At 44.8% G+C, this 71,042-nt stretch overlaps 4 protein-coding genes across 9 annotated transcripts in view; 2 read left to right on the top strand and 2 right to left on the bottom strand.

Moving 5' to 3' along the window:
* The window catches only part of e2f1 (E2F transcription factor 1), a 13,301-nt gene extending 5,418 nt beyond the window's left edge, over window positions 1–7,883 (bottom strand). Inside the window, exons 1-5 of the mRNA XM_012952820.3 lie at window positions 6,173–7,883; window positions 3,293–3,383; window positions 1,285–1,504; window positions 827–976; window positions 367–481 (exon numbers count right to left, since the gene is read on the bottom strand). Coding sequence (XP_012808274.2) covers window positions 367–481; window positions 827–976; window positions 1,285–1,504; window positions 3,293–3,383; window positions 6,173–6,409 — 813 coding nt within the window. The 5' untranslated portion in view covers window positions 6,410–7,883. The remainder of the gene's footprint in view (window positions 1–366; window positions 482–826; window positions 977–1,284; window positions 1,505–3,292; window positions 3,384–6,172) is intronic.
* An 8,887-nt stretch (window positions 7,884–16,770) lies between these two features.
* Window positions 16,771–24,092, bottom strand: pxmp4 (peroxisomal membrane protein 4). The gene is made up of 4 exons (XM_002932856.5): window positions 23,741–24,092; window positions 22,262–22,324; window positions 21,228–21,426; window positions 16,771–20,904 (listed from the first exon to the last, which is right to left on the bottom strand). The coding sequence occupies exons 1-4, from the start codon at window positions 23,965–23,967 to the stop codon at window positions 20,641–20,643; spliced, it is 753 nt and encodes a 250-aa protein (XP_002932902.4). The 5' UTR covers window positions 23,968–24,092; the 3' UTR covers window positions 16,771–20,640.
* Window positions 24,093–24,196: 104 nt separating this feature from the next.
* znf341 (zinc finger protein 341) lies at window positions 24,197–38,391 on the top strand. 6 transcript variants are annotated; one of them, XM_012952803.3, is made up of 16 exons: window positions 24,197–24,334; window positions 25,602–25,712; window positions 26,085–26,272; window positions 26,420–26,569; window positions 27,483–27,716; window positions 27,831–28,029; window positions 28,802–28,886; window positions 32,284–32,480; window positions 32,568–32,758; window positions 34,349–34,557; window positions 34,739–34,835; window positions 35,147–35,279; window positions 36,298–36,409; window positions 36,492–36,562; window positions 36,639–36,826; window positions 37,716–38,391. In XM_012952803.3, exons 1-16 carry the CDS (start codon window positions 24,304–24,306, stop codon window positions 38,028–38,030), a joined length of 2,511 nt encoding a protein of 836 aa, XP_012808257.2. In that variant the 5' UTR covers window positions 24,197–24,303; the 3' UTR covers window positions 38,031–38,391. The 6 variants fall into 6 exon arrangements, with proteins under 6 accessions (XP_012808257.2, XP_002932926.3, XP_004918582.2 ...); XM_002932880.5 differs by having other exon boundaries at window positions 36,489–36,562; XM_004918525.4 differs by lacking the exon at window positions 24,197–24,334 and adding an exon at window positions 24,461–24,579 and having other exon boundaries at window positions 26,085–26,257; window positions 36,489–36,562.
* A 14,552-nt stretch (window positions 38,392–52,943) lies between these two features.
* On the top strand, window positions 52,944–61,525 carry chmp4b (charged multivesicular body protein 4B). The gene is given in 5 exon segments (NM_001004866.1): window positions 52,944–53,230; window positions 58,322–58,499; window positions 59,541–59,655; window positions 60,672–60,798; window positions 60,893–61,525. Coding segments are annotated over 5 exon segments (669 nt in total). The 5' UTR covers window positions 52,944–53,046; the 3' UTR covers window positions 60,958–61,525.
* Window positions 61,526–71,042: the final 9,517 nt, after the last annotated feature.

Raw genomic sequence — 71,042 nt, 5'->3', positions numbered from 1 at the left:
TCCCCAACAAAGTACCTAGTAGTGCGAGAGAAAAATACAGGACACGCAAACCATATTTTAATTGGATCTAGCTAATGTTTATTTTAATTTTTGATTTTCCTCTTTAGAGTTGGAAGCATTAGCAACTGAATTAAATGATTAAAATAGATGATGTGCCACTACATACTATATTGTACTTGTAAAAGTATTACCTAGAGCAGCAACTTAAAATTTGTTTTAACAGGTGAAAGAAAAAGAATACATTTATAGGACCAGAATCCCTGGGCTTCTATAAATTCTATATTCTATAAATAGTAAATAAACCCAATAGGAACCTTTTCAATTATCACTTTCCACTTGACATCACATCCAAGATTATAACCTTACCTCAGCAGGATCTGAAACACACATATCTGTGTCTGGTGGATACCTAATAACCATTAACATTCGTTCAGATGGATCTGCAATGCTTCGAAGGTCCTGACAGGTTACATATCCAAAAGTGCATTGCTGGGTGTCAAGGATCAACAAACATATCCAACTGCTTAATAACAGCAGCACAATTAGCCAAAATCTACCATATACCTGAACAGCATTTTCTGTATACAAGCAACAATGTCCACTATGGCGTATAAACACAAAGATGGAATGTTCTGCACATATATAAGTCAGTTTTGGCAAAACTAAAGCCGAGCCAGTAACACTTTCACAAAGACAGAAAGCAACTACACTTCACATACGGAACACTCAAGCTTCACTTACATAACACACCAATGACAAAATGGAGAGCTTCATGTGCTGAAAGAACTGCAATAAAACAAATACAAAACAAAAATGAAAAGGATATTTATGACACTCTTCTTCTTTAAACAATTTCAACTGAGTGTTGGCCATGTGAATAAGTTTGTCTAATTGTTTCTCTTGGTCCTCTAACTTCTGGCAATCCTTCAATGCACTCTGGTATCTGCTGTTGTATTCCGCATATGATGTATATCCCCTGAAACAAATATTATAAGGTATTATAAGAATATTACAAAGTGTTATTTTGTAGTGTCTGGGCTTGGTCAACTAAAACCAATGAACAAATAACTCATGTCTAAACAAGGTGCATTTTAATGGTCAAATTAAGCTATGCGGTGATAGACCTGAATTGCCTTTGTAAAGATTAGAAGAAGCAAAGTATAATACAGAAGACCTAGTTAGTAAAAGAAATACGTAGGGCAGAAACTGACTAAAGAGCGGAAAAGAAATATAAGTCAGAAAAAAGGGGAGAAAAAAAAAATCAACAGCGCCTCATATACTTACAGCCATTGTATGTGGTTTTTGGATTTTTTAGTGATTAAGTGGATCCCTTCCAATACATTGGTGATGTCATATATTCTCCTTTTCTGCACATTCAGAACCTGAGCAGCCCAGTTCAGATCCACTACTCCATCTGAAGATTGGCTTAGAAGTTCCAGAAAACGTTTGGTTGTAAGATGCAGGGATGTATCATATCGTGACCGCTCCCCTGGGGATTTCACTGCTATTGAGTAAAAGTAAAAAAGGTTATATCTCAGTTAAAAAGAGAAGGTTCGTTTTTTTGTTTAGCAGTTCACCAGTTTGGAATTTCAACAGTTAACCGGTTGCTAGATAGCAAATGACCCTAGAAACCAGGTAGTGGTTTGAACAAGAGACTGGAAAATGAATAGAAGTGGGGCTGAATAGAAATATAAGTAGCAACAAAAATAAAACTGTAGCCTCAGAGAGCAATCATTTTTTGGCTGCCAGGGTCAGTGACCTCCATTTGAAAGCTGGAAAATGCAGCAGACGTAGGAGACTACGTTTTCCAATTTTAAAGATGGGCCTAATCTAAACAATTTATGAATCAGTCTATTTTAAGAAATATTTACTTTTTTCCCCAGTTGCCTTTTATTTTTATATTTTTCTAAGATTTTAGCTTCATTTTGCTCCCTCTGGTGTTCCTAGTAGTAGCACAGTAATTAGCTTGACGACAATTTGCTGTATCAGAGTGGGGCAAATCTCCATGTTTTGTAACCCAAGTGTTTTCCTACCTCAGAGGTCGGGCGACAATGTGCAGCTAATTGCATGCAACAACAGGTGCACTAGCAGGTCAGGCAATTATCCCACAGAAACAGTGGCTAATGCATTTTCAAGCGATTATCACCTGAACCGTGAGTGCACCTGTGTGTGCAGATGATTACCCTAGGAATGAATAGGAGACTATTCCAAACACTTTGTCACCAAGCCAAAATAAGGAGTGGGAGTACTTTACTTTGAAAATTCACATAAACAGTAACAAAGAACAAAGATGTTGAAACACGTGTCTTTCAGAATGGCAGAAATTCCATACTTACGTCACTATGGATTATTAGGAGACAGTTTAAGGATGGCAGAAATTTGCTACGTCCAATCAAATGTTTAGGGTGAAGACACACGGAGCTTCTAGTAGCAGCTACTTTTTTTAGAGCTGTGGCAGACAGGAAGATTAGTCGTCCATGACTAATCTCCCCAAAATCCCATCCCACCGGCGATTTACATACTCGCCGGTGGGATGGCATTTCGGGGAGATTTGTCGCGGCCAACTAATCTCCCCGTATGCCACAGCCCTTAGGGCTCTGGTACACGGGGAGATTAGTCGCCCGCGGCAAAACTCCCTGCTCGCGGGCGACTAATCTCCCCGAGTTGCATTCCCCCTGCCATCCCACCGGCGAACATGTAAGTCGCCGGCGGGATGGCAGACGCGGCGGGGCGATTTTGGGAAATCCCCGAAAAAGCCTCGCGAGACTTTTTCGGCGATTTGCGCAAAATCGCGCCGCCGCGTCTGCCATCCCGCCGGTGGGATGGCAGGGTCAAGGCAACTCGGGGAGATTAGTCGCCCGCGAGCAGGGAGTTTTGCCGCGGGCGACTAATCTCCCCGTGTACCAGAGCCCTTAGGCTACTAAACACCACAAAATCCCCTGCCATAGACAATACTGAGGATTGCATCTGCTAAAACACACACAGAGACAATTATCAGTAAATGATCAGCATTGTCTTATTTAGTAGCCACGACAAGTAGCTGCTACTAGTAGCTCCATGTGTCTTCACCCATAGACCCAGCAAAGTATAAAACAGAAGGTCTAATTAGTAAAAGAAAAAACGCAGGGGAGAAACATGACTAAAGAGCGGAAAAGAAATATAAATCAGAAAAAAGGGGAGAAGAAAAATCAATAAAGCCTCACAGTAATTTTATGTTGTTTTTAGATTTTTTAGTGATTATGTGAATCCCTTAGATACATCCCATAAACGCACAATACACATTTAAACTGACCTTTCAGAGGTCTTTTCCCCTTCCCGCGGGGTGTCTGTAGCGCTTCTTGATTATATCTGGATACAGTTTCCAAATCTAACTTCCTTTTTACCTGGAAAAAATAATTGCCATGAATGATTAGTATGATGTAGGCAGTAAAAAAAATATTATGCAAACCTGTGAAGGAGAATCAAAATTGTAGTGTAGTTTTATACTTATTCTCATAAAAGGTAAGACAGGGCACTTTGGTCCCATAATTGGGAGTACCATAGCCTTTATGGTTTGAATCGGACATGATCTACTGCAGGGATCCCCAACCTTTATTAGCAGTGAGCAAAATTTAAATGGAAAAATAGTTGGGGTGCCAATAAGTGCTATGTGGACTGGCAGCCTACAGACGGCTCTGTTTGGCATTATACTTGGTATTTATGCAACTAAAACCTAACAAAAATTCAAAAATGGCACCGACTTTGAGGCCACTGGGAGCAACATCCAAGGGGTTGGGGAGAAACATGTTGCCCCTGAGCCACTGGTTGGAGATCACTAATCTATTGTGTGCAAAAACTTGGGCTTTTGGCACACAAAGTATTCTGGGTAGACAATGTACCATTATGAGCCTTAAAGTGGCATTTGATTGGCATGAAGCAGGCTCACATTACAATGGTTTTAGTGGAGGCTTTTCTTTTAAACTGCTCCCTTACTGTTTTACAGCTGTTTGGTAAAAATTCCCACCCCGGCCCATACTGGTTTCCCAAGTCTGAAGCGTAGGAGGAAAATTCCAACAACCCATCTGGCTGGTTTACCCAATGGTTGGGCTAGGCTAAAATGATGCTTGCTTGTTAACTCTTTCTGTGCGTGTTACAACTTGCTATGCTGGGTGAGCTTTTACAAGCTGAATAGACCCCGTACCTGAAGTATATATACATATATAATGCAACTATAGTATGAGATGCAGATGGCAGGACTGACTAGTTTACAGGCATAAGGACCAACCCACAGCTGCACAATGGACAACAGTTACTGATCCCATTAATAAGGAATCCTGTTTTGTGTGCTCTTGGTTACACTACAGCACTACCCATAGCTGACTAGTAACATTGGGATCATTAGCTGGGTCAGTGCTAAGATATTCCATACTTTGGGTCAATCAGTATCATTTACAGATGAGCTTCATATTGCAAAACAAAACCACCTGTTAATAGGGCAGTGCCAGTAAATTAAAACCAATTATTCTCACTACTGCCCTGTGAGGTTAATTATATTGTTATGATTAGAGGTAAACCCATTATCCCAACTAAGATATAATTACCCCTTATTGGGGGCAGAACAGCCCTATTGGGTTTATTTAATGGTTAAACGATTCCCTTTTCTCTGTAATAATAAAACAGTACCTGTACTTGATCCCAACTAAGATATAATTACACCTTATTGGGGCAGAACAGCCCTATTGGGTTTATTTAATGGTTAAATGATTCCCTTTTCTCTGTAATAATAAAACAGTACCTGTACTTGATCCCAACTAAGATATAATTACCCCTTATTGGGGCAGAACAGCCCTATTGAGTTTATTTAATGGTATAATAATGGTATATGGTATATAATTACCCCTTATTGGGGGCAGAACAATTCTATTGGAAAAGACCACTTATCCGGAAAACCCCAGGTCCCGAGCATTCTGGATAATGGGCCCCATACCTGTACTCATCTTTCCATGCATATGTCAGTCACTCATTCAAAGCACTGCCTGGTTGCTAGGGCGGTTAACCCTAACAACCAGGTGTGGCTGCTGAAATGCCAAACTGAAGTTATTTTACAAAAAGCTTAATAAATATCTGCATTAAACTTAAGATGAAGAACCCCTTCCATAATAACCACTGACACCATGTTTTTATTAACATACACAATACCTATACTCAATATATTTAAAATAATGCATAAACTAAAACAAATGCACAATTACTATAGGTAGGTGCATATAAAGCATTTCTTTTTTACTTGCTCAGCAAATAAATGAATAAATGCTGCTGAACTGTTACGAAGTCCTACACTTGGCAGAAATGTGTAGCTGTTTCCCTGAGCAATTACATATTTTTTTCTTTCAGGCCTAAAGCAACTTTTACCCCAGCCAAGACCGATTTCAGTGCATACTTGCAAACCTCATTTGCTACATAACATACATATTTTTTGTGCTTATTGGTGAGGTTACCCAATGCTACAGCAGTGCTGCAGATGACACCCTTACATATTTCTGCAGCTGAGAGATAAAGAGCACTCAGGAACAGTGACTGGTCATTTAAACAGTTACAGCTACAACTTGACTGCCACCGAGGCAGATCAAAAGGGCAAGAAACCTTAACCAGCCTATACTTTACAATGCCCTAAATGTTTACCTCCATAATACTAAAGTACGTGCTCTAGAGAACAATAACCATATAAAAATAAAATTATTTTCATGCAGGATTATTCCCCGCATTCCCTATATATTATATATATATTTTGTCCCTGAGGAAGAGCACAGATTGTGCTCGAAATGTTGGAATTTTTTCAATAAAACCACTTTTTCTTTTGTATCAAGTCCCTATGTGTGCGGCACTCTTTCTATTATATTTTTGTTTTTTTGACCTGCACCAGGGGCATTTGGACTTGTATAGGGTGTGCTCCTCCCTGTATACTTATATATATATATATATACACACACACACACACAAGTCCAATAGCAGCAGGCACTCACGTTATATATAGTCTTATTCTGCCTTGGTGCAGTCATTCAAAAAAAATAACTAATGCTTCAATAAATTTCCTTTATTTTTTCACACTAAGTCCTATATATATATATATATATATATATATATATATATATATATATATATATATATATAAATAAATGATAAATAAAATTACCGGTGGGCGTCCAAGATCAGGCCTCTGTGCAGTGTATGACGTGGAAGGACCCTGAGGGGTGGTAAAAAGCATTAACTCTGCCTCACTGAGACCAGGGTTTCCAGCAGCTTCAGCAGGGACATCTGGGGTGGATATAATAACAATCTGCTGTTCAGCCACCTGGAAGGTTCCAGCTTCCCAGAGAGCCCCAAAATCTCCTTCACTGCAGCTATAAGACACCCCAAACTCCTGGGACATGATCAGATGGTGGTGTTCATCTTTGCTTCAAGAGTTCCCATAACAGAAGAAAACAGCTGATAATACAACAGAGGCCTAAGTGTTCCAATGGAGCTTTAAGCCAACAGCAACCCCTGGGCTGGACCATGGGACAACAAAAAGGGGGGTGCAGGTGAAAACAGCCTTTGAGCAAACATCATGGAACATCCAGATTCAGCCCCAAAATAAATGCCATTTCCAAGTATCCATAACAACTCAGTAATATAAAAGGGGGGAAATGGTTTTGCAAAGTGCTAAAATCTTTAAAACCAGCTAACTTTCTGCTTGCTCATTCACACAGGCTGCACCTGTCAACAAAAGGATCACAATGTCGGGCGCCTCTGATAAGCAAAAGTCTTGTCTTTTGAGATCTTCTTGTCGAAATACGTAAGCTCCGACGGCGACTTAGAATGCAGCCCCGAAGGCCAAAATTCAGTGTATAAAAGGGAGAGACTTCTAGCAAAATTCACTGTGTTAAAGGGCAACTACAACGTCTTAGAACAAAAAACTCAATTACAAAAACTCTATAAAGCAAAGGCTCAGAACAAAACACACTACTAATAACAAAACAATGCACTGAATTAAAGGGGAACTAAAACAACAAAATGCACTGAATTAAAGGGGAACTAAAACAACAAAATGCACTGAATTAAAGGGAAACTACAAGTTCTTAGCACAAAAAACACTTAATTACAAAAACTCTATAAAGCAAAGGCTCAGAACAAAATACACTACTAATTACAAAACAATGCAAGCCCTCAAAACAATATGCACTGAATTAAAGGGGAACTAAAGCAACTGAAATAACAAAATGCACTGAATTAAAGGGGAACTAAAACGACTGAATCAACAAAATGCACTACATTTAATAGGCATTTATATAACCCCATGAACTGCCCTGTAATAACTCAAGAATAGCTTCACCCAAACCCTCAAAAAATGTATCTAAGTGCAGAAAAAAAGCCTAAACTGGCTAAAAACAGAGCAGAAAACATTAAATACAAAGTCTAATAGAAATAGGGTGGTAAAGTGCTTGACCCAGTCCAAAGCAGAATAGAAAAAAAAACACCAAGGCAGGGACAGGGTTAAAATAAGAAGTCTATAGGAAAAGCTGCTAAAACCCCAAAGCACATATTTATATTAGTGCAAAGATTCATGTATTGGGAGGGGGGTGCGGGAATAATGTCAGTGTGTTGTCCTCTCCTATAAAAGGCTTATTCCTGAGGCACGACGAACTCCAATAAAAGAAATTGTTATTGGTTCCTGTAGGCATTCACGGTCCCGGTACCACCACCGCCGGCGGTCGGTTCCTCCCAGACTTGCTATTGTTTTCGCCTCCCAGCTGATCCCCCGGTCTCCCTCAGCTCGCCCATTTGCGCGCCAATTCCTTTTTTGCCGCGAAACCATACACAACGTCAGCGGCGGCGCGCCATTGGCCACAGCGGAAACGCCCGGCGCGCCTTATTGGCTGGCCGGTGTTTGGAAGGCGCTGGCGGGAAAGAATAGAGGTGACAGAGCGGCGGCGCGACCAATCAGAGTGGACAAAAAAAGAAACAACGCAGGTGATTGGTTAGTGTACGCAAGGGGGTAGGCAGGCCTGATAGTGTAACAGGAAAAAATAGGCTCATTTCCTAGAGAGCTTTGAAAGAGAGAGAGAGAGAGGGGAGGCTGAATGGGAAGAGTTGTTTGTTAGTGAGTGAGCGGAGGTCAGAAAATCTAAATAGCACATTCCTTACAAAGGCGGCTTGGCTTTATGCCAGGTGGGAAACGCGTCTAAGTGATAAATGAAGGTTTCCATAAAACCTCTTTTATATCTTATTCCGTGACGTAGACATCGTTAAATAGAAATAGGAAGTCTACCTCTACCCTTTCATGTTTGTTTTAGTTGTGCAGGGAAATGCTGGTACTAAGGGAAAAGAACTCAACTGTTCTGCCATGTGTCAAATATCACCCCTACCGCCCCAAACACTCAATAAAATTGCTCTGGGTCAGCGGGACGGTTTAAACCATAAATTGGGCCAGGGTACTTTATAGTACATCAGCGCCCGACTGCCATTTCTGAGACAGAGGCCACAACGTTGTCTTATCTGCTGTTTCCTTATACCTCCCAACATATATGAAAATAAAGCAGGAAACAACCTCTGAGACGGGCACTGCAGTGAATTTTTTTTTTTGCCACGTCCATTTTGTGGTTTATACATGTAGGAATGGATACATCAGGAGTGAGGAAGCACTAGCTGCACCACCGTTTTATGACAGATGTTATAACAGACACACTTCGGCGCCCACATTTCATGCCACAGTCTGGCCCCCAAGCATTTTATGACAGACATGGTGGTCTTCCAAACATTTCATGACAGACCCTTTGGTCCCCAAAGCATTTCATGACAGACACCGTGGACCCCAAAGCATTTCATGCGAGACACAGTGGTTCCCAAAGCATTTCATGACAGACATCATGGTCCCCCAAGCATTTTATAACAGACGCTTTGGTCCCCAAAGCATTTCATGACAGACACCGTGGTCCCCAAAGCATTTCATGCGAGATACAGTGGTTCCCAAAGCATTTCATGCGAGACACAGTGGTTCCCAAAGCATTTCATGACAGACATCGTGGTCCCCCAAGCATTTTATAACAGACGCTTTGGTCCCCAAAGCATTTCATGACAGACACCGTGGCCCCCCCAAGCATTTCATGACAGACACCGTGGTCCCCCAAGCATTTTATAACAGACACCGTGGTCCAACAAGCATTTCATCACAGACGCCATGGTCCCCAAAGCATTATATCACAGACGCCCAAACATTTAATCACAGACACCGTGGTCTCCAAAGCATTTCATGACAGACACCGTGGTCCCCGAAGCATTTCATGACAGACACCGTGGTCCCCGAAGCATTTCATGACAGACACTGTCATGCCTAATGACAGCCATGGTAGTCCCCCCAAGCATTATACATACTGTAACCCTCAAGCATCTTGTGACATCCAATTCATATCTTTAATATGTTCTCAATATATGATTTGTATAGCAACAACAAGCTTAGACCCAGGTACAGACCGTATTTATTCCTTACAAGTGAACATTTATTGTGCCATTCCATACAGCACACTTTGGGGACAACCACCTTTATCAATTGACCCTGAGGCTGTTGTTCCTATACAAATCAGGAACATAATACACAGACTCATTACCTGCTGAAGTAAGGTAGAAGTTATTGTGAGGTATTTATAGCCTTAATAGTTTTAAAATGCTGTTGTGTCTGCACACACGTATTGTTGTTCTAGCAGTAGAAACTAGCCTTTGTACGCTGACATTATGCTGTTTAGAAATTGTCAGTGCTTCAAACATGGAAATTATTCTTCACTTTTCATGGTTATTTGAGTAAGAAACTCACTTTTCAAGTAAAATTTGACTTTGAATTTAGCTCAGCTAAGCTTATGGGATCTTTGCCCTGGACTCACCAGTCCTCTGCTGTATGTTTAGCTTGCCATATGTTGTCTTAAGATAACGTATTGATATGTAACTGGGGATATCCAGAGTTTTTACTGTTAGATGGAATGTCACCATATATAGAAGTATGTGCTTGTAGTCTTCATAAATGTAATTATGGTTTCACTTTCAGCCTGAGTTGTCAGAGAGACCTTTACTCCCATTTGTTAATATATCATCAGACCTTGGGCTAGAGGTAACTGTTTGGCACAGTAGGATATGACTGCCCACTGACAATTGTATCACTCAGCAACTTGTTTGACTTGGCAACATGGAGAAACAATTATCCTTTATTTATATAGCATAGAGTATTCCACAGCATTTTACAAAGATCACACATAGTTCTCATCAGTCCCTGCACCAGTGGAGCTTACAAAGGTCTGTATCACTATTAAACACATTATGATCAGCTTTATCAGGAGTCTATTTAACCTGATTGATGATTGATTTGTGCACCAAATAAACATGTTATGTATGCTTGTATTACTATATTGCTCTGTACATCTGGATGAGTTTGAATCACAGATGGACATATAGTCAATACAGCCACATAGGGGCCCCCCAGAACACTTGGTAATTTCAGTGCAATACCCCCCCAGCTGAGGTAATCCCCACTCCACACTTTAGGAGATGATAGGGGGCTCATAGGCTTGTGCCACACAGGGCTAATTGTCAGCCTGCTAATCAGCTAATTCACTGTCCTCTGTCCACGCCTGTGTCTGCACTCATAGGCACTGTGTCAGCCTGGGTGCTGCTTCGAGGCCCTTTGCTGTGTAGCTTTCTAACCATCAGGTCTATGCCTGTGCGCAGCAGTGATGGAAAGCAGCATTCTTTCAAATGGGAAGTATGAAAATACCCAAAAAAACAAGCCCCTACAGATGGTTAAAATACAGGTTTTCAGGCTGAAATCAGCAAGGGCAATTATGACAGAAATGCTAAGCATTTGGTTTCCCAAGCATTCTTCCTGTTATACTCCCACTACTGCAGGCCTGCCATGCAGTTTGGCTGGTTTGTGGCTATATTGCCCAACTATTAATGCATGCATTAGCTCTTTTATTTTGGACAGGTCATCTATACCACCACATGGCAGTTCTCTGTCTATTATTGAGAATGAATACTACAAATCTCACATAGTTTGTTGGGACAGTCCTGAATTGAGGACTCAAATGTTAGGAGGTTAGGAGGCTGATGCAAACTTCACCCAATAAGATTTTCAAACCAACCAGATATTGGTCAGGCAGGACGGCTGTTGGTTTGCCATGGCCATCTTTACTCCAGAACTTTTGACTCAACATTGCCTCAAATTACTGTCCTTTACTGCCTGCAAGTACGGTTGCTACCTTTCCTGGGAAAAAAAATACCGGCCTTCCTAGACTTTTTGGCTTCAGTCTTTATTTTTACTGGTCAGCCAGGTGGCAACCATACCACAGAGGCAATTTTTCCCCCTCTGCAACTTGCAGACAGACTCAAGGGTGAACAACCCCTTTAACAGTATTTATTTGAATTCCCCCAGAAACCTTTATTCTTCCCAAACACTGTGCCCCCTCCCCACCCCACACTGATTGTAAAACACATTCCACCAGTCAGAATAGAGCAAGCTTTTGATTCTCTGCTGGGAAAATAGATGTTTCATTTTGGTCTTTGAACATACCCCTTAAACACCGTTATAGTAAAAGCTTTGAATGCATAGCATACATACCAATTCAAAGCTGTCGTTGAGACTGTAATTCTGCCGTCTTTAAAAAGAAATACCACTGCAGTGTTTATTTTTTTGTCAGGAGATTTATTAAGAGGACTGAGGGAGGTGTTGTGGCGGCTCGCCCGCCGAAACCCAATTCACCAATAATTGAACAACGCTGTGCAGAATTTCAGTTCCAGCACAGAAGCAATGGGAATATTGAATTGAACAGGAGTGGAAAACAATACACAGATATACAATAAACCCTTTTCTTATGGTACAGAATATTATACAAAATGAATTAAAGGAACTTACCCACAGCTAAGCTGGGGGCTACTTTATTAACACTGGGAAAATTTGAACCTGGGCAGAATCCCATGGCATCCAATGAAATATTTGCTTGCAGCTGGTTGAAAAAAAGCTAAGCACTGATTGGTTGCTATGGGGGCAAAATTGCCCAGTGTTGATAAATGAGCCCAACAATGTTTGGGTTAATGTGTTTGGTAGCATATAGTGTAGACATTTGTTGGCACAGGTAGTGTGCCAGAGGGGCTGCTGTAAGATGCCATAGGCAGTCACTATTTATTGGGCTGGGGGGGCTGCTTGGGCCTTTGGGTACTTGGAATGCCAGGACCCAGGCCCAGACTGGCAATCTGTGGGTTCAGGCAAATGCCAGAGGGGCTGCTGTAAGGTGCCATAGACAGTCACTACTTATTGGGCTGGGGGTGGGCTGTTTGAGCTTGCATTTAAAATGCCAGGGCTTATTTTGAATTCCTGTTTTTTTTAATAACTTTTCCAAAATATTTTTTCCCAAAACCTCTACTTTACAGTCTGCCCTTATATATGTGTCAGTGTCCTTTAATGAAATGGAATGACATTGAAATATATTCCAATAAAGGCGACGTTCTCAGGAGGGATATAGGACAGCAATCTCTCATTTGAAACGGCTTGAGTTTGCTTTCTTTCGTTTTTCAAGATGTGAATTGCACCCTGGCTTCCTGTTTATTGAATACGTTATGGTCTAGTTGTCCTTTGAAGTTGTACCACGGGGATCCTGGGGGGTAATGCATCAGTGCAGAAACGGAGGCTCAGCTGCTTGTATCTGTAGAGGTGAATTTCACTCTTCTGTATTATGCAAATATAAATATATCTTAGTATCATTATCTACTGTTAACTTTCCTATTCAAGGAGATTTTGACAAAACAGTTGCAGGGATTTTTAACCTGAAGGTCTTGCTGAAAAAAAAAATAGTTGTTGTTTAGTCCATATGATCCCCTTAAAAACTTTAATTTCTTTACAAATGACAATTGCCTTTTAAATTTGAGACATAATAAATTCTGAACTTATTACTGGGGAGCAAATATGGTTTTACCTGGATTTTACACAAAAGTGTTTTTATTTGAGTTATGTTTGGTGACATTTTTTGTGCATTCCAACATGCAACAAGTGTTGACGTATCCTATTCTATTCTATTCACACTGAAATGCTTAACACAGACATGGTTGGAGTGGCCCACTGGGATACCAAGAACAATCCTGTTGTGCCCTGATCCTGCTAGGCTCCCAAGGCCTGGACTGGCAATCTGTGGGTTCTGCCAAATGCCAGAGGGGCTGCTGTAAGATGCCATAGACAGTCACTATTTATTTGGCTGGGGGGGGGGCTGTTTGGGCCTCTGGGTACTTGGAATGCCAGGACCCAGGCCCAGACTGGCAATCTGTGGGTTCAGGCAAATGCCAGAGGGGCTGCTGTAAGATGCCATAGTCACTCACTATTTATTGGGCTGGGGGGGGGCTGTTTGGGCCTCTGGGTACTTGGAATGCCAGGACCCAGGCCCAGACTGGCAATCTGTGGGTTCAGGCAAATGCCAGAGGGGCTGCTGTAAGATGCCATAGTCACTATTTATTGGGCTGGGGGGGGCTGTTTGGGCCTCTGGGTACTTGGAATGCCAGGACCCAGGCCAAGACTGGCAATCTGTGGGTTCAGGCAAATGCCAGAGGGGCTGCTGTAAGATGCCATAGACAGTCACTATTTATTGGGCTGGGGGGCTGTTTGGGCCCCTGTGTACTTAAAATGCCAGGGACTATTTCAAAACCCAGTCCAAACCTGGGGCCCTCTGCTGCCTGCCTGCCCACTATGTGGCAACTGGGTGTTGCTGAAAAGATCAGTGGTGGGGGCTAGTAGTGTGTCCAGAGGAAGGTAGTGTGGTGGGTGTCAAAAGTATGTGTTGGGGGCTGTTTGCGCATCTGTGTACTTGGAATGCCACGGTCTATTTTGATTTCCAGTGCAGACCTGGCTGGCACCCATAACCAGAAGAAGGAGCACCATAGCCCTGCTCTGCTATGGTGAGCACCCTTATTCTTCTGATTCTATATCCCATTGCTTCTATGGGGTTAACCTGCTTATAACTAAGCCCAGGAGCACTCAAGCGAAACCTGAGTCATTTGGTTCCATTTTCTCTGGGAACGTTGGGTCGGTATGCAGCCCATGGGTTCCATGGAAATGCTGCAGGGTTGGGTGTATGATTTCTGTTACCATGGAGAAACACTGCATTGATAGATGGGAGCTGTAAAAGTGAGGTCCAAATCAGAGCTGGACCCAATGAGAATAGGCCCCAAGCCAGTATGTAATTCTGCTTGGAGCCAGGGATGTAACTATAGCAAACCTTGGGAGTAATGGGAGGGCCCTGACCAATATGCAGTTTTAATACATGAAATTGTAATGCAATAAGTAATGTATCACTGACTCCTTTTGCTGTAATACACCTTGGGGGAGATTTATTAAGACACGAATGCTAGGAGCGTATTTTCAGCGACTTTTTCGTACGTCCGCGTGACTTTTTCGCGAAAAATTTGGAAAGGTTCTGCCGCTGTTTACAATCGTACGGTATGAAAATTTCGTGACTTTCGGATTGCCAATACAACATTATTGTGATTAATACGATTTTTTCTTAAGCATTTTCGTAATATTTGCGATCTTCAGAAATTATCGTATCCAATCGGAATTTTTCCCATTCGGGATTCAGACTCGTGTTTTAATGAATCGGCCCCTTGTGTAATTAGTTCTCCTCAGAGGTCCAGTCATTGAGCAGAGCCCACCTGTATAGGGTGAAAGCATGGGTTCCCTCCCTTTAATAACTTCCCTTTCAGTGTTACTGTCCCTTTAACAAACAGATATGTATTCTTGCTTGAAGCGCCTGGTGCCTTTTCTTCAGTATATTACTTTTTGAGGATTTCAGAGGAACAAAGCGCAGTGTGGGAGTAGGGAGCGGCAGAGCAGTAATTTGTTCTCAGATTATTTTAGCTAAGTTAATACTGCAGGTCCTTCGGCAATAACCAGGCAAACGCCCACAGCTATGAGCTATACTCTTATCCCCTTATCTGTTATAATCAAGTGCGTCACACATGCCAGCATTGATATTCCTGTGCTTGTCGCCTGTGTGTGCAAGGCATGATGGGAATGCTAATGGCACTTTGCCTAGCTATTATTACCAAAAGGCTGTACTATATTAGGGAAAGATCAATTGGAAATATAGATAATATTTTACTTATTGTGGTTAGCACATAAACATGGGATTCAATCTATTGTATGTTAAATGGCCATGCATTTATATTGCACCGGGGTTATTTGTTGTCAGAACTGTCTCAGCAATCCATATGGCTTTGCCCTTTATCCCCTCAGTGCTTTTTGCAGGTACAGGTGTGGGATCCCTTATCCGGAAACCCGTTATCCAGAAAGTTCCGAATTACGGAAAGGCCGTCTCCAATAGACTCCATTATAAACAAATAACTCTAATTTTTATTCTCTGTAATAATAAAACAGTACCATATACTTGATCCCAACTAAGATATAATTACCCCTTATTGGGGGCAGAACAGCCCTATTGGGTTTATTTAATGGTTAAATGACTCCCTTTTCTCTGTAATAATAAAACAGTACCTGTACTTGATCCCAACTAAGATATAATTACCCCTTATTGGGGGCAGAACAGCCCTATTGGGTTTATTTAATGGTTAAATGATTCCCTTTTCTCTGTAATAATAAAACAGTACCTGTACTTGATCCCAACTAAGATATAATTACCCCTTATTGGGGGCAGAACAGCCCTATTGGGTTTATTTAATGGTTAAATGATTCCCTTTTCTCTGTAATAATAAAACAGTACCTGTACTTGATCCCAACTAAGATATAATTACCCCTTATTGGGCGCAGAACAGCCCTATTGGGTTTATTTAATGGTTAAATGATTCCCTTTTCTCTGTAATAATAAAACAGTACCTGTACTTGATACCAACTAAGATATAATGAATCCTTATTGGAGGCAACACAAGCTTATTGGGTTTATTTAATGTTTAAATGATTTTTAGCAGACTTAAGTTATGGAGATCCAAATTATGGAAAGATCCCTTATCTGGAAATCCCCAGGTCCCGAGAATTCTGGATAACAGGTCCCATACCTGTAATACATTTACCAAACTGAATCCAAATCTAAACCCGGCTTTGTGTAACTGTGCCGGCAGGGTGCAGGCACCATAGCGCATCATTGCTCCCGACTCTGCTCATCACTGCATAGCCCCCCACCTGCTTGTTACACCATCTGTGCTGCCTACCAGATAACATTAAGGGTTCTGGTTCCATATGACTGATGATGAAGGGGGGTAATGTAATAAAAGTAACAAAGCTGGCACCAGCCCAGGGACAAAAGACGTGGTGGCACAGCCCTCAATAGAATAGTATATGCATTTCTCAGCAGATGAGTACAGGCCTTAGGTCTGGGATTATAATCACCCCCCCCCCTCTGAGATTCACCTTTTCGTTGCCCTTTAAAGTAGGCTTTCATTTATTTACCTTATTTATGTTAGATTCCCATGTCTCCATGTCAGCTTCTGTTTATATACCACCTACAGAGCCATCTCTGTGCCAGAGACTGGCATTTAGAACCTGTGAAGCAGAATCAGCAGCTACTGCCCATACATGCAGCCAGACTACAGTTTCCATGGCAGTGGGACACATCAGGGGGTCCGGCCCGGCAGTGGGCAACCCTGCTCTAAGGCTTGTGGCCAAAGAATGCACACCACATACTGTGGCACTGCCAGACCACTGGGCTGCCCGGCTAAAGCCCCACCCAATACAGATTTTTTTGTTCTTATCACAAATACACACAGACACTTGTGTTATTAATCCAAACGATTTATTCATACATATTTACAATCAGTACAGATTACAGAAACAAATTATAAATAAGGGTAGTTAAGGCATTTATGGACACACAAATACCATCTAGACAGCCTCAGCATAGGAAAGAGTTAATTCTAAAGGGTGGGTTTTTGGGTTGAGACTTCTCCCCATTAGAACTGGAAACAGTAGCGCTAAACAGAATTTCATTTAGATGTATGCTGCTGCCTACACTAAATACTAAGCAGACATGCAGTATGCATCTATTATCATTTCTTATTAGCCATATGGGATGTGTATTTAATAGGTGCCTTTTATCAAAGCATCCCAGCATGCTCAGTTACTCCCAGACAATCCTTCAGTTTGCCCCAAACAATGCCCCTATTCAGGCCTGCGAACAGGACCATTCTACCTAAACAGAGACAAATCTGAAGCATATCTACCCAGGTGAACTAATAGCAGGGTGCCTAGCAGACTGCAAGCTCTTAGGCACACTTCCTATTGCAGTATCCTGTGACACCCAATGGCTATTGCTTTTAAATTATGGGCGGCTGGAGTTCCTTAGATGGAAGGCAGCGGTACCAGCAGGTTGATGCAAGCACTTTTAAAGGGGTAGTTCACCTTCAAACTTTTACTTTAACATTTAGTATGATGTAGACAGTAATATGTGTAAACAGTTTGCAATTGGTCTTCATTTTTTGTGGTTTTTAAGGTATTCAGCTTTCTGTTCAGCAGCTCCCCAGTTTGGTATTTCAGCAACTATCTGATTGCTAGGGTCTTATTTACCCAAGCAACCAGGCAGTGATTTCAAGAGATTGTAGGGACTGAATAGGAAAATAAGTAATAAAAAGTAACAATAACAATAAAATTGTAGCCTCACAGAGCAATAGTTTTTTGGCTACTGGGGTCAGTGACTCCCATTTGAAAGCTGGAAAGAGGTGGAAGAGGAAGGCAGATGAATCAAAAACTATCATAAATAATGAAAAAATTGCAAAGCAGTAGCCTAGTAGGCCATTCTGTAACATTAAAGGTGACCACCCCCTTAACGAATAGGAATTTTACCATAACGGACTGTAGTAAGCAAATAACCCCCTATAGTGAACCTGACTGCTTGTATAATACATGAAGGGGCTGATTTGTTAACAAATGAGCTTGAGTTTTGCTATGAAAGTATGGCAAAAACTGCGTAATCGGAACATATTTTCCAGTAAGGCCAATAGCCTCTGGGTACACAAAACAAGGTACAGAACTTAGTCTAAATTTTTAGTGAAATTTCGCTAAGCAGACATTTACCCTTTAACTTAGGAATTTAAACTATTTGGAGCTAAAAGCTTTATGTATGAGGAACTGAAGTGCTTCAACAAGTTATGCTCATGCAATTTGCTTTAAAGCATCTTTAAGCCACATCTTACCTTACACAAGGCTGCTGCATGTGGAAACCAGTACAGCAGCCTCATGCAAGGGAAGATGTGGCTTACTATAGATGTTGTCTGCTAAACTGGGCATAGAAAACGCCCACTGCAAGAGTAGGAGGTACAGGGAAGGGGTGCTGAGCCAGGCGTGCATATTATTGGGTGAGAGAATGGCATTGTCGAACCCTGAAGTTAAACCTGGGTAAGGCATGCTTAAAAGGCAAAACCTCTTCTGGGGCTTTAGTTCCCCTTTAATGGAATTATGCCTTTAAAAAGTGGAAGGCTGGCAATGCCTACGATAATGCAATGGATAATAAAATTTGGGGAAATCCCCAAATATTGGGGAGAAGGTCTATTTGGCCAACTATGTTCAGGGGACACAGACAGATTGAATCCACATCCTGTATGGCTAATTACAACTAAAGCTTTGATGCATGATGCAGACTGAACTGATTTATGTGCAGCCATGCAGTGTTAAAGGGATGCGCTGGCAACCCTAGGCACGGAATACTGCTGTATACGGCAAGTCATACTCCGGACAAAGTCCAGAAAAGATCTAGCAGTTAGTACTGGAGCTGCCATGTTGCTAGCTTTTGCTACTCCATTATGTATAATGAATTCAGCAGCCACCAATAAGATGACGCCATGCTGACATCTTGTACAGAAAGCAATACGTTAGCTTCCATGAGTCAAAATATCAGAAAAGGAGTATCTTATTAACCTAGTGATGTAACGAATGAAAGAGATTATTCTAACAGAATGAACCATCTTCTCTAACTGATTCAAACACTTGCTTTGATGTTGCAGTTGAACACAGGGGAATGCCAGATTGCATTAACAAGGTGAAAATCACGCCCAGGCAATCGCTCAGGTTTCTTAGATGTTGGGTAGTTTCCAAATGTGTTCATTAGAAGTCACAAAAGCATGACTCTGCAAATTCAATGACTAACCTTTTTCTTGTGAAGGGATAATACAGAACTTTTTTTTATCACTTGCCCAGGAGCAGTAACCCATATCATCCAATCAGCAGGTAGCATTTACTGGTTGCTATGGGTTATTGCTACTGGGCAAACTTAGTGCCTTTTATTACATAAGGGGGGTAATTCTTGGAACTGTCAGTTCACTCTGAGTCAGATTCAAGCTGGAAGGGTATATGGCCTGAAATATAATATGGGTCAATTAGAAATATCAAATGGACACAAATGTTGCACAAGATGATGCTTCTGACTTAAGGTTCTTGTTTCCAAACATGCTCCTTGCACTTGCGTATAGTTGTGCTAAGTGCCATAGTGTCTGTCCAGCCTCTTCTACAACAATCCTAACTCTGCCACAACTTGAACCCGATTTGTAAACACATGAGACTGCATTTGTTTTTATGCACTGGGTGTGATTCCCCATCTTTCTGCAGTTACACTGAAGTTCTGGTAAAACTACTGCATAGTGGGCAGAAATCAGAGATTTGCAACCCAAAAAGTGCAATTTGTATACTGCACTACACAACTACACCTTTATATTTCTCAGCCAAATAAGTGGAATTCATATGGACTACTGATGGTCCCATACTATGCAGGGCAGCTTGGAGAGAATGACTGAAACCGGATAAGAACAACCAGTGGCTTGCAGAACACGAGGCAGAACCCTCCCCCCCACCCCGATAAAAGTACTATTTGAATGAGTACTAAGGGGCACACTTTGGTGCTCCTTAGTGCTCTTGCACTTTTGGCTGGGGCCAATAAGACAGATCCATAGTGAAAATAAATACTTAATGGATAGTGGTCCTTTAATAGCTGTGTAAAAATTGTTAAAATTTCCCCAACCTTTTAAATCCACGTGAGACATATCCAGAAATAAAGTGTAGGGGAACACGTCCCATGCTATTACTAGATACTGGCTAGCTCTGTGTGCAATACTAGCCAGCAGAAGCCTCAGACATATACATATAAATTCATCCTGCTCTCCCCCCCCCCCAACAATTAGGACTTCAAAGACCAACCTTTTCTTTAAAGCTGCAGGAATCATCATCTTAGGACTGGACGGCAACATGTTCCTTGACAGCCACTAGTTGGGCAGGCCCGGACTGGCAATCTCTGGGTTGCTATAAGATGCCACAGACAGTTGCTATTTATTGGGCCGGTGGGGGGGGGGGGCTGTTTGGGCCTCTGTACACTTGGAATGCCAGGGCCTATTTTGAAGCCCAGTCCAGACCTGTAGTTGTAGTTGGGTATGACTTTGTTAGAGCAGCAGCGTTAGGTATCAGTGAAGGTGAGCTACTAGAATGTCTGCCTTCTGTGAAATTGGGGTTATAGTCCTATAGACTCCTGTCTCAGTGTAATGGAATGACCAACCATATGATTCAGCAATTTGCCTCATCCAAGATGGAGGCTGTCTTGCACCCTTAATGGCTTTAGGACCTCACTTTATACTTTAAAGAGAGATCCTAAAGGTGCCAGCTGGGGATCACTTGGCTGCCTTGGGCTTGTTGTAGATGAGGAAATCGGAAATGTCGTGCCAGATATTGCTATCATCATACAGATACGTCATGGAGGACTGTAGTGACGGCTGCAGCGTGTGTCTTTGGTATTCAAAGAGCCATAGAACAAAGCCCCACACTAGAGCTGAGAACAAGGGGAAGACGTCATGTTTAGGTTCGGGGATATAACCCTTTTCTACTGCCAGACGCGACAAGCCAAACAGGACACGAGACAGCAGGTACATGTTGATCTGCAGAAGATAAGGAGTTGGTCAGCGCTAGTTTTTTAAATATACATTGGAAATGTGTTTCAGATGTTCAGTGTGTTGTGTTAAGGAGTGACATGTTTAAGGGTGAAGACACACAGAGCTACTAATAGCAGCTACAGAAATAGACACTGCTGATCATTTACTGATAATTGTGTCTAGCAGAGGCAATTCTTGTTGTCTTCTGGAGTTAAGTAGCCATGAAAAATTAGCTGCTACTATAAGCTCAGTGTGTCTTCACCCTTAGAGGTGAACTTCCCCTTTAAAACGTGTATTAATGAACAAGCCACTGATAACAAAGACATTACCTGGCTATTGATGTGATTGTTCTCTCCAAACACCAACCAGCCCCCAACGCAGGCAGCTAGGAAGGAGTGGAACTGCCATTTGCTGCCATGCAGTTTCTCCTGTGCAGCCATGAGGCTTTTATATGTGAAAACAAAGCACGCAAGATTTCGGGAATGGGTGAACGTTGCCTGCAGAATGGCTTTCAGCTTCTCTTTCAAACTAGAAAAGGCAGAAATGGCTTGGTTACTACAGTATGGGCACTGACCAGTGTGTGATTCGGCAGCTTATCTTCTTATAATGGAGTCTGTGGGAGATGGCCTTCCCGTAATTTGGAACTTTCTGGATAATGGGTTTCCGGATAATGGATCCCATACTTGTATATCTTAGCCTGCCACCTTGTGCCTTTATATGGTCACAGAACCCCTCAGTGACTTCTAATATCCTTATCATTTACAGTAGGGGGTACATTATCCCTTATAATACATGAGTGATACTCAGAGTTCCCTGTATAACTCAGCCTGCAGCCTTGTGCCTTTATATGGGCACAGAACCCCTCAGTGACTGCTAATATCCTTATCATTTACAGTAGGGGGTACATTATCCCTTATAATACATGAGTGATACTCAGAGTTCCCTGTATAACTCAGCCTGCAGCCTTGTGCCTTTATATGGGCACAGAACCCCTCAGTCACTGCTAATATCCTTATCATTTACAGTAGGGGGTACATTATCCCTTACAATACATGAGTGATACTCAGAGTTCCCTGTATAACTCAGCCTGCAGCCTTGTGCCTTTATATGGGCACAGAACCCCTCAGTGACTGCTAATATCCTTATCATTTACAGTAGGGGATACATTATCCCATATAATACATATAATGAGTGATATTCAGAGTTCCCTGTATACAATATTCTTTATATATTGTACAGCACAGCAGAATATGTTGGAGCTTTATACATGTGTTGATGATAATAATTATAATATATACACGCTACAGGACAAAGGTAAAATTACACATCAAGTCATGTACATTTATTTGTAAACATATATTACCCTCCGCTTTTAAACAGGAAAGTCATCACCAACGCATGTGGGGCCCGGATCTTTGCGCCATATCTTGGAAAGAAAATATGCATTATTATTATTATTGCTACAACAATCTAATGCAAATTGTTTAATGTTGATCCCAAGCCAAAAAACTGCGTTTTTTTTTTTTTCTTTCTTTCAAAATGAGCAACAGAGACACAGCATATGTCTGTCAGACATCATCAATGTGCCCAGGGTCGGACTGGTCCAGCAGGACACTAGGAGAAAATCCAGTGGGTCCTGCCAGGTCAGACCCGATCCCCACCTACCGCTGCTCCCACACTGCCCTTCTTCTCCAGATTGCGGCAAGGTATAAGGTAAGAGGAGACCCTTAATAATGCAGAGAGTCTGGGACCTTCTCAGGGGATTAAAAGAGAACAATAAATATAATCACTGGTGGTCCCAAAACATTAGGCACCACCTTGCAGGTGATCATAACTGCTTAACTGATATCCCGTACTGGGGCTTCTGTTTAGAAAAACTGCACTGGCCTGGGATATTTTTAAAGAAGCTCCTTGTTGCCATCTTCTTCCGTTGCCTTTTTGTTCCGATCTGAGCAGGCACACGTGCAGTAGGGTGAAAAACTGAACTTAGATGCAAAAATCTGGCTCTTTCACTCTGCTACGTGTGCGTCCTCCCTGGCTTGGAAAAAAGAAGACAGAGGAGGAAGAGCGTCGCAGAGAGTGAGTTTCTACAGAAATACCCCAAACCGTTGCCCCAGTGCGGGGGCGGCATCTAACAGTAACTGGACCCCCACCAGAGATGATACCTTTAGTTCTCCTAAAGTGCATAAGTCAAACCTGTAACCCTCCCTATTACTGAACTACAATTCCCAGAATTCCAAAGGGTTTGCCAGTCCACACCAGCTGACAGACTGCAGGTTGTGGCTACTGATACACCATCGAATGTGCTCTTTGTACTTTTCTAAACACCCTTCCCCGCCAGGCAGCAATTATGCCTGGCAATACGCAACTGCCTTATGTCCTAGTAGCTTGCTTAGCTGTCCTGCTTCTAACCATATTACTGCTGTATTTTTAATAAAACATATATAGTGAAAACAGGCAGAGATAACTGTCTGTAAGATCAGTGACATACTTCTGTGCAGTTGGTCAATTTGAAGGTTCAGGGTCACAGGCTTGTGCCCAGTTCTTGGATACTAGGGACAGCTCTCAAACTCTAAATAGGGGTATATTTATCATGCTGTGTAAAAAGTGGAGTGAAGTATTACCACCGATATTGCCCAGGGCAACCAATCAGCAATTAGATTTCAAAAGTTAGAAGACCAAAGCAACGCATCTGATTGGCTGCTATGAGCAACATCACTGGTAATGTTTTACTCCACTTTTTACCCAGCATGATAAATAAACCTAACTCTCACAGATCCATAACCTTCCCCTTTGGTTTTCTATGACCCTACGCCCTCATGAAATCACCCTCTGTCCTCACACTGCCCCGTTGCGGAAGCCCTTGATCACAGCCAGCGCAGCCCGGTATCTTCTCCGCCTCAGCAGCTCATTCACTGCCTTCACAAGCGCTCGCTGAACCCCCGTCCCCGCCATTCTGCAGCTGTCAGACAGAGAAAGCAAAGGCACTTCCGGGTTTCTGAGGGGAATGCGTTCCAGGGAACCAAGGTGCAGCCTACATGTTCCGATGGGAAACCGAGTAGCGCACATTTAGTTCCGGCCAGGGAAAGGGAATGCCTTTTGCAGCTCTAGTTTTTAATAATGTGAGGAAAACGGTGCTCATACACCAAGGTTAGAGAAAACACCACTGACTTTGCTTTTCTGACCAGTGTCAGGGGAAATACAACTCTTTGTTTCATTGTATTTTCCTGAAAAAAAGATACGCGTCGTAACAGTATCTACTTCTGCTCATTTATTCGCAATCATAGGTTTCCTATATCGCTTCATAGAATTGTACCACAGAGTCCCCTCTGCCGGCCTGCCGGGGTACTGCGGGCACTTCATATTTCCCATCATGCTACCTTTAGAATCGCTGCAACTTGCAAGATGGCGCAAGCTATATTTGAAGCTTTTGAAGGTAAATATAGAAATGACGCCCTTCCTACTTTATTTTGCCCAATGTCTTGCGGGTTATTAACCCTTTGGCTGGGAGCAGCCCATGTGCAGCGGTGGGAGGGGGGGGGGACCGGAAGGAGGCAGAATGGCTGCCCACTGCAGAGGAGGGAGTGTGCTGGAAGAGCCCAGGCGGGGGGAGAATGGCTTCTTGGCAAAGCTGGTTGCACACAGGCTCTGTGCCAGGCACAGTAACAAGGCACAGGAATGGCAAGTCATACAGGGAATATACAGTGTAACATTCACTCTGGGGCAGTTAGGGGCTATTCTATAAAGTAATATGTCACATTTAGATTGTAAGCCCTTGGGGCATAAATGGCCCTTGACTCCATTTTTATTCATCTCAGAAGTGTTTTGTGGATAAAAATAGTGTTAATTCCTTTGTGTGTGTGTGTATATATATATATATATATATATATATATATATATACACATACACACACACACATACAGTATATATCTTTATTGTCTGCCTTATTGTATTGACATTTACCTGAGGCCCACCAATGAGATCTTTGTTCATTGGAACCTAAAGGCAACCATGATTGCCATCTTTATCTGGTTTGGTGTTGTAATAAGATTCCCATAAAGGCCTGATTGTAGGGTGCAGACCTGGTATTCCCATCAGGCTGTTGGGGGTGGATGCTGGGAGTTGTAGTTCATGACATGGAGGGTAGGATGAATTTCATAAGTTTTTCTCCGTCTGTGCATAAAGCTTTACACTTACTACATTGCCCAGGGCTCTTTTTCCAGGCATGATCCTAGCTGTAGCCATCAGTAATGATTATGTGCATATAGACATTTGTACACTTAGTAGCTGAGGCTGAAAAAAGACAAAGACCCATCAAACTGAACCATAGATAGACCATGTTTATAGTGATGTAGGGGGCAAGAGAAAATCCCTTCCTGACCCAAACATGATTTCCTTCTACTTAACCCCTGCATGCATAGCATTTATATAAGCTTTAAATCTAATCAGATGTCTATCCAGACCAATACAGCATTTATATTTAGTGCTTGTAGGAGCTGCCCTGCTGTACCACCCTATATATTTGGATTCCCCCATGCCTAAAGGCACTGACACATACACAGAACCTCTATTGACCAGGTAGGCAGCCAATGGATCCCAAACACCCCAGTCTATCCCTGGCTGCTCAGAGTCACAAGATATAAGCCCTACTGATATACAATGTATATTGTCACTTTAAAGAATTATTTGTGTCTTTTCCTAGGGATGGACAACCAGACAGTGCTTGCTGTTCAGTCGCTGCTCGATGGACAGGGGGGCGTGTCGGACCATTCAGCCCAAACTGTCACCAACTCTGCTCCTATCCAATCAATGGGTGAGGAAAAACTGTCAATCTCTCTTTTTTTTTTTTTTTTTTGCATACAATAAACTGGTTGAATGTGTGTTCAAGTCCCAGAATCCCAGCACAGTGCTGCCCATCTCAGCACCTTCTCTTGGTTCTGTTACTAATTCATGAGTTATCGGTGCACCTCTAGAACCACAGGACACAATCAACTACTCTGCTCTACCACTGTAACAAAAAGGTGGCTAAAATAAGCTTTCAGAATGCAGCTGCAGGGTTCACTTTGTGACCTTGGCTGAAGCTGGTTACCTTGTTTAAATGGCAGCCCCGCAATGTATGCGCTTTCTCCGCTTTAGGGAAACTTTAACCTCGTTTTTTTCTATAAATCAGCTTTTTAAATTGCAGATGATGAAGACGTGTTCCTTTGTGGTAAATGTAAGAAGCAGTTTAACTCCCTGCCAGCCTTCGTGATCCACAAAAGAGAACAGTGCCATGGCAGCGCCCCCTCTCTATCATCGGTTACTATGGGAGCTCACAGTGCCTACACCCCGCCGGTCAGCTCAGTTCAGCAGTCGCAGGTGAACAACAGGCAGGTGGGTAACAAAAGAGGGGGGGGTGGGTTCTACTTGGTGGGTCAGAGTGAAGGAATGATGGCTGGGGGGAAATAGGCCATTTGTGTATTAAGCAAAGCACTGTGGTTCTGATTGATTCATTAAATGCCATCTCTGTTCCCTCCCCAGATCTCCACGTACATTGCAGTTCCTCCATCTCCTCTCATCCAGACCCTGGTACAAGGCAATGTTCTGGTGAATGACGAGGTCCTGCTTTCGGCCATGTCTGCGTTCACATCCCTAGACCAGTCCATGCCTCCAGTGCCGGCCCCAGTGCAGGTGAGCAGGGCAAGGTGGCTATGAACAACTTGTAGTAACCAGCAAGGAATGTGGCTTTGTATCTGGGCATGGTTCCCATAATTGAAGGAAATTATTAAGGCACAGCAATTGTATGGCAACCTCCTAGGTTTGCTTATAGCATGTAAAGAGGAATACCACATAACTATACACGCATAGATATTCCCCTTTACTAAAGAGAGCTTAGCAGGAACAGCCCCTGTGTTTCCTCATAGCCAGTACAGAGAAATACCATCAAACTGTGGCAACATAGGGATTCCCCTGTACTAAGCACAATTCAGCAGGAACAGCCCCCTAAGTTTGCTCAAAGCCTGTACAGAGAGATACCATAAAACTACAGCAGCATAGGGATTCCCCTGTACTAAGCACAATTCAGCAGGAAAAGCCCCCCTAAGTTTGCTCAAAGCCTGTACAGAGAGATACCATAAAACTACAGCAGCATAGGGATTCCCCTGTACTAAGCACAATTCAGCAGGAACAGCCCGCTAAGTTTGCTCATAGCCTGTACAGAGAGATACCATAAGACTATGGCAGCATAGGGATTCCCCTGTACTAAGCACAATTCAGCAGGAACAGCCCCCTAAGTTTGCCCATAGCCTGTACAGAGAGATACCATAAAACTATGGCAGCATAGGGATTCCCCTGTACTAAGCACAATTCAGCAGGAACTGCCCCCTAAGTGTAAATGTGAGTACAGGTGCAATTCAGAAGGTACTTTTAGCTTAAAGCTTGTCTTCATTTAGTTATATTGACTTTTGCTGGGTTTTTATGTGTTTTGTGAGATTTGCCTAACTCTCCTTGCCCCAATGTCTGCTTTGCTTTGTATTTATAAAACCCATGTATAGCTTTGCATAGGGTGCAATAACATGTCACATTCATGTGCTGCCTTTTACAGACTAATCCCAGCATGCACTCCGCAGGAACATATCTCCATGCACCCTCATTGCCGCTCCGACCTTCACATCCTCCTCCCTCGGCCCCCGGACACAGCCCACTTGGGGCCCATGTACAAGCAAACAGCAGTAGCTGCAGTACAGTGGTGCAGGTGTATAGCTCGCCCATCAGCATGCCGGGAAACCCTGCTATGGAACTCCATGGGATGAACATGGCGCCATACACACAGATCGAGGTTGGTATATACATAAAGAATATTGAATTACAGGTCCCCAGGCACACGGATTGTGGCCAAAGGCTTTAGGCCAGTGATACACTGGGCTCTTTTTAAAAAGTAATTTCTGTCCAGCAGGTTCAGAGCCAATGTGTGGAGAGCTCTGTCTATAACACCCCCCCTGTGTACAGCCCTGGGAAGCAGGAACTCAAATCAAAAACTCCAAGCAGCTGTTCTCCTTGCACCGGCTTGGGTGGCAGCAGCATGGGAAGTCTGGAACCAAGTTTGCCGAATAAGGCTCGCCGCTCCAAGGCTGATAGTGGCATTCGCAATGGTGAGTGACTAGTGTAATATTGTTTATGGGCTCAGTCCCCCTTAGGCCCAAAGTGTGCTAATGCCAGTGCCATGTTTATGGGCTCAGTCCCCCCTAGGCCCAAAGTGTACTAATGGCAGTGCCATGTTTATGGGCTCAGTCCCCCCTAGGCCCAAAGTGTACTAATGGCAGTGCCATGTTTATGGGCTCAGTCCCCCCCTAGGCCCAAAGTGTACTAATGGCAGTGCCATGTTTATGGGCTCAGTCCCCCCTAGGCCCAAAGTGTACTAATGGCAGTGCCATGTTTATGGGCTCAGTCCCCCCTAGGCCCAAAGTGTACTAATGGCAGTGCCATGTTTATGGGCTCAGTCCCCCCCTAGGCCCAAAGTGTACTAATGGCAGTGCCATGTTTATGGGCTCAGTCCCCCCTAGGCCCAAAGTGTACTAATGGCAGTGCCATGTTTATGGGCTCAGTCCCCCCTAGGCCCAAAGTGTACTAATGGCAGTGCCATGTTTATGGGCTCAGTCCCCCTGGCAAAGACTTGGATTAGACTCAATGAGTAATAATTCCATTTGCATGTTTGACATGGATCTGTTGCTATAAATATAAAGCACTTAACCTTAGAGGACGATACACAAATCTATTTCACTATTATCCTTTATTATTTTAGTACAGCTGTTTATATATTCAGTGATTTATTTGTGAGTCCCTCATCCCAACACTGCAGACAACACACTCGCGTGGCAGAGTTGCTTCTCATTGTGTATACGTGTCCATCTGTTCATTTTGCAGGAAAGCTGAAATCTCCCAAGCTGAAGTGCAGCTACTGTGACAAGGCATTTGGGAAAAACTTTGACCTCCAGCAGCACATTAGAAGGTGGGACTTCTCTATCTGATCAAGCAGGTGTCTGTTTTGCCCCATGGGGGGGGGGGGGGTTATATTCCAGAAGTGTAGGTGCCCTTTAAGTTTTGTATCTTTGTGCCAGATTAAAGCTGGGCATACACAAACTGACAATAGCCTATATCAGTGCTGTCCAACTTCTGTTGTACCGAGGGCCGGAATTTTTCTGACCTACGTGGTGGAGGGCCGATAATGGAAGCCAGTTTTGACCACTCCCCTTTTTTGAAACTGCACCCACTTGAAACCACACCCATGTTATCACATGACCATACCCATATTAATGGTTGTAGTACAGCAAAAACCTGCCATACTCTGCCTGCCCTACCCTGCCTGTGTGTGTGCCATACTCTGCCTGCCCTACCCTGCCTTTGTGTGTGCCATACTCTGCCTTCCCTACCCTGCCTGTGTGTGCCATACTCTGCCTTCCCTACCCTGCCTGTGTGTGCCATACTCTGCCTTCCCTACCCTGCCTGCGTGTGCCATACTCTGCCTTCCCTACCCTGCCTGTGTGTGCCATACTCTGCCTTCCCTACCCTGCCTGTGTGTGCCATACTCTGCCTTCCCTACCCTGCCTGTGTGTGCCATACTCTGCCTTCCCTACCCTGCCTGCGTGTGCCATACTTTCACTGTGTGTGCCATTCTTGGCTGGTTTGTGCCAAACTTGGCCTGTGTGTGCCATACTCTGCCTGCCATACTCTGCCTGTGTGTGCCATACTCTGCCTTCCCTACCCTGCCTGTGTGTGCCATACTCTGCTTGCCCTATGCTGCCTGTGTGTATGGCACACACAGGCAGCCTACAGTGACACAATGCTGGCACTGCTCCTACAGTCTGCACAATAACTATATATTAAAAAACTTTTTAATTGCAGTACCACCTCAGTATATGTTCTTTTTGTAGTATGCAGGGATTATTTGTGGGTTTCTACTGCTCCTGAGGTGTGAACAGGGGAACAATGGGGGTGATTACAGCCTGAGCCTGAGGTGTGAACACTGCAGGGGGTGAACAATGCAGAGATTAAAAGGTGTGAACAGTACAGGGGATTACATATTTAAACAATACAGCCTGATTACAGGCTGAATCTGAGGTGAGAACCATGCAGGGGGGGCAGTTAATCTCAGTACTGATACCATTTAAAGCTTACACAAAGGTAAGCCATCAAAGCAGGTGGGGGGCCACACAGAGGGCGGGCCGCCAGTTGGACAGCACTGGCCTATATGAATATTTTCAGCGCATGTATGGCGGCCATCGTCTATGACTGATAATGCCTTTACTAGTACTATGGCTATTGGTCAATTTGGGGATTGGGCCTATGGGCCGATCAATCAGATACCAGCAAGATGTGGCCTGTGTATGGCCCAGGTGCAAATTTGCCCAGTGTGTATAAATGAGCCCACTGTTACATTACATGCCCCTTTATATGCCGTAACATAAAGCACAGAATGTGCCGACTGGGCATCACACTGGCCAATATAAGCTGCTGCTCATCCCCTCAAGGCCAGGTCAGCAGCATATTGGACCTTGTATGGGGCCTAACTAATGGCTTGCCCAACTGATATCTGCCAGAAATCTATCTGGCAGGATATAGAGGACTATATTAAAGTGCTTGGTAGCCAAAAATTTAATCTATAAAGGCTGGAGTGGGCAGATGTCTAACATAATGGCCAGAACACTACTTAATTTACAGCTCTCTAAGCTGTTAGCAGTCAGTAACCAATCAGTGACTTGAGGGGGGCCAAATGGGACATAACTGTCAGCTTGCATTTGAATCTGATCTGCGTGCTCACAAACTAACTTTGTGCCCACCCCAAAGTCCCTGACTAACTAAGAGGTTAGAGAGCTGAAAGCAGGAAGTAGTGTTCTGGCTATTCTGTTAGACATCTGCTCACTCCAGCCTTTATAGATTACATTTTTGCCTATCTAGCTATATTGCAAATAATTTTTATTTTACCCAGTTTCATTTTTATACTGAACTGTTCCTTTAAAGTGAAATTTCACATTTAAGTTTTTAACTTTTAGCATGTTATAGAATGGCTAAATCGTAGCAACTTTTCAGTTTTTATCAGGGCTGTGGAGTTGGAGTCGAGGAGTCGGAGGCAATTTTGGGTCGGAGTCGGCAAAAAATGAACCGACTCCGACTCCTACTAAATTTAAATGGGAATAAAAAAATAAATAAAGCAAGTCATAATTAATGACTTCTCTGCTATAAGAATAAAGCCCAATGCACGCAGTGCATAAACGAACACGTTGAGCGGCCATGAAGCATGCTTTTCATTGACTGTATGAATGTATAAAATACATCAGCATATTAAAAACAGAGGAGTCGGAGTCGGAAGTATCAGAAACTGAGGAGTCGGAGTCGAAAAATTTATCTACCGACTCCACAGCCCTAGTTTTTATTTGCCTCCTTCTTCTGACTCGTTCCTGCTTCTTTCAAATGGGGGTCACTGACCCCAGCAAACAAAAGAAAAAACTATTGTTACTGTTATTTTTTATTACCGTATATACACATGTATAAGCCGAGTTTTTCAGCACCCAAAATGTTAACCCTCGGCTTATACTCGAGTTCCTCTGCTACCTGATTCCCTGCATGCTCTTCTGTGTGCTGCTCCTTCCTGGTTCGTTGCCCTGCCCCCCGGCGTGACGTCACACGCTCCCTGCTTCAGCTCTGGTGTGTATGTGTGTAATGGGGAGAGGGAGAGCAGGCATGCACGGAAAAGCTCAAACTGGCCTGCTATTTATCTCTTTGTGTGGCGAGAGCTCTTTGATGCAGGCAGGCAACGGAACCATCAAGCCTAATGCTATTTAGCTGAGGAGGTGAGGAGCGAGCAAGTGAGTGACACAGAGGGAGTGAGGGAGTGGGAGAGTGCACTCCTTAAAGTAAAACTCACACTGAATAGGGGGGAGTAGGGGGGAGCCTGGCATCTTGCATACTCATTCTTTGCACGTATTTGTTCAGTAAGATTGATAGATCCTAATTTTATTGGAATTTATTTTGATTATTGAAACTTAGAAGCTGCTGCATTTCCCACCCTAGGCTTATACTCGATTCAATAGGTTTTTCCAGTTTTCGTAAGTAAAATTAGGTACCTCGGCTTATATTCGGATCGACTTATACTCGAGAATATACGGTACTACTTATCTTTCTATTCATTCTCTCTCCTGTTCAGAAACCTGTCTCTTTTTCAAACCACTGCCTGGTTGCTAGGGTCATTTTAACCCTAGCAACCAGATAGCTGCTGAAAGTTCCAAACTGGAGAGTTAAACAAGCAGCTAAATAATTTAAAAAACCACAGATAATACCAAATGAAGACCGCAAATGGTCTCAGAATATCACTCTCTCCATCATAATGAAAGTTGTATTTTATTCTGTAGCCACACAGGTGAAAAGCCCTTTCAGTGCATTGTTTGCGGCCGGGCGTTTGCTCAGAAATCCAACGTCAAAAAGCACATGCAGACGCATAAGGTGTGGCCTCGGGAGCAAAACACCACCAAGTCTCTGGCACCGGTGTCCGTTCAAGTGCTCCCCCTAAACCCCTCACAGGCCCAAGAGAAAGTCGCTGAGAATGGAGGTGAGTTTTTCTTCATATAAAAAAACAGATTTTTGCCTTTCCTGAACCTTCAGTCGAATAAGGGGCCAATCTGTGCTTCCATTGTAGCTAACAGTCAGCCTCCGACAGAGGAAGCCCCTGCCGAGGGTATGGAGGTGGCACCGGGCAGCATGGGGGAGGGGCCAGACGCCAAGCACGTGGTACTGGTGGATAGTTCATATCACTGCCAGTTCTGCCCGAGCAAGTTTGACAGCTATTTCCAGCTGAAGTCCCACATGACTCAACACAAGCAAGAGCAGGTGGGTGACTGGGACATGAGCTTGCCATCAGCGGTGAAATTAGCTGAATGTGCCGGTTATAAGTGACTATTCCATATTATGTGACTGAGACACCCGTTATTGGGTTACAGCTTCAGATTCCAGGGAGCAGATTTTGTGATTGGCTTGCTATGGTCAACTGTTAGAATGATGTAGAAAGTGCTATTATTGAACATTTTGCAGTTGGTCTTCATTTTTTATTTGTGGTTTTTGAATTATTTAGCTTATTATTCAGCCACTCTCCCGTTTGGAATGTTAGCAGCTCTATGGTTGCTAGGGTCCAAATTACCCAAGCAACCAGGCAGTGGTTTGAATGAGAAACTGGAATATGAATATGCATGGGTCTGAATAGAAAGATAAGTAATAAAAAGTAACAATAACAATGGAATTGTAGCCTTAAAGAGCAATAGTTTTTTGGCTCCTGAGGTCAGTGACCCCCATTTTGAAAACTGGAAAAAGTTAGAAAAGGAAAAGCATATTTAGGTATAGCACCTGGAATTCACAGCAGCTATCTGGTTGCTAGGGTCAAAGTTAGCACAGCAACCAGACAGTGCCTTGAATGAGAGACAGGTTTATGAACAGAAGAGGGCCTGAATAGAAAATAACAATAGTTTTTTTCTTGGCTCCTGGGGTCAGTGACCCCATTTTGAAAGCTGGAAAGAGTCAGAAGAAGAAAGCATATTCAGGTATAGGACCTGTTATCCAGAATGCTCAGGACCAGGGGATTTTCTTAATAAGGGGTCTTTACATAATTTGAATCTGCATAACTTAAATATACTTAAAAATCATTTAATCATTAAATTAACCCAATAGGATTGTTTTGCCCCAATATGGAATTATGCAGCTTATTTACCATAAAGTGCAAGGTGCTCTATTATTACAGAGAAAAAGGAAATCATTTAAAAAATACCAATCATTTTATTAAAATGGAGTCTTGGGAGATGGCCTTACTGTAATTCGGAGCATTCTGGATAACGGATTTCCTGAAAACATATCCCATACCTGTAATTGAAAAACAACAAAAAATGAAGACCAGTTAAAAAGTTGCTAAGAGCTTCCCATTCTGTAATATGGTAAAAGTTAGCTTAACAGTGAACTACCCCTTTAATATAATATATGTGGGAAAAATCTAAGGAAAATGGAGTCAGTGACGACAACCCTAGTGTCCCTTAGGGTGAAGACACACAGAGCTACTAGTAGCAGCTACTTTTTCACGGCTACTAAACTCCAGAAAATACCCTGCCATAGACAATACTGAGAATTGCTTCTGCTAAAACACACATAGAGACAGTTATCAGTAAATGATCAGCATTGTCTGTTTTAGTAGCCATGACAAGTAGCTGCTACTAGTAGCTCCGTGTGTCTTCACCCTTAGTGAAACAGCCAGGCAAAAGGGGCTACAGCACAGTAAGTGGGTTTGTTTCATTAACCGAGTAAATATTATTATTATTATTATTATATATTTTTTCCTAATTGCAAAGGCTGCATATAACAAGGAAGAGTAGAATACTGCTAGATACAGAGCCTGCTACACCTTTTAATTGCTGACTTAGTCTGCTCCTCTTCATCCAGGTGTATAAGTGTGTGGTGAAGGGTTGCGGCCACACGTCTCAGAAGCTGGACCACTTCCTGGAGCACATCAAAACCCACCAGGAAGAGCTGACCTACCGCTGCCACCTCTGTAACAAGGACTGTGCGTCTCTGTATGAGATGGGGGTTCATCAGTACTCGCACTGCATGCTGCCACAGATCACTCCAAAGAAAGACCAGGCTGTTTATAAGTGAAGTGTCTTTGGTTCTTTTTAAACCCAAACAAATGTATTTTTTTTTTGTTTACTAATGAAAGTTGTCAGTGCGAGTCTGGGAGTTGTAGTTTAACCATGAGTAGAGGCAGCCTGGTTGCCAGAGCCTCGGCTGTAAGGGTGTTGGTACTGATCTCTCTGCATCTCGTCTCCTTGGCAGGTGTCTGAAGTGCATGAACAAATATTCTACTCCTGAAGCTTTGGAGCAGCATCTGCAAACAGCCACACATAGCTACCCCTGCCCGCACTGCCCAAAGGTAAGTGCTCTCTCTTTACTCCGTGCCCTCTGGATTCACATAATTTCTTCTCTTACCCCCCTATGTAATAAAAGGCACTAAGTTTGCCCAGGAGCAGAAACCCATAGCAACCAATAAGATGTTTGCTTTTGACCAGTAAATTCTATTAGCTAATTGGTTGCTATGGGCTACTGCTCCTGTGTAAACTTAGTTCCTTTTATTACATAAGTATTCCTTAACGTTCTCCTTTGTACCTTTCCGGTCTCGTCATTCAAAAAGAACATCATCATTTGGGCTAAAAGGTTCACAGGGTGTTTCCTTTACCACACCAGGTATTTCCTTGTGAGAGGTATCTCCGCAGGCACCTGCCCACCCATGGAGGAGGAGGTCGCTACAAATGCCCCATTTGTAAGAAGCTCTTCCGGCGAGAACATTACCTTAAACTGCACAGTCACATCCACTCAGGTACAGAAGCAAGGGTTTGATTTACCCATCCAATAGGCAATTGGCACAACCTGGGAACCAGGATATGCAATCTTAATCTTTGCTGTGGATTTGGCCTTCAGGCTGGGCCCCCTTAGCCCATAACAAGGTTGCAGATATATAGAAACATTGGGGTAACAGTCACCCCGCTATAGTTCCAGGGGTACCCAGGGCACAAATAAGCACTCACCCCAAATCCCCCCCTAACTGGCCTTCAGGCTGGGCCCCCTTAGCCCATAACAAGGTTACAGATATATAGAAACATTGGGGTAACAGTCACCCTGCTATAGTTCCAGGGGTACCCAGGGCACAAATAAGCACTCACCCCAAATCCCCCCCTAACTGGCCTTCAGGCTGGGCCCCCTTAGCCCATAACAAGGTTACAGATATATAGAAACATTGGGGTAACAGTCACCCTGCTATAGTTCCAGGGGTACCCAGGGCACAAATAAGCCCTCACCCCAAATCCCCCCCTAACTGGCCTTCAGGCTGGGCCCCCTTAGCCCATAACAAGGTTACAGATATATAGAAACATTGGGGTAACAGTCACCCTGCTATAGTTCCAGGGGTACGCAGGGCACAAATAAGCACTCACCCCAAATCCCCCCTAACTGGCCTTCAGGCTGGGCCCCCTTAGCCCATAACAAGGTTACAGATATATAGAAACATTGGGGTAACAGTCACCCTGCTATAGTTCCAGGGGTACGCAGGGCACAAATAAGCACTCACCCCAAATCCCCCCTAACTGGCCTTCAGGCTGGGCCCCCTTAGCCCATAACAAGGTTACAGACATATAGAAACATTGGGGTAACAGTCACCCTGCTATAGTTCCAGGGGTACCCAGGGCACAAATAAGCACTCACCCCAAATTCCCCCTAACTGGCCTTCAGGCTGGGCCCCCTTAACCCATAAAGGTACCCATAACAGAGAATAAGATCATAGCCAAACTGTGATAGTTAGAGAGTTTGCATATAGAAATCACTCTTTATTGACTCTTCAGGGGAGAAGCCATTTAGGTGCGCCCTGTGCGACTCTGCATTTAACCGAAAGGACAAGCTGAAGAGACACATGCTCATCCACGTGCCATACAAAAAGTACAAGTGCCCATTCTCGTAAGTACCCGGTCCCTGTGCAGCTGTATTTACAGAGCTGGTTCAGACTAAACTGCCCATTCTTCTCTCTGAACCCTAGCAGGTCCCATACAGGCTGTAATAAGGAGTTTAACCGCCCGGACAAACTAAAGGCTCATATGCTGTCCCACTCTGGTAAGCCAAACCTGCTGCCTATGTATTCTCTGGAAGAAACTGCTGTCTTCTCAACGCACTTTGTGTTTCGTCTTAGGAATAAAGACGCACAAATGTCAGTACTGCTCCAAGTCGTTCAGCCGCCGAGCACACATGGTGGAGCACCAGCGCAGCCATACTGGGAATTACCGATACAGTTGCCCAAACTGCGGCAAGGGATTTACCCGGCAGAAATACATGAAGGAGCATAAGTGCCGGTTGCATTCAGATGGTGACAAGGATCAGGTGAGGGAGATGCATATCTGCAAGGAGAGACATTAAACTGCTCCCCTATATTGTGCTTTCTCTGGCAGTGGCCAGATTCATATTAGGCCCTGTCATTTCAGATACAAAGAGGCCCAAACAGCCCCCCCAGCCCAATAAATAGTGTCTGTCTATAATATCTTACAGCAGCCCCTCTGGCATTTGCCTGAACCCACAGATTGCCAGTCTGGGCCTGGGTCCTGGCATTCCAAGTACCCAGAGGCCCAAACAGCCCCCCCCAGCCCAATAAATAGTGACTGTCTATGGCATCTTACAGCAGCCCCTCTGGCATTTGCCTGAACCCACAGATTGCCAGTCTGGGCCTGGGTCCTGGCATTCCAAGTACCCAGAGGCCCAAACAGCCCCCCCAGCCCAATAAATAGTGTCTGTCTATGGCATCTTACAGCAGCCCCTCTGGCATTTGCCTGAACCCACAGATTGCCAGTCTGGGCCTGGGTCCTGGCATTCCAAGTACCCAGAGGCCCAAACAGCCCCCCCAGCCCAATAAATAGTGTCTGTCTATGGCATCTTACAGCAGCCCCTCTGGCATTTGCCTGAACCCACAGATTGCCAGTCTGGGCCTGGGTCCTGGCATTCCAAGTACCCAGAGGCCCAAACAGCCCCCCCCAGCCCAATAAATAGTGACTGTCTATGGAATCTTACAGCAGCCCTTCTGGCATTTTCCTGAACCCACAGATTGCCATTCGGGGCCTGGCAAGGGCTTCGGCACATGCTTCCTGCTGACTGGTTGCTATAGATGATTAGGCCTGTAGCATACTTTGCACCTTTTATCACATTTTGGTTCAAGGCTAAAACACTACTCATCATAAGGTCTTTTTATTGTTTAGTCACAGTCTCTTTCACTATACAGGTCAGAAAGGTGCAGAGGAAAAGAGGCCAAGGAGTTGATTCCGGTACTGAGGATGAAGGAACCTTCACAAATCTGAAGAACGTCACAGAACCCATAGATTCCTCTGGTGATCAGATAGAGGAGTCGTTCCCAACAGCTGAAGCCCAGCTCTCTATAGTGGTGGGCAGCCAGGAACACTCACGTGATGGCCTAGGAGTTCCTCCTGGAGTAAATACCATGACGTCTACTACTGTGACCCTGGCTGAGCTGCAAAGTGGAGCAGACTCTTCCTGTGCCATGCTGGCCGTGCCTATATATATCCAGAACCCAGAGTGATAACTTTAATATTACCTATTAAAGGAATACTGACAAAGGAAATTGTCAGTGTCCCTTTATGTCTATAAAATGTGACATCCTGACAGTGATAACATACAGGAGACCTTGTGACCCTCAGAGCCCATGATTCTCCAGGGCCCCCATGCAGTTGCGGGGTCTGCTGTATGTTATTTACCCCCCTGTATCCAGATATATCAGCTCCAGAGTAAAGGGGAACTTAAAGGAGAAGAAAAAATAGGTAAAGTGAGACAGAGCTGATGTTTCCACTTACACAATACAGTAGGCCGGGACTGGCAATCTGTGGGTTCAGGCAAATGCCAGAGGGGCTGCTGTAAGATGCCATAGTCACTCACTATTGGGCTGGGGGGGCTGTTTGTGCCTCTGGGTACTTGGAATGCCAGGACCCAGGCCCAGACTGGCAATCTGTGGGTTCAGGCAAATGCCAGAGGGGCTGCTGTAAGATGCCATAGACAGTCACTATTTATTGGGCTGGGGGGGCTGTTTGGGCCTCTGGGTACTTGGAATGCCAGGACCCAGGCCCAGACTGGCAATCTGTGGGTTCAGGCAAATGCCAGAGGGGCTGCTGTAAGGTGCCATAGTCACTATTTATTGGGCTGGGGGGGGCTGTTTGGGCCTCTGGGTACTTGAAATGCCAGGGCCTATTTGAAATCCCAGTCCAGGCCTGCAATACAGGCCTTTCCATCAGTCCAGCGTATTCTTATCCAGATCCGATTTGTTTGTTCTGCCTCATTTTTTTTCTAAATTGACGTATAAAAAGGGATGAAAAGTTACTCCTCCCAGGAGCAGAGGAACATCTCAAATTCAAATATCCTGTAGTTACACACTCATCACCTTATCATTTTATCCATGTGTGCCTTAGAACTTTCCATAATACTGAATACTTTAGAGTAGTTGCGTATATATATTTATATCCGTGTGTGTGATTTTGTTTATTATGCAGTTTACTTGTTCTGCATGAATTCTTCTATAAGATCAAAAACTAGCTAATGCTTTTCAATTAGGGCAAACAAGCCCACTGTGCCCTATCATAAGGTACATTATGCAGGCTGGCACAATTGCAAAGTGGGAAATAAATGGGCAACCTGTGGCTCTACTAATGTTGGACTATAAATCTCAGCAGCCAGCCAGTCCATCAGATCAAGAACAACCAACTATTTTTCTGGTGATAGATTCAGTTAAATCACTTTTCCCAGCATTCTTATCAAGCTGATAGTTGTCTGAGTTTACCAGGGATTCGGAGAATGCTTGTTTAATCACAGTATGATTTTTTTTTTCCCTCGGGGATACTGGGAAATCTGGGTCTGTATGAGATGGCAATCACAATTTGCCTTTCTCTGATGAATCTGGAAATTGCAGATGAAAAGGCAAAGGTTTGGCAATCCCCTGGCATTCTGGGAAAGAGCCTTGTAGCCTGGGATACTTTCTTTGTGGATAACAAACACAAATTTTGTTTCCGTTTGAGCCATTTATGTAACTAATATATTTATTGTGTGTGCTGCCGGTGCCTGTAACATTGCATACACATGCAGAGGAATTTGTCCATTGTGCTATTTTGGCTTCTCTTTCTGCCTGATATTTGGGTTTGGTTTATGTACAGACATGCACTATTCTTCTATCTGGAAGAGAAATACAGCATTATAATATTAAGCGTCTGCTTTGTGTCTCCTTCTTGTGTCCTTGTAGTCCATTCTGTAATAAAACGAGTATTTTCTAATGGCTGAGAGCACAGGCAGCACAGAAGACAAGGGAAAAGTCAGACATAGGTTGTTATCTCTTATCAAGCTGGGAAGGCAAGTAAAATTAAATTATTCCTTTTCTACAGTAATTGACCAGTTAACCTTACCATAAATTCTGGTTTTGACCTAATTCTGAATCATTCACAAAGATTTGCCTAAATCCAACCCCTTATTTATATACAAATCTGAGATAAGAAATAGCATAATCTGTAAAGAAAAACCATCAGATTTCAGTTGTCTAGAGTTTTCAAGTCACATGAATGTAAGGTTTCAGCCAACTCCTATGGATTTGTCTATATCCTGTGAAAAGTGCTGGGATTTACCTCCGTAGTTATGTATCTAGAGAACTATAGGGGTGCTATAAAATGGATGTAATGGGGAGCGTGTATTGACACAATTCATTAAGGTAATTGTGCCACAATACCCTCCTGTACTGCCACATGGTTACTAATGCTTCCATCCTGCCTCTTCTGATGAATGGTGCCCGACCGGTGCTTATTAATACTGGTGAACCCTATAGAGGCTGCCACCCTGAACCAAGTGCTAGTGCCAGGGTTCTCACAGTAGGTTGTGCCAATAAGTACACCAGGTTTGCTCCCAGTGAATTACATTTAACCATGAAATAAACCCAATAGGGCTGTTCTGCCCCCAATAAGGGGTAATTATATCTTAGTTGGGATCAAGTACAGGTACTGTTTTATTATTACAGAGAAAAGGGAATCATTTAACCATTAAATAAACCCAATAGGGCTGTTCTGCCCCCAATAAGGGGTAATTATATCTTAGTTGGGATCAAGTACAGGTACTGTTTTATTATTACAGAGAAAAGGGAATCATTTAACCATTAAATAAACCCAATAGGACTGTTCTGCCCCCAATAAGGGGTAATTATATCTTAGTTGGGATCAAGTACAGGTACTGTTTTATTATTACAGAGAAAAGGGAATCATTTAACCATTAAATAAACCCAATAGGGCTGTTCTGCCCCCAATAAGGGGTAATTATATCTTAGTTGGGATCAAGTACAGGTACTGTTTTATTATTACAGAGAAAAGGGAATCATTTAACCATTAAATAAACCCAATAGGGCTGTTCTGCCCCCAATAAGGGGTAATTATATCTTAGTTGGGATCAAGTACAGGTACTGTTTTATTATTACAGAGAAAAGGGAATCATTTAACCATTAAATAAACCCAATAGGGCTGTTCTGCCCCCAATAAGGGGTAATTATACCTTAGTTGGGATGAAGTACAGGTACTGTTTTATTATTACAGAGAAAAAGGAAACCATTTTTAAAAATGTAAATTATTTTATTAAAATGGAGTCTATGGCAGATGGCCTTTCTGTAATTCGGAACTTTCTGGATAATGAGTTTCCGGATAAGAGGTCCGATATCTGTAACATTTTTTGCACCAATCCTGGTTAGGCCTCCCAGCATATGGCAGCGCCCCTCCCTGAGCATTCCTGCACCTCTAGAGATCTGCAATCCTTCCTTTCCCTTTCATATACAGTACACAGGCTGATCAGGACAAGGCTTCCGGGGTGCCGAAATTCCAAAGAAAAACAAAAGCTATTCTTCTGTTTCAAGCAGAAAACCTTGAATGATTCCAACAAAAGACTGAATTAGAGCAAAACAGTGGAAAATATAAACTGGTTAACCAATAACCAATCTTCTTTAATCTCCATTAGTCTTTCAGGCCAATGGTATGGCGCTGCACAAGCAAAGAAATATCTCAGTGCCTAAGGGCAATGGAACACAAGGTGATTTTTACCATATTCTCCCCTTATCCCATTGCCATATATGAGGCTTAAATCTCTATATAGAATGTTGTGATCATCAAGGATAATTTACTGCAGTGTCAGAGCAAATCCCCTTTTCATACAGCAGTTGTTCCCATAATAGTGGGATCTTCCATGCAATGGTAAAGGGATAAGCACTGGTATTGGATCTTCAGCCACTAAAACTCCCAAATATTTTTAAAGTTGTTGCAGAGATATTAACCATGTAATTAGGGTGATAATAATCCAGTCCTGTTCTTTTCTAGAACCTATTTCCAACTTGAAAAGTTAATTTAATTTTTAATATGTTATAGTTTGGCCAGTTTTTAGCAACTTTTCAATGTGTGGTGTGGGGTGGGTGGGTGCTTGTGTCAATGTGGGGGTGGGTGGGTGCTTGTATCAGTGTGGGATGGGTGCTTGTGTCAGTGTGGGGGTGGGTGGGTGCTTGTGTCAGTGTGGGGGTGGGTGGGTGCTTGTGTCAATGTGGGGGTGGGTGGGTGCTTGTATCAGTGTGGGGTGGGTGCTTGTGTCAGTGTGGGGGTGGGTAAGTGGGTGCTTGTATCAGTGTGGGGGTGGGTGGGTGCTTGTGTCAGTGTGGGGGTGGGTGGGTGCTTGTGTCAGTGTGGGGGTGGGTGGGTGCTTGTGTCAGTGTGGGGTGGGTGCTTGTATCAGTGTGGGGGTGGGTGGATGCTTGTGTCAGTGTGGGGGTGGGTGGGTGCTTGTGTCAGTGTGGGGGTGGGTGGGTGGGTGCTTGTGTCAGTGTGGGGGTGGGTGGGTGCTTGTGTCAGTGTGGGGGTGGGTGGGTGGGTGCTTGTGTCAGTGTGGGGGTGGGTGGGTGGGTGCTTGTGTCAGTGTGGGGGTGGGTGAGTGCTGTGTCAGTGTGGGTTTGGGTGCTTGTGTCAGTGTGGGAGTGGGTGCTTGTGTCAGTGTGGGGGTGGGTGGGTGGTTGCTTGTGTCAGTGTGGGGGTGGGTGGGTGCTTGTGTCAGTGTGGGGGTGGGTAAGTGGGTGCTTGTATCAGTGTGGGGGTGGGTGGGTGCTTGTGTCAGTGTGGGGGTGGGTGGGTGCTTGTGTCAGTGTGGGGGTGGGTGGGTGCTTGTGTCAGTGTGGGGGTGGGTGGGTGCTTGTGTCAGTGTGGGGGGGGGTGGGTGGGTGCTTGTGTCAGTGTGGGGGGGTGGGTGCTTGTGTCAGTGTGGGGGTGGGTGGGTGCTTGTGTCAGTGTGGGGGTGGGTGGTTGGGTGCTTGTGTCAGTGTGGGGGTGGGTGGGTGGGTGCTTGTGTCAGTGTGGGGGTGGGTGGGTGGGTGCTTGTGTCAGTGTGGGGGTGGGTGCTTGTGTCAGTGTGGGGGTGGGTGGGTGCTTGTGTCAGTGTGGGGGTGGTTGCTTGTGTCAGTGTGGGGGTGGGTGGGTGCTTGTGTCAGTGTGGGGGTGGGTAAGTGGGTGCTTGTATCAGTGTGGGGGTGGGTGAATGGGTGCTTGTATCAGTGTGGGGGTGGGTGAATGGGTGCTTGTGTCAGTGTGGGGGTGGGTGAGTGCTGTGTCAGTGTGGGGGTGGGTGCTTGTGTCAGTTTGGGGGTGGGTGGGTGCTTGTGTCAGTGTGGGTTTGGGTGCTTGTGTCAGTGTGGGGGTGGGTGGGTGGTTGCTTGTGTCAGTGTGGGGGTGGGTGGGTGCTTGTGTCAGTGTGGGGGTGGGTAAGTGGGTGCTTGTATCAGTGTGGGGGTGGGTGGGTGCTTGTGTCAGTGTGGGGGTGGGTGGGTGCTTGTGTCAGTGTGGGGGTGGGTGCTTGTGTCAGTGTGGGGGTGGGTGGGTGCTTGTGTCAATGTGGGGGTGGGTGGGTGCTTGTATCAGTGTGGGGTGGGTGCTTGTGTCAGTGTGGGGGTGGGTGGGTGCTTGTGTCAATGTGGGGGTGGGTGGGTGCTTGTATCAGTGTGGGGTGGGTGCTTGTGTCAGTGTGGGGGTGGGTAAGTGGGTGCTTGTATCAGTGTGGGGGTGGGTGGGTGCTTGTGTCAGTGTGGGGGTGGGTGGGTGCTTGTGTCAGTGTGGGGGTGGGTGGGTGCTTGTGTCAGTGTGGGGTGGGTGCTTGTATCAGTGTGGGGGTGGGTGGATGCTTGTGTCAGTGTGGGGGTGGGTGGGTGCTTGTGTCAGTGTGGGGGTGGGTGGGTGGGTGCTTGTGTCAGTGTGGGGGTGGGTGGGTGGGTGCTTGTGTCAGTGTGGGGGTGGGTGGGTGGGTGCTTGTGTCAGTGTGGGGGTGGGTGGGTGGGTGCTTGTGTCAGTGTGGGGGTGGGTGAGTGCTGTGTCAGTGTGGGTTTGGGTGCTTGTGTCAGTGTGGGAGTGGGTGCTTGTGTCAGTGTGGGGGTGGGTGGGTGGTTGCTTGTGTCAGTGTGGGGGTGGGTGGGTGCTTGTGTCAGTGTGGGGGTGGGTAAGTGGGTGCTTGTATCAGTGTGGGGGTGGGTGGGTGCTTGTGTCAGTGTGGGGGTGGGTGGGTGCTTGTGTCAGTGTGGGGGTGGGTGGGTGCTTGTGTCAGTGTGGGGTGGGTGCTTGTGTCAGTGTGGGGGTGGGTGGGTGCTTGTGTCAGTGTGGGGGGGGGGTGGGTGGGTGCTTGTGTCAGTGTGGGGGTGGGTGGGTGCTTGTGTCAGTGTGGGGGTGGGTGGGTGCTTGTGTCAGTGTGGGGGTGGGTGGTTGGGTGCTTGTGTCAGTGGGTGGGTGGGTGCTTGTGTCAGTGTGGGGGTGGGTGCTTGTGTCAGTGTGGGGGTGGGTGGGTGCTTGTGTCAGTGTGGGGGTGGTTGCTTGTGTCAGTGTGGGGGTGGGTGGGTGCTTGTGTCAGTGTGGGGGTGGGTAAGTGGGTGCTTGTATCAGTGTGGGGGTGGGTGAATGGGTGCTTGTATCAGTGTGGGGGTGGGTGAATGGGTGCTTGTGTCAGTGTGGGGGTGGGTGAGTGCTGTGTCAGTGTGGGGGTGGGTGCTTGTGTCAGTGTGGGGGTGGGTGGGTGCTTGTGTCAGTGTGGGTTTGGGTGCTTGTGTCAGTGTGGGGGTGGGTGGGTGGTTGCTTGTGTCAGTGTGGGGGTGGGTGGGTGCTTGTGTCAGTGTGGGGGTGGGTAAGTGGGTGCTTGTATCAGTGTGGGGGTGGGTGGGTGCTTGTGTCAGTGTGGGGGTGGGTGGGTGCTTGTGTCAGTGTGGGGGTGGGTGCTTGTGTCAGTGTGGGGGTGGGTGGGTGCTTGTGTCAGTGTGGGGTGGGTGCTTGTATCAGTGTGGGGGTGGGTGGGTGCTTGTATCAGTGTGGGGGTGGGTGGGTGCTTGTGTCAGTGTGGGGGTGGGTGCTTGTGTCAGTGTGGGGTGGGTGGTGCTTGTGTCAGTGTGGGGGTGGGTGGGTGCTTGTGTCAGTGTGGGGGTGGGTGGGTGCTTGTGTCAGTGTGGGGTGGGTGGGTGGGTGCTTGTGTCAGTGTGGGGGTGGGTGGGTGGGTGCTTGTGTCAGTGTGGGGGTGGGTGGGTGGGTGCTTGTGTCAGTGTGGGGGGGGTGGGTGGGGGTGGGGGTGCTTGTGTCAGTGTGGGGGTGGGTGCTTGTTTCAGTGTGGGGGTGGGTGGGTGCTTGTGTCAGTATGGGGGTGGGTGAGTGGGTGCTTGTGTCAGAGTGGGGGTGGGTGGATGCTTGTGTCAGTGTGGGGGTGGGTGGGTGGGTGCTTGTGTCAGTGTGGGGGTGGGTGCTTGTGTCAGTGTGGGGGTGAGTGTTTGTGTTAGTGTGGGGGTGGGTGCTTGTGTTAGTGTGGGGGTGGGTGGGTGCTTGTGTTAGTGTGGGGGTGGGTGGGTGCTTGTGTTAGTGTGGGGGTTGGTTGTGTTAGTGTGGGGGTGGGTGGGTGGGTGCTTATGTTAGTGTGGGTGGGTGCTTGTGTCAGTGTGGGGGTGGGTGGGTGCTTGTGTCAGTGTGGGGGTGGGTGGGTGCTTGTGTCAGTGTGGGGGTGGGTGGGTGGGTGCTTGTGTCAGTGTGGGGGTGGGTGGGTGGGTGGGTGGGTGGGTGCTTGTGTCAGTGTGGGTGGGTGGGTGCTTGTGTCAGTGTGGGGGTGGGTGGGTGCTTGTGTTGGTGGGGGGGTGCATGTATCGGGGTGGGAGCGGGTAAATCTTCTGTGCTCTTGCTGCACTTTACATTTGGTCTCTTACCTTAGTGGGTTAATCCTCTTGCCGCACTTTACATTTGGTCACTTACCTTAGTGGGTTAATCCTCTTGCCGCACTTTACACTTGGCCACTTACCTTACAGTTAATAATAATGGCGCCTACTGGACACAGAGTCGCTTTGCTGCACAGGGAATTATAAACCCTCTCCGGCTCTTCCAGTTGTTCCTGTAACAGGAAAGCGTTAGAGCTCAGTTCATACCGTACAGTAAGTGAGTGTTGGTGCAGTTGAAATGAGGGCAGGACGGGGGCCCATCTATAGTGCATTGGTGCTATTCTCTCAGGAACAAACCATTTTCACATTAACAATAATTTGCCAGGGGTTTCATGTTGCTGGGGCTAATGACTATAGCAACCAGTTAATATTTTATATTTATGAACCACAGACAAAAGCAACAAATCAGCACTTAGCTTTGATCAGTCCCCTAAGGGGAATCACCATAATTTCTTATCTACTGATTGAGATTCAGCCTCGTCAGTAGTAAGAAATAGTAAATGAGGCCCTGTGCCTATAATAAGTATAAGCGCCTGTTGGAGGCAGAAAGGGAAAATACAGTTGGGCTCATTTATCCACACTGGGCATGATTGCCCCTGGGCAGAAGGTAGAACTATACAAGCAATACTGCCCAGTGTTGGTAATTGCCCCTCTGCCATAGGAAGCAGTTCGGGCAAGGATATAAAGGAAAGAGGCCAAAGTGTTGGTGTTTATTCCGTTCCAGTCAGTGACAGGGTAAGGTTGGTATATAAGGGCAGGGCCTGGGGGCAGAGGGGCATAACTCTATGGAGCCTGTCAGTTCTGGGAACAAAACTATAGTATTTTATGGTGCAGCAAATGTTATCTTTTTATGGGGATTTCCAGTGGGAAAAGTGCCCCCTATACAGTCACTGCCCAACCCTGTGTCTCCCAACCAGACCTGAGATTAAAGACATCTCCAAAGCCCATTTTAGAGGAAAATTCTCCAAATTCACTAAAATCAGTAAAAGAAACAACATCCCCTAGTCTGGGGGGGCAGCACCCAACTATTTACCCCCATTTTTAAATCTAAAATGAGGGGTATTTGGCCAAAAATCTCTCAGAAGGGGTGTGCTCTTACCTCTCATCCCAGTAGCAACCAACAGACTGAACCAACTGTCACACCCCTGGGTATGAAGCCAACTGTCATCACATGACAAGTTCTGCTATTGAAGGGGAACCAGCAATGAGATTAAAGGCATCTCCAAAGCCCATTTTAGGGGAAAATTCTCTAAAATAAGTTAAAGAAAGAACATCCCCTAGTCTGGGGGGGCAGCACCCAACTATTTATCCCCCTTTTTAATCTAAAATTAGGGCTATTTGGGCACAAAATCTCTCAGAAGGGGGGTGCTCTTACCTCTCATCCCAGTGGCAACCAACGGACTGAACCAACTGTCACACCCCTGGGTATGAAGTCTCCTCTCATCACAGAGCCAACCAACGGACTGATCCAACTGTCACACCCCTGGGTATGAAGTCTCCTCTCATCACAGAGCCAACCAACGGACTGATCCAACTGTCACACCCCTGGGTATGAAGTCTCCTCTCATCACATGACAAGTGCTGCTATTGAAGGGGAACCAGCACTGAGATTAAAGGCATCTCCAAAGCCCATTTTAGGGGAAAATTCTCCACATTCACTAAAATCAATAAAGGAAACAACATCCCCTAGTCTGGGGGGGCACCATCCAACTATTTATCCCCATTTTTTAATCTAAAATTAGGGTTATTTGGCCAAAAATCTCTCAGAAGAAAAGTGCTCTTACCTCTCATCCCAGTGGCAGCCAACGGACTGAACCAACTGTCACACCCCTGAGTAAGAAGCCAACTCTCATCACATGACAGGTGCTGCTATGGAAGGGGAACCAGCACTGAGATTAAAGGCATCTCCAAAGCCCATTTTAGGGGAATATTCTCCACATTCACTAAAACCAGTAAATTAAACAACATCCTCTAGTCTGGGTGGGCAGCACCCAACTATTTACCCCCTTTTTTTAATCTAAAATGAGGGTTATTTGGCCAAAAATCTCTCAGAAGGGGTGTGTTCTTACCTCTCATCCTAGTGGCAACCAACGGACTGAACCAACTGTCACACCCCTGGGTATGAAGCCAACTCTCATCACATGACAAGTGCTGCTAGGGGAATATTCTCCACATCCACTAAAACCAATAAATGGAACAACATCCCCTAGTCTGGGGGGGGCAGCACCCAACTATTTACCCCCTTTTTTTAGCTACAATGAAGGTTATTTGGCCAAAAATCTCTCAGAAGGGGGGTGCTCTTACCTCTCATCCCAGTGGCAACCAACAGACTGAACCAACTGTCACACTCTAGAGCATTGCTGTGTATGTGGGGCCTATTGAGTCAGTGCAGTTACTGTGCTGCCATATCTCTTGGCAAGATCTGCTCATTTATCAGCCAGGGTTTCAGTCAGTGCTGCTTTTGATTGGGGAAAATAAGGGGGCCCTTAGCTTGTAGGGTGTCCCTTCCTTCCCCTGAATAGTGGGGAGAGATGGGGGTTACACTCAGCCCCAACAATAGGAAGCCCTTTGTCCTTAATTGGGGAAATGCTATATACAAGGTATGTATGGGGGCATACGGTTCATTTCAGACATAAATTCTAGAAATCCCTATTGATGTTGCAGATCAATCCTGGCCTGCGAATTCTCGGTAATCTGAACCTGTCTATACTGTTACTATATCTCTAAAATAACAGATTTATTGGTTTAGCTTTCCCACACTGCACTGGGCCTATAATTAGCCAGCGCCATAACATAAACTGGGCAAGAGGGGCCACAACCAAGCCTTTCCCTAAATAATCAGCCCTCAGTCAATTTGTGTTAAATCTGTATATTAAGAAGTCAGACAAGGTGCACAAAACATTCTGCAGGACACTGTGTTGTTTATTTGCTTACATTCCTAGCTGCACAAATGCCAATTTTCTCAGCAAAGTGACGCAATTTCTTCTTATTAAAAACAGGATTTCAGCAATTAATAGCACCATTCTAAGCTTCTATTAGGAGAAAAACAGATCCATATGCAATTTCTGTCTGAGTTTGCATCTTTTGTTGTGCGAGAAAGTGCAAGACGATCAGAACAACTACAGGTGTTATGTATTACCCCACAGGTAGGAAACCTATTATCCAGAATGTGTGGGACGTACAGTTTTGCAGAGAAGTGGTCCTTTTTTAATGGGGCACTTGGGCTATGAAAAAAACATTTAAACACTTAATGAAAGCCCAATTTCAAATTTTTAAGGTTTCCAATAATATAGGCCATGTCTGTACTTTATTACACACAGTTACTGCAGGTATGGGACAGAGCATATTCAATACACAGAACATTCCATTTGGCCAGATTTATATTAATTTCTATTTATTTGCATTACAGCAGCTGCAGCACATACTATTAATGGCCACAAGGGGCACACTGAGCAATAGGGCGCCTCCCAGTCCTTTCATATTGACGTTAATTTAACATTTTCACTTCAAAATAAAAAATATATATATATATATTGTGTCATTGTCTCACAGAAAGAAATAACACAATTCATGTTTTACTGTGCACTTAAATCTTTACCCTTCTCTCCCATTATTGTGCAAATATAACCATAAGGCACATTTTATTTAAGAATTTTGCCCCTTTTTCTGCCTAATACCAAACAGTGCCCTTACCTTACAGTTGAAATCAAGTATTTTCAATTGAGTGCATCTAAAGGCTTTTTTTTTAATGCGGTTACCTTGCAATTTTGTTTATCAGGATATTGAAATCCAATAAGTTGTATTCTAGCAAAGATAACCGTGCTTCTTGGTTGCGTATATTGACATGTAGGGAATTTATACAGTCATACATTTTATATTCTGGTTGGATAATCAAGATTCCATGACATATAAGGCCTGCAGGTCTCTAGGTTAAAGTTGATGTAACATCAATTCTCAATGTGCAGAATACAAAATCTTCTTGATAATATTTGTGAATTGGAAGCAGAAAGCCAGAAATAATACATGTAACTGCAATTATCCACAGCAAGGCGAGGAGTTAAACACCTATTTACACATTGCCATGCCAGCTATCATTCTAACACCGGGAAAGCCAATTTGGTCTTGGGCTCATCATTAACAGCTTATTGTGACTACCTTTGCCAAAGGTGATCGAGCACTCCATTACTTGGGTCCAGGGCCGCCATCAGAAATCACGGGGCCCCCACAACAAAAATTTTCTGGGCCCACCCCTCTTCCCAAGCCCCTGCACCCCATTGGCCCCTCCCCAGTGACCCATCCCATCAGTACAAAGGACACACAGACATTGGTAGCCAGGGCCCCCCTAAAACATTGGTAGCCAGGGCCCCCTAAAACATTGGTGACCATTACTTGGCTCCAGGGCCGCCATCAGAAACCAGTTCGGTCTTGGGCTCATTAACAGCTTATTGTGACTATCTTTGCCAAAGGTGATTGAACACTCCATTACTTGGGTCCAGGGCCGCCATCAGAAATCACGGGGCCCCTCACAACAAAATTTTCTGGGCCCACCCCTCTTCCCAAGCCCCTGCACCCCAATGGCCCCTCCCCAGTGACCCATCCCATTAGTACAAAGGACACACAGACATTGGTAGCCAGGGCCCCCCCTAAAACACTGGTGGCCATTTCTTGGGTCCAGGGCCACCAACAGAAATCAGGGGGCCCCTCACAACAAAATTTTCTGCCCCCCCTTCCCAAGCCCCTGCCCCCCAGTGACCCCTCCCATCAGTACAAAGGACACACAGACACTGGTAGCCAGGGCTTCCTAAAACATTGGTAGCCAGGGCCCCCCTAAAACATTGGTGGCCAGGGGTTAAGTTTTTTATTGGTGCCAGGTCAGGGACCTCCTAAAACATTGCTAGTCAGCCCAGGGCCCCCTAAAACATTGGTAGCCCTCCCCCAGTGTCCTCATACTATGGCCTGCTCCCCACTGCTTCCTGCCCCCCCTGATGGCAACCCTGCCAGTGGGCCCAGGTGTCAGTGGGCCCTCCTGCTCGACCAACCATTTGCCTTGTATGCCTACACCATGTCCATTACTCAATTCTATATGAGAAGAAACTGATGAAATGGAGGAAGGGATAGATCATAGTAAGTAAAAAGAATAATTAAAAAATCAAAGAAAGTGAGTGAACAGAGAAGGGGAGAGTGGGTAAGGTTTTCTGGTGGGCCCTTGGCACCCCAGTTTTATAGGTATAAAAAAACATGGTGGATTGCTTCCAACACGTGGATATGGGACCACGAATGACCCTAAATATGTTTTATTGGCCCTTTGGAGTTAAACATGGGTATTGCTATATCAGATGGAAACTGACAACTTCTAAGATTTTCTTCAGAGGCCACGCAATGCAGCACAGCACAGAAATATGAGCAGCATTCCTGCCATGGTTTTCTGTCAGGCTGAGTGTTGGGAAGTCCTTGTTTCACCTGTCAGCGTTTTTAAAAATAGACTTTTTTAATCAGAGCTGTCACTTATTCCAAGAGACCTTTCTCCATTTGAGTCACCCAGGTGCATGACTTCCCGTGTCTCGTGACCGTGACGAAACTCTCTCACTGCCTGGTGTGTCCTTCCCACTGAAACAATGACTTCTCACTATCTGCTCCCTTCCTCATATGAGTAATACCCAGGCAGTAACCTACTCCTCCAGCTGCCAGCATTGCCTAGCATTCATAAACATAGGCATGTCACTGACAAAGGAGATCAGGCTTCATGTACAGGTATGGGATCCCTTATCCGGAAACCCGTTATCCAGAAAATTCCAAATTACGGATAGGCCAGCTCCCATAGACTTCATTATAAGCAAAATTCTAATATTTAAAAATGATTCCTTTTTCTCTGTAATTATAAAACAGTACCTGTACTTGATCCCAACTAAGATATAATTACCCCTTATTGGGGCAGAACAGCCCTATTGGGTTTATTTAATGGTTAAATGATTCCTTTTTCTCTGTAATTATAAAACAGTACCTGTACTTGATCCCAACTAAGATATAATTACCCCTTATTGGGGGCAGAACAGTCCTATTGGGTTTATTTAATGGTTAAATGATTCCCTTTTCTCTGTAATAATAAAACAGTACCTGTACTTGATCCCAACTAAGGTATAATTACCCCTTATTGGGGGTAGAACAGTCCTATTGGGTTTATTTAATGGTTAAATGATTCCCTTTTCTCTGTAATAATAAAACAGTACCTGTACTTGATCCCAACTAAGATATAATTACCCCTTATTGGGGCAGAACAGCCCTATTGGGTTTATTTAATGGTTAAATGATTCCCTTTTCTCTGTAATAATAAAACAGTACCTGTACTTGATCCCAACTAAGATATAATTACCCCTTATTGGGGGCAGAACAAGCCTATTGGGTTTATTCAGTATTTGAATGATTTCTTGTAGACTTAAACATGGAGATCCAAATTATGGAAAGATCCCTTATTAGGAAACCCCCAGTTCCCCAGCATTCTGGATAACAGGTCCCATACCTGTACTTGGTTATAGCCACTGTTACTACCAGTTCACTTTTGCCTGTGGGAGAATTTAATGTCTGGGGGAATCTATAAGTAAATCCAATTTTATTGTTTTTATGCGGTACTTTGCTTATTTCAGGTTGAAGGAAAGACACAGCCATCAAGTTGAACTTGTAATACCCTCAGGGGCAATGATTTTCTGACTCCTAGAGGGAATCGTGTATTAACGTATATAATCAACCCTAGCGTAAATGAAACCTGCCAGCTGCTACCCCTTGCTTCCTATTTGACACTCCCAGCCCCACCCTGTCCCCACAGCTACGCTGGAAACTTTCACATGACGTGAACTAGGCGTATAAGCGTAGGGGAAAATCATAGCGTCGTCTCAGCCGGCGTCAACCATTTTGGTTAGTGGCGAGTCCTGACTAGATTCACAAGAGCTGGCTGCATATTTCTTATAAGAAAAATAATGATATAGAGAAGTCAATCTCAGTTATGAAAACGGTGTCTTATTTTGGGGTGAACGTCAGTGCGTTCAGGAAACTGAGGTAGTATTAAATGAGAGCCCGCAACCAAAATGGCCGCCGCTGAAGCCGTGACAGAGCACCACGCCCCGGGTCTCCTAGCGTGAGGGGGTGCGTGATACGCTGACGTCAGCGCGCAGGGGGTTGGTGGGACGTATTCCTGGTTGTTGTCGTCGGGTGTTGAGAGCCGGGCAGCGCAGTGAGGAGTGAGTAGAAGGAGGAGGGAGGAAGAAACGGCCCCCAGGAACACGCAGCAAAACTTCAGCCAGTTCCTTCGTGCCGGGCTTCAAGCGGGGAAATGTCTTTGATTGGGAAGCTGTTCGGTACCGGGGGCAAGGGAGCCAAAGGCCCCAGCCCCCAGGAGGCTATCCAGAAACTGCGGGACACGGAGGAGATGCTCACTAAGAAACAGGAGTTCCTGGAGAAGAAGATCGAACAGGAACTCGTCACGGCCAAGAAGCACGGCACCAAGAACAAGAGGGGTGAGGGGGGGGGGTCATGGGGAAGGGCTGGGGGTCATGGGGAAGGGCAGGGGTGCTGGGGGTCATGGGGAAGGGCAGGGGTGCTGGGGGTCATGGGGAAGGGCAGGGGTGCTGGGGGTCATGGGGAAGGGCAGGGGTGCTGGGGGTCATGGGGAAGGGCAGGGGTGCTGGGGGTCATGGGGAAGGGCAGGGGTGCTGGGGGCAACAAGTGGGCAAGTCTGGAACCAGCCACGGTGTAGGTATCATGGCAGCTGAAGTGGGAGGGGCCTTCTAGGAACAAGGGGGGGCTGTATGGGAACTGGGGTGGGGGCAGGAGAAGGGCCCGGGGTGCTGGGTTTGGGCAGGGAAAGTTGTGATTGAGGAGTAAGAGTATTTGTCTAATTACCCTGACAGCCCAGCTGAATGACTAGTTACAGTGCAATATGGGGGGCGGGGGTTGTATTTATTGCCCCAAGCATTCTGAGAGTTATGGCTGAATGGCAAAATAGGGGGGGATTTGGGGTGAGTGCTTATTTGTGCCCTGGGTACCCCTGGAACTATAGCAGGGTGACTGTTACCCCAATGTTTCTATATATCTGTAACCTTGTTATGGGCTAAGGGGGCCCAGCCTGAAGGCCAGTTAGGGGGGATTTGGGGTGAGTGCTTATTTGTGCCCTGGGTACCCCTGGAACTATAGCAGGGTGACTGTTACCCCAATGTTTCTATATATCTGTAACCTTGTTATGGGCTAAGGGGGCCCAGCCTGAAGGCCAGTTGGGGGGGATTTGGGGTGAGTGCTTATTTGTGCCCTGGGTACCCCTGGAACTATAGCAGGGTGACTGTTACCCCAATGTTTCTATATATCTGTAACCTTGTTATGGGCTAAGGGGGCCCAGCCTGAAGGCCAGTTAGGGGGGGATTTGGGGTGAGTGCTTATTTGTGCCCTGGGTACCCCTGGAACTATAGCAGGGTGACTGTTACCCCAATGTTTCTATATATCTGTAACCTTGTTATGGGCTAAGGGGGCCCAGCCTGAAGGCCAGTTAGGGGGGGGATTTGGGGTGAGTGCTTATTTGTGCCCTGGGTACCCCTGGAACTATAGCAGGGTGACTGTTACCCCAATGTTTCTATATATCTGTAACCTTGTTATGGGCTAAGGGGGCCCAGCCTGAAGGCCAGTTAGGGAGGGATTTGGGGTGAGTGCTTATTTGTGCCCTGGGTACCCCTGGAACTATAGTGGGGTGACTGTTACCCCAATGTTTCTATATATCTGTAACCTTGTTATGGGCTAAGGGGGCCCAGCCTGAAGGCCAGTTAGGGGGGGGATTTGGGGTGAGTGCTTATTTGTGCCCTGGGTACCCCTGGAACTATAGTGGGGTGACTGTTACCCAATGTTTCTATATATCTCTAAACGTATCAGCTAAGGGGCCCAAACAAAAAGTAAGTCCTTGAAGGGGGGCTCAAACAACCAATGTTCAGGCGACTCAGGCATGAGTCATGTGTTTCCATGGTTACAGGAAGAATACATGTGTGCACAGACTAGGTGCAAGGGGCTGTGACAGGCAAAATATAATTTACAACAGGGATATTCATCTTTCTGTTGTTGCTGAACTATAGCTCCCACTCACAGCTCTTGCTGGGAACTGCTGTGTCCACCACAAGTCTTACAGTCATACCAATGACACGGGTGCCTGTCCTGTGGCCTTCATAGTAACGTATCCCTTGTCTGTCTGGCAGCGCCTGTTTTACCTCCTGTGGAACTGCATCAGTCGGAGGCTTTATAGCAGAGTACAATGTCTATACTGTGCGCTGCCCATGTTGAACACAGTACAGCCTGTATAAAGCAATACTGATTTGATGCCTTACCCAAAATTGCTTTCAAATGTGGGTCGCTGACCCCAGCAGCCAAAAACTATTGCTCTAAGAGACTACAGTTTTATTGTTCTTGCTACTTTTTTTTTGTAATTATCTTTTTATTCAGGCTCTATTCATATTCCTGTCTCTTTCAAACTATGGCTTGGTTGTTAGGTTAAATTGGACCCTAGCAACCAGATAGCTGCTGAAATTCCAAACTGGAGAGCTGCTAAACAAAAAAACCTTAATTGAAAAACTGCAAATAAGAAATGAAGGTCAATTACAAATTGTCTCGGAATAGAACTCTCTACATCATACTAAAAGTTATTTTAAAGCCACACAACCCTTTTTAATTTAAAGGTAAGCTGCCCCTTTAAGAGACTGGCACATTTACCTTTTAGCTGGTTGATTGCCTGCCTGGTGCAAATGTTACCAGGTAAGACCCCCCTTCAACAATACTATACTAATCAATACCAGAGCACAAGTCTCCGCTCATCTGAAGGTTTTAGGTTGCATTATTTAGCTGCACAGCATGTTCATACATGTACAGTGACTGCAGCTTCCATGTATAGCTGTCAGTTCTGAGCTACACCAGGTTGTGCACCACAAGCAATTGTGTATATGTATAAAAAGCAACAGTCCCAGTGCCCCCTGTGTGGCCATATGGTGCTTTAGCTATTGTTTACAGGAAAGCAACACTCTTTATCTAGTAGTTTGTACTCCTACGCTCTAGTACAGGTCATAATTAGCAGTCTGCAAGCATATTGGTTTTCCAAGTACAGAAGTCTAAGGCCTGTGTTTGGGACTGGAAAACCACATTGGTTGAAAGAGAACTCATACTGATGGATGGATATACCGAGGGGCTTAACTAGATATATATATATGGACAGATAGATATTCCAAGGGGCTTAACCAGATATATAATGGGCAGGTAGATATTCCAAGGGGCTTAACCAGATATATAATGGACAGGTAGATATTCCAAGGGGCTTAACCAGATATATAATGGGCAGGTAGATATTCCAAGGGGCTTAACCAGATATATAATGGACAGGTAGATATTCCAAGGTGCTTAACCAGATATATAATGGACAGGTAGATATTCCAAGGGGCGTAACCAGATATATAATGGACAGGTAGATATTCCAAGGGGCGTAACTAGATATATAATGGACAGGTAGATAGATATTCCAAGGGGCGTAACTAGATATATAATGGACAGGTAGATAGATATTCCAAGGGGCGTAACCAGATATATAATGGACAGGTAGATATTCCAAGGGGCTTAACCAGATATATAATGGACAGGTAGATATTCCAAGGGGCGTAACCAGATATATAATGGACAGGTAGATATTCCAAGGGGCGTAACCAGATATATAATGGACAGGTAGATATTCCAAGGGGCGTAACTAGATATATAATGGACAGGTAGATAGATATTCCAAGGGGCGTAACCAGATATATAATGGACAGGTAGATAGATATTCCAAGGGGCTTAACCAGATATATAATGGACAGGTAGATATTCCAAGGGGCGTAACCAGATATATAATGGACAGGTAGATATTCCAAGGGGCGTAACTAGATATATAATGGACAGGTAGATAGATATTCCAAGGGGCGTAACCAGATATATAATGGACAGGTAGATATTCCAAGGGGCTTAACCAGATATATAATGGGCAGGTAGATAGATATTCCAAGGGGCGTAACCAGATATATAATGGACAGGTAGATATTCCAAGGGGCGTAACCAGATATATAATGGACAGGTAGATATTCCAAGGGGCTTAACCAGATATATAATGGACAGGTAGATAGATATTCCAAGGGGCGTAACCAGATATATAATGGACAGGTAGATAGATATTCCAAGGGGCGTAACCAGATATATAATGGTCAGAACGTGCCTAACTGGTGCTGCGGGAAGGAAATAGGAGAAATAGACCCCTTAGGGGAAGTCGGTAGCTGATCGGTGATCTCTCTCATGTTACTGAAGGGAAAAAGAATACCTGTCTGGTTACTCATTCACTAGTATCAGTAAACAAAGGACTTGTGAATTCAGCACGAATTGCATGGCACTCCCACATTGGTGCGGATAAGCCTCCAGGCCGGGAGCGGCTTCAGATAATGAGTACTTTCTCGTCGCTCTATTCATTTAAATGCTACACTGGAACGGACTGGTATTATTTCCCGGGCTAAGGTTTACTTCCCCTTCAAAGTAATACTTGCACAGATGAGTTGCAGCCAGGTATGGCCATCTATACAGACGCCAGGAGCCAACAACCAATAAAGGAAAGCCTACTGGGTGACTGGGGTTCCTAGGGCTTGATAAGTGGCATCTTTCTACATACACTATACATCATACAGGGTCCAAAATTGTGCCCAATTGTGCACATAGTAGCCTATAGTAAGTTTTGGGCGCCTAGAGCTTGGGCATGAGATATTCTTCTGTATCCACCAGTTGCCATGCATGTCAGCCTTGCTAAAGCTACGTTGTATCAAGAGATCCATTCATGGGACTCTGTCATCAAAATATAAAGGGGTTTGTTATTGAGCACAGAATGCAGTAAGTAAATATTGAATCATGTTCGTGCCTATTGTGCTTACACGAGGGAGTGTATCTTTTTGTTCTCGTGTCAGTGCCCGCTTCCTTCCTGGGCAGAAACCACATTTCTCTTTTGCTATCGAGGGGTTTTGTACAACTGCTTTTCAAACTCAGAGCGACAGCTTTGACATCAAACACTGCTGTAAAACAGTCTGTCTTTTCTGCATTCAAATCCCGTGACCATGAGTAATCGTTGCCCATTAAGTGGAGTTTGTTTTAGGAGGAAGCAAATCCAAATCACATGATTGGTTAAATAACGTCCGTAGAGGACAAATATGAAACCTATGACATATTCCTTCTAGAAATACATCACTTAGACCAAACACTGCACATTTCCCCATTAGATGCAGTAATCCTCCATACAGCAGTGATTAAAGAGTAAGTCTTTCTGCAAGTGAGTTGTTTGGGCAGGGGAAAAAGAATGTGTGTGGCACTTCCTGTGGCACAGAAAGAACCACAAGCTAATGCTTACTAATTAGCGGTATGTAAAGTCATTTAGAGATATTTATTCTCCTCGTTTGCCTTGTGATTTTTATGAAGGGAAAGCTGGCATTGGTAATTCCTCAACTGGTGGCTGGACATTTGAGTTTTGGGTTTATTTTTCAACTTTCCGTTATTGACCAGTCTTTTATTTTCTCTCCCCACAGCTGCCCTCCAAGCTCTGAAACGCAAGAAGCGATATGAGAAGCAGCTGGCACAGATTGATGGCACGCTGTCGACCATCGAATTCCAGAGGGAAGCCCTGGAAAATGCCAACACGAATACAGAAGTTCTCAAGAACATGGGCTTTGCAGCTAAGGCAATGAAAGCTGCTCACGATAACATGTAAGTAATGGGCCAAGAACAGTGGTGGTTGTGAGTCTAAACATGCCAGTGGAACACCTGCAGGCTTTCTGTATGATTCTGCTGGCCATGCAGGCCCGGACTGACGTTCTGTTGATTATGGCTGTAAGGTGCCATAGACACTCACTATTTATTGGGCTGGGGGGGCTGTTTGGGCTTCTGGGTACTTGGAATGCCAGGACCCAGGCCCAGACTGGCAATCTGTGGGTTCAGGCAAATGCCAGAGGGGCTGCTGTAAGATGCCATAGACAGTCACTATTTATTGGGCTGGGGGGGGGGGGCTGTTTGGGCCTCTGGGTACTTGGAATGCCAGGGCCCAGGCCCCGACTGGCAATCTGTTGGGTCAGGCAAATGCCAGAGGGGCTGCTGTAAGGTGCCATAGACAGTCACTATTTATTGGGCTGGGGGGGGGCTATTGTAAGATGCCATAGACCAGTGATCTCAGGAGCTACTTGGCTGTTGCTCCAAGTGGTCTAGTGCTTATTTATGAATTCCTGGCTTAGAGACAAGTTCTGGTTGATTAAAAACTAGGTGTTCTGCCTAACAGGGCCTCATGTAGGGCACATGTGACCCTCTGCCCTGTTCTGACTTTCAAGTGACAATGGACCCAGGCTGGAAATGTTCTGTATTGTCTGGTTAAAGCCCATATACATAAATGTCTGTTACCTTCTAATCTTTAAAAGCAGTCATTGAAAAAGGCAACCGTTCATGCCTTGTGACTGAGGGAAGTTAAAGGGGCCAGTGCTTCCTACCTATTTCCCTTAAGTTGGGCCAACCAGTTGGATCAATAATGTTAGTCCTTTTGACCATGTGGCCAACTCTTGGACAATATCCAACATATCCCTGCAACTAAATATACAGTTGTTAGCCAAGGAAGGTTGAAGTTATGAGAGTATACATTTGCATGGAACAAATACCTGAGTTTTAAAAAGAGGCCGAACATCCATGTCTTTTCCTTTTAGCCTCAATATATGTGCAGGTCTTTTCTTCTAAGAGTAATATTTTTTTTTGTTTCTGTGGTAGGGATATCGAAAAAGTGGATGAACTCATGCAAGACATTGCTGACCAACAGGAACTTGCTCAGGAAATCTCGGATGCCATTTCCAAGCCAGTTGGTTTTGGAGAGGACTTTGACGAAGTGAGTATTTGGTGATAAACCCCCTCACCCAGTCCAGAGTACACTGAAGGCAGTGATATTGTGCATGGTTCTGCTGTTTGCACCAAATCACAGCTACAGGGACGTATTACATTAGGGCTGGCTAAGCACACTCTTGTCACAAAGGCTTAGTTATCTTGCTGCTTGTTTAGAGAGCGGCCTATTGTCACATCCAATTTGCCTGGCCACAAAGACCTGCTCTGACTTTTAACTGTTAATCTGCTGTTTTTAAAGGGACGGTAGCTCTAAGATTAAAATTTGTATCTGTTAGACATTTTCTCAATACCTGACTATAATTGGCCTGTAGGCTTGAGCAGGGGAGAGCTCCCCAGTTTGGAAACCACTAGCATATGGGGAAAAAAATTATTGCAATGCATACCACAAGCCATTCATATGGGAAAATGGAAACCAGCCTGCTGATAATCCAGTTCAGCACTGTTAGGGATTTACTGGCTGACTCAAACTTGCATAGGCCTGCGCTAACTAATCCACTTACATAATACTTATAATTACTTCCTGAGTGGAAAGAAGGGTGGCTACTGGCTAATGATTGGGCATGAGCAGATGTTGCTGCATACAGTGGTTTGCTGGCAATTAGCAGACCATCATTACCCCAAATTAACAGAAGTGGAGTTTGTGTAATATTTCCATAAGTTAGTGGGAGATCTGCAGCCTGGGGAGCTCCAGCAGGGATCAGGTCTGGGCTGGCGGGGCCCACTGGGTTTTTTTTCCCAGTGCCCTGCCAGCCCAGTCGGATGTGCAGATAGGAAGCAGCAATCAGCTGGGGACTGATCGCTAGAAATCAGCAGGTGGGATTGAGCAATGGGGGGGGGGAGGGGGGCGGAGAGGTCTATGGGGAAGAGTGCCCATTGGGACTGTTGGACAAAGCAGGGGGGCAGCTTGATAAAGTTGGCCTGGCTCTGCTAGACTACACATTACCAGTTACACATATTTGTTGCTTTAGTTTCCTTTGTCAAACACCAATGTTCTGTCCCTAGGATGAGCTGATGGCGGAGCTGGAAGAGCTAGAACAGGAAGAATTAGACAAAAATCTACTGGAAGTCCAGGGTCCGGAGACTGTGCCTCTCCCAAATGTGCCTGCAGCCGTTTTGCCAGCAAAACCAGGTAAGTGTCTGGTGCAGTGTGGGAGTGCTAAAGCTTGCATAAAAATATATATTTTGGCATTACCATCAACTGACACACTCTTCCCTTGTTTTAGTCAAGAAAAAGCAAGAGGAGGATGACGATGACATGAGAGAATTAGAAAACTGGGCCACCGCATAGATTTCCCAGCTGCTGCATGAAGTTGCACAGACAAAGAGACACTATGTACCTTGTTGGGAGTAGACATGCACACAGTGTGTAGGGGAACGATGGGGATACAGGAACTGAACTTGAAATGTCTCTCTCTCTATATTTGCCCATGTTTTTCCTTTCTTTGCCCAAATCCTAGCACGGGCTTTCTGATATGCAAACCTTGACTGCGGGAGGGATGACCGAGTTTGACCGAAGATTTTAAAGCATTGATAAGGTGTGGAAGATGGAGTGTTTTGTACAACTATCTGGCTGCTGCAAGCACTGATCCAGCCACCCAGCATCCAAGAACCCTTCCTGTAGCTGCTCGACCGCACCCGGTGGCATTTGCAATCCATCTGCTCATCACTTCCCGTGCCACTGCTTTGGTTGGTTCTTTTGTTTCTTAATGGAAGGCCTTGTATCTTCTGGAGTATGACATCTGGAATTATTACTGTGAAGACACCTCCGTTACACCTCTAGCTGCACCAGTATCCTCAGAATGGAACTCTGTAAAAGATGCAATAAAAAGATCCATAATAATGGCTACAATATTTAATGCTGTCACCTTTTGTTGTGCAGGCTGTACCAGTACTGCCATGCTAAGGCCTCTGCTACACAGGGTGTTTAGTCTACAAAATACCCCATGTACCAGGTACCTAAGACCCTTTAGCTTTAGGTTGAAGACACACAGAGCTACTAGTAGCAGCTACTTGTCACGGCTACAATGCTGATCATTTACTGATAATTGTCTTTATGTGTGTTTTAGCAGAGGCAATTCCCAGTATTGTCTATGGCAGGGTATTTTCTTGAATTTAGTATCTCTGACAAATAGCTGCTACTAAGTAGAACAGTCTGCCTTTGCCCTTAAGTGAACTACGCCCCTGGTGGTGTAGTTTTAGCTGAGTGGTTATAGGTTGCATTTTCTCTCTGTTCGTGCATGTTTTTATCTGTACTATGTATATATACAGCAAGCCAGTAAAATACAGTACATATGCAGGAGGTATAACCGCCAACACACATTCAGGTCTGCTCATAGCCCTAATGCCGCAAGAGCTTGCAATTAGTGCCCACTGATGGTAAAGTCACAAAAGTGACTGAATTGTTCATTTTAGTTACAGTAGAATAAAACAATCAAATAAAGTTAATTTAACTAAACACGTTAGAGCGTGTGATGATTGACGCATAATACTGCCTTAAAGGGACCCTACAAAGGCTCTGCATATCACCAATCTAGAGATTGCCCATTGGGGTGTGCATAATGTGCTTATTGCTTACTGTGGTTTCATTATGTTACTGGCTGATAGCTGTGGCTCCTGTATACAACACTTTTGTTTTCGTAGTGTGTTTGTATAGCCATAGCCTACCTATTGTAAAGGTGCATCTGTTTACAAAGGACATATTCTTGCGAACATCTGGGTGGGATTTATATTAGGCCCTTAGGTTACTGCATATTGTGTCAGCCTATAGCCCCTTTGGGCATTGCTGGGTTGCTACTGGGTGCTGTAGACACACACGGAGAGTTCAGATCTGAGGTCTCTCAATAAGGTGATGGATCTGGAATGCTTTAGTGCAGCCTTTCGGTAGTCAGTCTGTTTGGGGTTCCTGGGAGATGTCGTTTAGGCAGTTTAGACACGACTAAATGTTTACAAGGTTCTCATGGTCCTGCTCTAATAGGAAGATGCTGTGTAGCCTTTTTCTGAGCCCAGAGGTGAAACAAGGCAGCAAAACGGTTCTTTTCTTGCTCTTTTTTTTTGTTCATTTTTAGTTTACACTTGGAAGGCACCATGTTTCATTGTCAATGCCTGCTTTAAATGGCACTTTTCAGCGCACATCTCAATGGTCCTATTTTTCTTTCTACCGAGCGACTTCTTCCGCTCCTCCACCGCTTTTATGAAAAGGTACAGCATTCGCTTGTGTTCAGAACGGGACCCAGTCAGCAGAACATTAATAACGTGTTCTGAAAATGTATATAATTACAACTGATCTATATATATGTGTGTGTTTAACAGAGCAAGCAGGCAAGGGGTTTATTTGCTATGGCATTATGTGGCTAATGAATTCTTTTTGCACAAATAAGCAAATGCTCTCCCTTTGCTGGGGAGGGAAAGTGAGACTAAATTCTCTTACTCTCCCTGCCGTTGCTGCCATAGTCAGAGCATATTATTACAGCCACCCCTGTTGAACACACGTATATTGCCCCTTTTTGAAACCCTGTAAAGCAAAAGCTGGTGGAACACAAACATAATCAGTTGAATAACCTATAATATATATATGTAGATATACAGTGAGAGCCTGCAAAAAAAAAAAAAAAAAAAAAATAATCAAGCTTTGTACATGGGGTGAATGTATTTTGCATATGGTATGTCCTTGTTTATAACTTTTTTGGTTAGTTCAAAACTGCGTTCACTCTTAGTCATTAAAAAAAATAAATATATTTCAAATCCTAAGTGTTGGCTGTGTGTGTTTATAAAGGGAAACTTTAACCTCACACTATAATCCTCCTGTTTATTTGTTGAAATGATAACAAAATAGGCAGGGCTATAAGCGGTATATGAATGTGGTTGATCAGCCATCCTAAAATAACAATGGAAGCCTTAGACAAGGCTGAAGCTGCAAGCGAAACAAGTAACAGAGAATCTGGGGCAACCCCAAAACAAAATGAAAAGTATATATTTACTCTCCTTAAAAGCAAAGGGGAATATGGGTTCTTTAAATGCCTGTTATAACAGTTCAGACTATGCCCATAATAAGGTCAGCTGTAAATAGTATTGCAGCGTTTAATGCCTATATCGAATGCAAACCTATCTTACTGGTTGCAATGGGTTACTGCTCCTGGGCAAACTATGTGCCTTTTATTTCATATGGGGGTAAAGTGAGAAATAAGGGGAGTGCACTTGCACCCCTGAGTAGGTTAATGACCCCCTTTTGTGTACTATTACTTAGTAAGTGCAAGTGTCTCCAGTCGCTAGATGGCAACCCTGCCCCAATTACAGTGCTTTCCTTGTGTTTACTGGCCCTCCAAATTAACTTTTAGGATGATATAGACAGTGTGATTCTAACATAGTTAGCAACTGGCCTTTTTTATTCTTTTCTTAATTATTCAGCAGCTCTCCATTTTGGAATTGGCTAACGCCAGCCTCCTGTGCTTGTACTGACAGCCAGCAAGAATCTGGCACCGATATCCGCTCAGTGTGCCTGTGCCCGGGCCAACGCAGTGGCCTCCTAGTGAAGTTACAGAAAATAGTTTATCAGCCCTATGTGGCAGTAGCCTTCGACTGCAAAGAGACAATGTTTTCAGGTGTAGGTAAGGTAGGAGGCTGGTACCAGCGTAGGGGCTGATTCTTGGCCTTCGTTTTCCTGCAGGCTGAGAATCGGCCCCGCGTGGCATTAGCCTTTGGGTCTAATTTACTCTAGCAACCAGGCAGTGGTATTAATGAGAGACATAAAATGAATAGGAGAGGGCCTGAATAGAAAGATAAGATAAAGTAAGAATAAAACTGCAGCTTCACAGGGCACTCGTTTTTTGGCCGCCGGGGTCAGTGACCCACCGCCATTTGAAAGCTGGTAAAAGACTAAAGAAGGCAAATAACAAAACTAAAAAGTAAGAGCAGAGCATTCTGTAATGCAGGGTGGGACTGGGCAAGGGGCCCCGCCACTGCCTTCACACTCAACCTGCCCCCCCCTCCCCAGGGGCCCCCACCGGACCCCCTCCATCAAGCGTGCTTGCCTTCAATGCGTCAGGGGAGGGAGACTGGCCACTCGGGGCAGCTCCTGGCGGGGATTGTGTCTGGGCTGCTGGGGGCAACTAGGGGGCCCACTTCGACCCTGCTGTAATGTACTAAAACTAAAATTTTCATCAGCATTTGAGAGTGCCTGAAATATGCAGTGAGGGCAGAAGGACAAGGCTTGGTTTTTAGCGTGGCATAGACAGCCCCCTAACTTACAACTTACATTATTGTGCTGTAAGTGAGGGCAGCATGGCTACCTGTGGCACCGAGGAACCCACCAGTCTGAGCTGCTCTCTTTATTCTGTGAGGAGATGGGTGGGGTTGCCACTGGGCCAGTAAAATGATGCTTAATGCCAATGTGATTAATAGGAAAGGAAGATAAAAATATAGGAAGGCCGGGATGTTTTTCCAGAAAAACTCTAGAGATGGGGGGAGTTATTGTGCCTGAAAATCCCCCCCACCCATGCTGCAGCCCCCACAGTTCTCTAACTTCCACCTTCATCCACCCGCTGCTCAATCCACACACTCCCCCAATTACTGCATGGAAAATAGCAAAATAGGGTTTTACACCCAGTGTTAAAAGAACATCGTAAACAGACAGTTTGCCTATTGTTACAGACAGCCTTCCTTCTCTGCCTGTTTGCATTTCTGCATGTAACTGGGAGCTGCCATATTGTTTGCCTCAGCTCAGCTGCACATGAACATTCTTTATCTATAACAGCAACGTTACATGTATATATGGTAATGCTGCTCTTTCTGTCTATTTGACCTTTCCACATTACTTCTTAGGAGGCAACATAGTAACATAGTGTAACAATGCTAGACCCCCCAGCAAAAAAACAAAAAAAAATTCTGTCTAAAAAAATCCAGTTACGTGGTGCTTTGCCCACCCACTGCCCACCTCCCAGTCTGGGCCTCAGTGCCAGCAAATATTGTCACTGTCTCTGATGTGATCTGCTGTGTTAAAGCAAATCTAACCCTTAGGTAGGGCAAGAACACGTGTCCCTTGGGCCATATAATAGTGTTTAAGCCGCTGGCAATTCCCTCCCTCTCTCCTGACTGAACTGCATGTCTTTATGGCAGCTATACTCAGGGTTGCCACCTAGCAGCTGCAAATGGTGCTTGTTGCCGGTGTTAGTAGGGAAGAAGAATACAATTATAGACTCCAGAGATGGAGTCACACCCAGGCAGGGTTGCCAGGTTGGCATTTTTTTCCACCAAATTCCGCCAAGGTACAAATGTGCGCTAGTTTTTGGAGCCTTGGCGGGTTTGTAGTTTTGAAACTTGCCATAGGTTTTTTCTTCTGACATGCCTATCCCAGTGCATGCTGGGTAATGTAGTTTGTATCTTACTATTAGCCTACAGCTAAGATTAATATAAAACTACAATACCCAGCATGCAATTATAGACAGAAGCTCTATTTTCTATTCCTCTGTACTGAACCTGAAGCAGTAAAACTACTATAACCTGCATGGACTGGGCACAGAGGGCAAGGGAACAGCCATCCCAGTAACTGGAGAGGGGGCGCAGGGCATGGGTAGTGATTATATGCTTTAAAAAGGCAGTTTTTTTAGAAATATTAGGCTATTTTTGGGCTACTTTCAAAGTGGCTTTTGGCTAGTTTTGGGCTGGTTTCAGAACTGACTTTGGCTGGTTTGGAAAAATAAATCTGGCACCCCTGCACCCAGGTCACATGATGCTGGGTGAGTGACAGTGAGAGAGAGAAAATGGCTGCGCTTCAGTGCTGGGGAAAGGGGCTGAATATGTGTGTGTTGTACACCCCACGGCAAGGGGGCCCCTGAGGGTCTTGCACCCCCTAGTCTAACCCTGTTGCTAGGTTATATCAGCCAATGAATGAGCAGAGGCCGGTCTTTTACTCTTATACATCTTCCTGTTAAAACCTGCAGTATTTCCTGTCAGGAGGTAAGTGAGGGAGCAGAACATCACAAAATGGCAGCTCAAGGTAAAAGATGTAAAATGATTTACTGATAAACAAATGCCAATTTGATAAGATTCTTTCACAGGTCACTTATTAGGGTACTATCTTTTTGTTTCTTCGTTGACTTTTTATTTACATATAGGTCTCCAATTAAGTTTCTAGGCCGAACCTTGTTGGCGAGTCAGAGGCTTCTGGGAGAAAACCAAAGAACTTCTCTGCTGCTTTCTGCACTCTAATGTCATCCTGGTACAGAGGACACTACAGGTCTGGCCTAAAGCAATAGAAGCGGAACAGTCTCAACATCGGTTTAGGTAAAACTTAATATCATAATAAGATGCCTCTAATGCCGACACCGCCATTTTTCTTACCTTTCCCAGGCGTCTATTTTTAGATCTTACTTAAGTCTGCGCTAGAAATGCCTGTGAGTGGTATGTACAATAGAGGCACAAAAATATGCTGCTTTTTTTCTTAAAAGGAGCACCTGCCCATGGAAAATACTTTCAGGGTTTCCTTGTCCTTTATATAACCCTGCAAGAGTGGTAACAGGGACAAAACCAGTTCAAGACTCTGGGAAAGCATATCTGTCTTAAATATATTAAATAGCAATTTATTTAATGTGTGAGATATTAGTCAGGGACAAGACAAGTTGAAAGTGTTGGAAGGGTTACTGCCTGCCCTGCTCTCATTTCCCTACAGAAATAGGGGTTGGTAGCACTAGGTAGGTACCTAATATATAGGGGCAGAGACGGGAAAGTGTTGGAAGGGTTACTGCCTGCTCTGCTCTCATTTCCCTACAGAAATAGGGGTTGGTAGCACTAGGTAGGTACCTAATATATAGGGGCAGAGACAGGGGAAAGTGTTGGAAGGGTTACTGCCTGCTCTGCTCTCATTTCCCTACAGAAATAGGGGTTGGTAGCACTAGGTAGGTACCTAATATATAGGGGCAGAGACAGGGGAAAGTGTTGGAAGGGTTGCTGTCTGCTCTGCTCTCATTTCCCTACAGAAATAGGGGTTGGTAGCACTAGGTAGGTACCTAATATATAGGGGCAGAGACAGGGGAAAGTGTTGGAAGGGTTACTGCCTGCTCTGCTCTCATTTCCCTACAGAAATAGGGGTTGGTAGCACTAGGTAGGTACCTAATATATAGGGGCAGAGACAGGGGAAAGTGTTGGAAGGGTTGCTGTCTGCTCTGCTCTCATTTCCCTACAGAAATAGGGGTTGGTAGCACTAGGTAGGTACCTAATATATAGGGGCAGAGACAGGGGAAAGTGTTGGAAGGGTTACTGTCTGCTCTGCTCTCATTTCCCTACAGAAATAGGGGTTGGTAGCACTAGGTAGGTACCTAATATATAGGGGCAGAGACAGGGGAAAGTGTTGGAAGGGTTACTGCCTGTTCTGCTCTCATTTCCCTACAGAAATAGGGGTTGGTAGCACTAGGTAGGTACCTAATATATAGGGGCAGAGACAGGGGAAAGTGTTGGAAGGGTCACTGCCTGTTCTGCTCTCATTTCCCTACAGAAATAGGGGTTGGTAGCACTAGGTAGGTACCTAATATATAGGGACAGAGACAGGGGAAAGTGTTGGAAGGGTTACTGCCTGCTCTGCTCTCATTTCCCTACAGAAATAAGGGTTGGTAGCACTAGGTAGGTACCTAATATATAGGGGCAGAGACAGGGGAAAGTGTTGGAAGGGTTACTGCCTGCTCTGCTCTCATTTCCCTACAGAAATAGGGGTTGGTAGCACTAGGTAGGTACCTAATATATAAGGACAGAGACAGGGGAAAGTGTTGGAAGGGTTACTGCCTGCCCTGCTCTCATTTCCCTACAGAAATAGGGGTTGGTAGCACTAGGTAGGTACCTAATATATAGGGGCAGAGACAGGGGAAAGTGTTGGAAGGGTTACTGCCTGCTCTGCTCTCATTTCCCTACAGAAATAGGGGTTGGTAGCACTAGGTAGGTACCTAATATATAGGGGCAGAGACAGGGGAAAGTGTTGGAAGGGTTACTGCCTGCTCTGCTCTCATTTCCCTACAGAAATAGGGGTTAGTAGCACTAGATAGGTACCTGAGTATATAGGTTGCCCATCTCAGATGTATAATCTTCATGAAAGAAGAAGGAACGCCTCAATCACTGCGGGGTGCCAGTTGTTAGTACTGTAATCACTTTCCTGATACCCTGGGCCGGTGCTGCTGATAGCAGAAAACTGCATTAGCCCAGGGTAACTGGAAGCGTTCCTTTTCCTCCTGTCTTCTTTCTTCATGATCCTGCAGCCGACGCATGCGCAATAGAGTGAAAAAACAGCTTTTTTGTTAAAGTTCAGCTTTTCACCCCACTGTGTATGAGCATCTGGCGCAAAGAAGGAAGAGGATTGCTCGTTTGCAGGTACCCCAGGCAGGGGCAGTTTTCTGCTCAAAGGAGCATCCACCCGGAGGAGACTTTCCTTCTCCTTTAATAACTGATTGTCAGCTTATTATCTTAAAACATATAGCAAAAGGCACTGCGAAGCCCTACCCAGTGAATGAATGGAAAATCTATGGCTGCTATAAAGAACTGTGACAGCTCCATTAAGCTCATCACGCTCATTAATTCCATTCATTCCTCTGAGGGACAGACCATTTAACAGGGAATTCTGAAGGGGAAAAAAAACTATTTTGACACTTGCAGTTCTTCTTCTTCAGATAAGGAATATCACATTAAATGATGAGATTGGAGTCTAGCTTCTGAACGCGCCTTTGCGTTTCCCCACACAAGCCAGTAACCTTGTCTCACCTTCCCACCCCCTGGTGCACTTTAGATTGGCAGGCGGAAATAATATCATATGGTTAGTGTCATAGACTGTCTCAAGGGATCAGATACGCAGTTTCCATATTTATACTCTCCACTAGAGGGCGCTGTGGTATCACCACGTCCAGGTATTTTTCTAAGGACTGCAAATAATTACTCATATTCCTTCTGTATTTTTTATTCATGATTGTATATATATATTGTATATATATACACACACACACACACATATATATTCAGGGATGGAATTCCAGATAATAAATCCCATACCATTATATTATTATTATTATTAACATTTAATTATAAAGCACCAACATCCCGTCCCTGCCCTCTGATGTCACATCCCCACCCAGAGTTAAGTCCACCAAAAGGTGCCAACCCTACATTGATGTAAACAGTGGCGTAACTATAGAGAAAGCAGACCCCATGGGGGGGGGGGGGGGCAGGAGGGCCAGACCGCAGGGTCTGCTTGTCTATAGCTTTAGCATACTCCCCCACTTTTTGCTCTCATACCTGAAAGCTAGCGGGCGAGGAGGGGGGACCTGAGGGAGAAGCGGGTGAGTTGGGACATGAGGAGTTGGTGGGGAGGATTGACCTGGGGGGCGAACGGGTGCGGAAGGGGTAGTGCTTGCATTGTGCTCTGGGCCCCTCTGATGATTTTTTTGTGGGGGGCCTGGCACAGTCTAGGAGCGCCACTGTTAAATATAATTTAATAATAAATGGGTAATAACTTTGAGCATGATTGATGAGTTTTTCCAGCTGAGATTTCTGTTCTTCCTAGTGTGATGATATTTTTGGTCTCATTAGGGGGGCAAGGAAGAAATTGCGTAAAACAAAACTATCTATCCCCCCCGATAGACCATGCTCACCATTATTTTGGGCCCATAGAGCACTCACATACAGGTTAATAACTACAGCTGCCAGGAGCCCATAAGACTAAGTGAATGTTGCTTCATAGTTATGGGAAAGTTCAGGCAGGGTCGTACTTTACCTTTCTCACTAATGGCCTTTAGAGTAGAGCAGGAGAGCAGTTGCAGCAGAGCTCTTTACATGCTGCCGTAGCCCCTGGGTAACTAAGGACACATCTCGGAAAATATCAGAACCAAAGACAGATAAACCCGAAGGTTCTTGGCTAACGACAACAGCTCTTTAGTGAAATACCAAGTATTTCCCGAAACAAAGTCTTGCAATTAAAAGGGACATATTGTGTGAAAAACAACAATGTGCCAGTGCATTATATTTAAATATATTAAAGGTATGGGATCTGTTATTTGGAATCCCATTATCCAGGAAGCTCCAAATTACGGGAAGGCCATCTCCCATAGACTCCCTTTTAATCGAATAATTGTAATTTTTAAAAATGATTCCCTTTTCTCTGTAATAATAAAACAGTACCTGTACTTGATCCCAACTAAGATATAATTACCCCTTATTGGGGGCAGAACAGCCCTATTGGGTTTATTTAATGGTTAAATGATTCCCTTTTCTCTGTAATAATAAAACAGTACCTGTACTTGATCCCAACTAAGATATAATTACCCCTTATTGGGGGCAGAACAGCCCTATTGGGTTTATTTAATGGTTAAATGATTCCCTTTTCTCTGTAATAATAAAACAGTACCT

The sequence above is a fragment of the Xenopus tropicalis genome, chromosome 10, assembly GCF_000004195.4.
Source record: "Xenopus tropicalis strain Nigerian chromosome 10, UCB_Xtro_10.0, whole genome shotgun sequence".
NCBI lineage: Eukaryota > Metazoa > Chordata > Amphibia > Anura > Pipidae > Xenopus > Xenopus tropicalis.
Note: the sequence above shows the minus strand (reverse complement) of the source record. Positions and strands in the feature narration are given on the sequence as shown.

Excerpts from the sequence above, each read along its gene's own strand:
- znf341 (XM_004918522.4), top strand. The coding sequence starts at position 24,513 with ATGGCTTCTTGGCAAAGCTGGTTGCACACAGGCTCTGTGCCAGGCACA. Across the intron at positions 34,558-34,738 it reads AAAGACCAGGCTGTTTATAA|GTGTCTGAAGTGCATGAACA; the intron begins GTGAAGTGTCTT and ends TCTCCTTGGCAG. Across the intron at positions 34,836-35,146 it reads CCTGCCCGCACTGCCCAAAG|GTATTTCCTTGTGAGAGGTA; the intron begins GTAAGTGCTCTC and ends TTACCACACCAG.
- pxmp4 (XM_002932856.5), bottom strand. The coding sequence starts at position 23,967 with ATGTGCGCTACTCGGTTTCCCATCGGAACATGTAGGCTGCACCTTGGT. Across the intron at positions 22,325-23,740 it reads GGCTTCCGCAACGGGGCAGT|ATATGGCGCAAAGATCCGGG; the intron begins GTGAGGACAGAG and ends TTTCTTTCCAAG. Across the intron at positions 20,905-21,227 it reads ACAATCACATCAATAGCCAG|ATCAACATGTACCTGCTGTC; the intron begins GTAATGTCTTTG and ends TATCTTCTGCAG.